The 71,616-nt window shown below is 37.4% G+C and overlaps 1 protein-coding gene across 1 annotated transcript; it reads right to left on the reverse strand.

The window, feature by feature from the left end:
• Nucleotides 1–15,025: 15,025 nt before the first annotated feature.
• Nucleotides 15,026–43,369, reverse strand: LOC149781259 (lim and transglutaminase domain protein ltd-1-like). Its single transcript, XM_089935343.1, has 7 exons — nt 43,065–43,369; nt 26,870–27,079; nt 24,632–24,864; nt 23,102–24,216; nt 21,592–21,872; nt 20,234–20,419; nt 15,026–18,272 (listed from the first exon to the last, which is right to left on the reverse strand). The coding sequence occupies exons 1-7, from the start codon at nt 43,104–43,106 to the stop codon at nt 18,183–18,185; spliced, it is 2,157 nt and encodes a 718-aa protein (XP_089791469.1). The 5' UTR covers nt 43,107–43,369; the 3' UTR covers nt 15,026–18,182.
• Between the last annotated feature and the right edge of the window lie 28,247 nt (nt 43,370–71,616).

A 71,616-nucleotide genomic window follows, 5' to 3' on the forward strand; every position in this document is an offset into this window, starting at 1 on the left:
TTGCTATTGTTGTTGTACGGTTTAACGTCATTTATCAGCACAAGATAGGATATACATAGTGGTCAGTATAACTGGTGGAGGAAGAACCCAGGAAAACCCCGGGAACAACCAATCCCCACGAGAAGCTGCTGTTGTGCAGCTTTATAGGGTCATCAGACCACCTTTCTGCCTATTTGTTTGAGATTTCTTTTTACTGTTTGGTGATTTTGTCTGTGTAATGTTGTTGAATGTTGTCTGGGTAGATATTGAATTTTTCAGGGATTTGTAATGCGTTATGTTTGAGCTGGAAGGGTTTTCAGGTGGGTTTGTTTGGGTTTGTGCCTCTTTCGGTGCTTTTGGTTTGTTTTTAACTAAAGTTGAGAAGCTCGGGCCGGGGAGGGAAGCTCTAGCTTGTACAAGCTTCCTGGCCTCTGGATAGGGGATCTTGGAGGTGTACTTAACCCTATGTAATTCCTTCTCCTGTTTCCAGGTATCACAATCCAGATCAGACACTTCCCCAAACAGATCGGTGCTCTGGCAGCCTTTTTGTCAAGGAGAGGCCAGACTCTAAAACTAAATGATCCTGGCAGCCATCAACCTTTCATTGGATTTGCAAATTTTTCCACCAACTGTTCTCATCCTGAGACAAATTCAGAAGATAAGGAGTTAAACCTACAACTTTATTCTTTTTCACCCCTCAGAAGGAAGAAACACTGATCAGGATCAGCAATTGACTTCATCAAGTGATTTACGTTTCTTGACTAATGATGCTCAACCTGTTCATGGAACCCAGGTACAGGTTTCCACTCATGTCCCATGCTGCAGTGTTCTTCCTTGTCCGCCCAGGCTGCAGTTTTCTTCCTTGTCTGTCCAGGTTGCAAGTTTCCTCCAGGTTTGCCCAGTTTCCTTTGATAAGGAGAATCTTGTGCGGAAAGGTGTTTAGTCAGTAATGAAGATAATTGTTCAAGACAGAAGGATTCCTATTTGTAAGGCATATGAGGGGGGAATTGGTGCATCTTTTTCAGGCCGTAGCTACGAAACCCAAATAAGTTTCCATGTGAACCTCTCTTCCTCGAATTACTATTTTTTTTCTCTGATTCTGTCAGGATTAGTAAGCTCTTGCTGCAATAAAGGGATATTGCTCCATGATTTCTGACACATTCACTCATCACAGGAGAGGGGATCCATGACAAGAACGTTTCAGTTTTGCTGTAGTAATATAATGGCCAGACGTTGCTAGGAAAGTGTGCAAGTGTGGTAGGTGTTATGCTGGTATCTGCTGCCCTAGTAGATTCCGCAGTGAGATCTACATACTGATCTAGGCAACATTGTTATTGTTGTGTGATTGTGAGGATAAAACCATGGTATTTTCATCGTTCACTACGCGAGAAGAGGAGGAGGGGCTTGGTACTTAAATCACGAAAACACATAGTTGACAAGTATTAATAAACACTCCTTGAATTCCATCCTTCTAAAGATTCTTACGAAATGGAAGAATTTTTACCTGGAAAACGATATCAAATTAGAATTCAGCCAGCTGCATAAGAAAATGCTAACTACATCAATAGCGACTAGTAACTTTGCCTTAGAAATTTAGGTTGCTGAAATTGCTATTTTCTACCGTGGTATTTTTGTGATCTTAATATTGTCAGCGGATTGGTGAATGTCTTGCACATAACAAGACAAAGATCCAGTCAAATGTACATACATGCATGAAAATTTAATTTATAAACCATAAATATATTTAGCTTTTTACTTCTACAACAGCAACAAAATGAACACGCATCATGTCAGACACGGATATGATTCAATCGGAACATACTCAGCTATTTCCGAGAAATTAATATGCCTCGGATCAATGTTGGAGCATTAATTTGTTAAAAAAACACATATATTTATATTCGATGAAAATTTCCCCGCGAGAATAAACTCAGCTGTTTTTTAAAAAAACTAATTCGACTATTTCTTTCATTAGTTTGCCTGTAGTATAATGCTACAAATGAAAACATAGTTCCATGTATTAGCTTCTCAATGCAATGCATTATTGATATAAGTTCCAGGTATGATCCGTAGGATTGACGTAGAAGTTGCGAATGGAACATGCTCTTGTGTGTACGAAAGAATTGGAGGAACGTTAAGACGTGTCTTCGATTTCGATCAAATGAACTAAACAGCAAATATATATGTATATTTAAACCCTAGATTTGGAAGAATATCCAAGCAATCATTGGTAGGACGGGAAAGGAGTCCTTAAAGAGAAAAATTCAGGAACTTGACATGAATAAATTGGGTTTTGACATTGCTTTTGGAGCTAAAAAGCTGATGAGAGGACTGGAGTTGGACAAAGTGGTGCAACAAAGTGCGGGAGCTGCGACATTCCACGCCTGGGTAATACATTGTTTAAAAATATCAAGGAATTTGTATTACACAAGAGTTTTATTAAAAGGGTTCACTTTGCTTATATTACAAGAGCGCTCATTGGAAAGAAAGATTATTTTAAAAAGAATATATTTTCGTTTACAAGAATTGACAAACAAACCATTTTCTATCAATAGTTACGGATATTAGATTCTATGTAACACACAAAGATAATCACCATTTAGTTTTTGAAGTACATATAAAATCTCATGTAATCAAATGATTCAGATTCAAATTCGTTTCCTGCCCTGGCTCTTCTGAATAACTATTTTGCTTAACTTTTCTCATCATATGCGGCATACTTTCAAGCCAAATAGTTACTACGTTAAGAGACAACTCTTGAAGACTTGTTATAATCTTTCGTCTAATGCCAACCTCAAAGTTATAGAATTGGCAATAAAAATGGTAAAAGAAAAAACGAAATCACACAGTACGGGCGAGCGATGTGTGTGTGTGTGTGTGTGTGTGTGTGTGTGTGTGTCCAAAAGCTAGCGCACGCGTGTGTGGCCAATTGCCCATAGCACCATTTGACGGGTCCCCGTCAAAGGTTTCTTTCTGCACCTAATATTTTCATAGTATTATACATTCTCCTTAGTGTTGTTGTTGTTGTAGGGTTTAACACATTTTCCAGCACAAGATAGGCTATACATGGTGGCCAGTATTAATGGTGGAGGGAGAACCCAGAAAAAACCCGGAAAGAACCACCGACACACGAGAAGCTTTCTCCTTAGTGTAATAGTACAACGGCGAATTTCTGAAGAAACAAATACATATTTAGAAAGGGAGGGGGAGGAGGAATTCGGCAACTGACATTTAATTTGTTCTTTATAACAAAGCAAAGGCGACACCTAACGCCATTTCCCACGAACGTAAAGGTGGTACTAAATAGCATTGCCCACGAGCGTCACGAACCCAGGTGCTGACACTACACTTACAAGCCTCCGAACATCCTCTTTGTCTGATACAAGGTGACGCCTATATATATGATTCATGATTATGTTCGTGTTTTTGAGCTGAATATGAAATTAATTCATAAGCGGTAATATGTACCAAGAACTGCAAACAAGAACTATTCAGTGAGTGTCCTAAATAACAGCGGAACACGCGCTATGGATTAAGTATCGCTCAACTGCACAACCCTTGTGGTTATTAGTGACAGTGCTACTTTATGTGACGATGTTAGATGCTACCCCCACCAACAAAAATAAAACACCAAAATACGTTGTCTTACCAGTCAGAATGTTCTAGTCCTATTCCGTGGTATGGCTGGAAGAAACTTTATTGTTCTAGTACGGGAAAGAATCACCGATGATCAGAATGGGTCTCTTACGACAGTCATAAGATACGAAATGAAGCTGACCAGAAAGAACTCTATGATTAAATCTTGAGAAATAAATAATAACATTATTTCATATTAGTCGTTACTGAGATTCAAAAAATTATGAGCCCGGACTTCCATTCAATTAACTGTTGTTTTTATTCTTTTCATTCTGGTGGCCTAGTGATTAGAGCGTCCGCCTTGGATGCGGGAGGTCGTGGGTTCGATCCCCAGTCGAGTCATACCAAAGACTTAGAAAAATGGTACTAAGAGGTGCATCGCTTGGCGCTCAGCATTACGAGGTTAGTGTTTGGACTGGTCGGCCTGGTGTCCGAATAATGTGACTGGGTGGGACATCATGATACATGTCTGCGGCATGATGCCCCAGTGCTAGACATCATTATAAACTATAACTGCAGACATCGTAGCGATATGACTGAAAGATTGTTAAAGCTACGTTAAAAATCAAAATCACACACACACACACACACACACACACACACACACACACATAGTACTGCAGGATCATGTTCGTTTAAAAGAAGGAGAATATCATTGTAATTTGCTTTTAAGTCATCGACAGTTCCGTCGTATAATGGTGTTCTTCATTATAAATTTAAATTGAAGATTGTGGAGCTAGGTTAGACCTTTCGCGGGGTCAATTTGTGTGATTCTTTCTCTGGAGGAAGTACGGTGGTCAATTTTATGTTTGTAGATCTGGAGCTGCCTTGAGAGCATGATGCAGTTTCTTATGCAATCTTGCTCTCAATGTCTCCGAACCTGTTGTGCAGCTTTTTAGGGTCATCAGACCCCTTGTGCGTTCTTTTTGTTTGAGATTTATTTTCACTGTTTGGTGATATTGTCAGTGTAGTGTTAATGAATGTTCTTTGGGTCGATATTGAATTTGTCAGGTTTGTAATCCGGAATGTTTGAGTTGGAAGGGGGTTCAGGTGTGTTTGTTTGCCTTTGGGCGTCTTTCGTTGCTTTTGGTTTGTTTTTAACTAAAGTTGAGAAGGTCGGGCCGGGGAGGGAAGTTCTAGCTTGTACAAGCTTCCTGGCCTCTGGATAAGGGATCTTGGAGGTGTACTTAACTCTATTTAATTCCTTCTCCTGTTTCCAGGTATCACAATCATTTGAATTAGCATGGTGTTTCTTTCCACAGCTGACGAAATGCGGAGTGACTCTGCACTGGGATTCCCGATGAGAATGGTCTCCGCATCGGCCACATACTTGACTTCTCCAGCATCGGTCTTCATAATGGCCGCATTTTTGACATTTGACTCATCGAAGGTGTTATGGTATATATCTCAACCTTTACCTGTACAAATGCAGCCTTAACTACTTTATGTAACGTGGGTTTGTTAAAGTGAGTATAATAGTGTTGGTGTCGTGCAGATTGTTGTTTCGTTTGATACGAATTCTACGGACTGCAGTGATACCTTCATTTTTCATCCCTTCGATGAGTTCATTGTCGCTGACTCTACCTAAGTCACGGCAACGAATGACGCCTTTTGATGTATTAAGTGATGTTTGTGCAAAACAAGTTACTGGAATGTCAATAAAGGTCTTAATTTGTTTGGATGTTCTCAGTTTTTGATTAACGGTTTGGGGTTTGCCGACTAATCAAAATACATTCTTTTCAACTATAAATGGCAATAGTACGGCAAGAGGTTTAGATTCATCTTTGGACTAGATGACCATGAAGCGATGAAAAGATTCCACGCCACATGGCTCATCGCCAGTCTGAAACAGTTTTGCTCTCCTGTGTGGACTTTTTCCGTATTTTTGTTAAATTGTTATTTCGTCATCCGTGCATTCTACCCGCCACGGAGTCCAACAAGTGGACACTTTTCAAGTGCCAGGGATACACAGGTGGTATACTCAGCAGGTAAGATTACCTCCCGATTGACCCTTTGAGCCACCGTTTTCTAGGATGTCTTCTGAGTGTAGGAGAAAGGAAAAATAAACAGGTAGAGAGTAAGGGGCAACGGTAGTATCAAGAGAGATATATGGAGAAAAATAGAGAAAGTGATCAAGTAAATTAACTCCTCCTAGGGCATGATGTGACAAGCCGATTTGTCGAGACCCAGCCCTTCCGACCACCCGTTAAAAGAAGTAGAGGCCAAAGTAGTGTATTGCTTCGGAAAGCTCAACTACCAGGATCCTATCCTTCCCCGACACGGGACGCAACCCAAGGCAAACAGGTTGCCTCTACTTAGTCGCCTCTTACGACACGTAGTGAGGCACGTCGAGCCAATTCTACAACCCCGGACCAACAGGGGGAGTGACTTTTATTGAGGGTTGGAAGTTGTTTACCTTTGATATAAAATCATCCAGACTTTATCTTCCTTGTTGCCACTTAATTTCTATATCATCGATAGAGCGTACCCCCTGGTATAGTGTAAGTTCACCCGATGCTAAAAGTTGACCCTCCAGTTTTCCCATAAAATATTACCATACGAAGGGGCCTTTTGTATCCATTGCGGTTGCATTAATGTGAAGGTAGTTTTCTGCATTAAATTCAACGTTGTTAAGTTTTAGGACAAGCTGCAGGAGGTGCACTAGGATGTTTGTGGTGGAATGTCTACAGTTCTAGTTTCCAACGCTTCTCTACAAGCCTGTATCACTTCATTAGTATACAAAGATGTGACGTCTAAGGAAACAATCAATGTATCTGGCAGTAATGGTTCGCTTGCTTTGCTTTTGATGAGATAATATGTCGTGTCCTGTAGATATGATGGTAATTTGTTGACCTGTGGTCTCATAAAATGATCCAAATATTTTGATATCCTTTCTGTGGGATGCCCGTTACCGGAGATTATAGGTATGCCCTAATTTCTTTCTTTGTGGATTTTAGGTAGGAAATAAAATCTACCTTCCTTTGGGTTTTCTGGGCTTAAGTAGTTTCTCGTTTGCTGGTCTATGTGTGCGATTTGGTACGCCTCGTCAATAATATTAGTGATGGATTTTGCATATTCCAATGTTGGATCATGGCCTAGTTTTTCGTAGAACCTACCGTCACTTAGTTGTCTATTTGCTTCACTGATATAGTCTTCCCTATTCATAACGACCACAGCGGAACCCTTATCTACAGACTTAATTATGGTGCCTGTTCTGCCTTTAAGTGAGTGTAGGGCATCTGTTTCTTCCTTTGTCAAATTAGAGCATATGTTAGTTTGGTTGATGTGTCTAGAAGTGTCGTTTTCAACTGAGTTAATAAAGGCTTCTAGATTTGGAATTGAACTTTTTGGTGGGGTCCAGTTAGTTTTCTTTCTTAATATGGGTTGATCGCAGCTTATATGTTCCTCGGATGTATTTATTGGCTGCAAGGCAAAATGGGCCTTGAGTCTTAATCGGCGGCTAAACTCTTTGGTGTCCTTTTTCAGCTTCCCTCTTTCATATATGTTTGGACGGGGTCAGAAATTCATACCCTTTGATAAAGGTTTTATTTCTGCCCCCGTAAGTTCTAACTTAGAGATATTGACCACTGAGTTAGTAACAGTTGAATTAGTTTTTCTATAGACTGCTTACTATTCTTTTTTGCGGCGATTTTTCTTCTTACGTTTGTTTTTAAAAGAAATTTCGTCAACTGAAGTTTCTTCACAACAGTGATTTGGTTGTAGATCATAACTTCTGAGTTTTCTTTCTCTGACTTTTTATAGTTTTGCAGAATCATTTTTTATCCTTATTTAACTCAGAATAAACCATTTGCAATAGTTTCTCTGTGGAAACTGAATTCAGCTGATGTTTTCATGCTTCGGTGGTAGCTGATTTGAATATATATTGATGATTTATGGTTTCCCCAAGTAGGGATGTGAGTTTCATGGACACATCGTGGATTATTTTATTCCATCTCTTGTTAAATTTGTTTGGGCTCTTGCCAATGATTTGCGGCTTGACATAAATCTGAAGACCTTTAGTGACTGTGTTTGTTTCGAGGAAATGATGCAAAAGAATGCGATGATGCTTTAGACGAAGCAAGGCATTAGTTTCATTGCGAACAGTCTTGAGAGTTTTCTGTATTGGTTGAGACATCGTCTCCATTCTACTAGATGAAGCAAGTATCTAAATACAAGAAGGAAAAAATTGGTCCATATACACTTTCACGACATAAAATGCAGAACTGAAATGATGTTAGATCACACCAAAGGTAGATCGTGCCATACGAGGTTGATAATGTAAAGAATACAAATCATATGGTGAATAACAATCCTTTCAAGTGCACTGGATCCAGTAAAGGATCACGTGTTCAGGGATTTACCTGTTTACCTGCTTGTAACTGATAGTGCTACCAATTGCTGAATTCCGTGAATAAAAATGGAAGAATAATTTTATAAATTTCAAGAGTAGAATTCATTATACTGGAATTTATAGATTTTATCCCTGCCAGACAATTTAGGATTGTACGTGACTAAGTGAAATAAGAAAGACAAAGATAGGAGACGTGTCATCTGTGCCTTCACAGGCCTCAGACAGAGTAAGATCTGTTGTTTCTTGTAGATGTATAAGGTAAATAATCCTGACCACCCTCTTCTTGAATTTGGTTATGCTGTTAATGCTAGACACATAGAACTTGGTTTCGTGATAGTCTGATAAGTGTAGATTATGTTAACACATTTTGGAATTGTTCTCACACCTCTCGGGTAGGGCTAAGGGGTGCAGGCATTTTGCACAACCTTTAACGGTTTACGTCTCACGCAACTGTAATCAATGATATATGTGACAACACATATCAGACTGGAGCTATTGGGTAGTGACATAGGGGCTATCCCATTATCAAGAACTCAACACCTTTGTCATAACCTAGAAAACGTCGATATATCCAGCCTTTAATCATATATATACTACTTTGCATGAAAAGACAAATGTATGCATGTATCTGACATTGAATCGGGGTCAGTGCTGGATTACACATTAAGCACAATAAGCACATGCTTAGGGCACCAGCCCAACAAGGGCACCAGAATAAATTCAAATTAATTGTTGGCGATAAAACTGAATAAATTATATATGAGCATTTCGATATGCATGTACGAGTATTTTGATTTAGTTTTTAACATTGCCTTTTTTGTTTGAGTTTCATATTTTGTAAAGGGGGGAGGCACCGTAATATTTTCAGTGCTTAGGGCCCTAGAAGGCCTTAATCCGGCACTGACTGGACTCAATTCCTGCCACCAGGGACTGAGTCCTGAGATACACCTAGAACACAACTGTGACCGCCACAATATAGCTACATAAACTGGACACGACGAAGCAAAATTTCGCATCCAACTGTGGTCAATCCTTACCGCAAGAGACGTTGCTACTGGGTCACAGCTTAAAATGAACCAAGATCCCTACCCTATAATAAAGCAAATACATCCTTACAAGACAAATGCACATACCCATTTAACATTTGCCCTTGTGACTATCCTTACTAAAAGAACCTACCCATGAGGCTCGTACTTTTAACGTCATGCCAGAATGGCAAAGTACAGGAATACGTGCATTGCAAATACAAAATGATGATTGTTATCCCTTTTAGACATTATGATGTGTACTTCTGCAGGCCATATTTAACTCTGACCGGCACTCTAAGTCAACAATTCAAACTTTGACTTCTCCATAATCAGTTTTAATTATTTAAAATGAGATAATTTACTTAAGTAAATCATTCTGAAAACTGTATGTCTTGAAAACTATTTTGGTTTGGTTTGATATTGTACGGCACAGTAACACAAGTAAGTAGGTGAATTTAATGCCGAAGCAACTGGAGTAAAGTACCGTGTCCAAGGACTCTCCGTGAATGGTTTCAAACCTGCACCCTTTTGGTCGAAAGTCCGAAACGTTAACTACTGACCTATTTCATACGAAAGTGCATATGGGGCATCTTGCCTTTTCTACAACCATGGGCGAAATGGTTTTCGGATGAATTGTATTGGTGGGTATAAGGTAGATGAGGGACCTGTTAGGAATAATATAACATGTTAACTTGATCATATATTCAGGACATTGCAGTCTTGTATAAGCTAATATTTTCTACAGTTTACAATTTACACCTTGGCCTCAAGATTTTTTAAAATACTCGACATAAGAACAAGTTAGGGTTTGTAAGTTTCTTGAAAATCGCAATTACTCAGCCTATACCATTTAATGATGACAATGTTATTTCTGAGAGCAGTGGTGTTGAAGTTAATAAATCTAACTGTTTGGCTGGTTTGAACGGCATATTTAACACGGAATGAAATGAAGGCAGCAGAAGGCTAACCACCTCTCTCAAGTCGACACCCAGGCAGCAGATTTGGCTTAGGCGGGTATCGAACCCCTGGATTACGAGTCTGACACTCAACCAACTGAACCAATGAGGTTCCCTGTACAACTAATAAGATCAAACTTCCTACCCCACGCCTTTAACAATATATTATAGGTTTAAGAAGAGATAATATATAAATTTAGAAACATCTAAACATTTTGTGATTTTTGTCAGGTTTATAGCTTAACATATAAAAGAATATGAAAATTATCGATCTAACTTTGAACAAACTTACATGCACTTTCTCGCTATTAATACTGCCTCGAACTACCCTTGCTCTTGAGGGGTTGTTTTGAAAAACTTATATACTTTTGAGAAAAGTTGCTTTCTTTAAAATGTTTTTCAATTTTGTTTTATAAACTCCTTGACTTTTATTTTGCAACTGTTAGAATTTATTTGAGAGAATGCAACAGATTAAGAAATAACAAAATATATCACTTTGAATAGTTTCAATACCTTTGCTATTTACTCATTTTCTAAAATTAAAAAACAAAACAAAAAATAGATAAATAAATAACTAAATAATTAAATAAATACGTAAATAAATAAAACTGATAAAACTGGGGGTCCAACCTATATCACACGGATAGTTACCAGTTTCTTGGCAAAAGTGGCACTCTAAGTAGCTAAGTAGTGGGTTGTTTCGTTTTTAATTTAAAATATTGCCCCTTTATGCAGTGATAAACCATGTAACATATGGAGAAAGATAAATTTCGGTACGAGAGAACACACCTTTAAAACTAGTTTGACGCCTTTGAAAAGACACTCTTTGGGGCTGTACGTACGATGTGTTTACATATCCTAGTCACGGCCATCTGATGACAAAGGTCGTAAGCGGCTTTCAAACTTTACCTGTACTGAATGTTTCTTATATAATACATGAAAAAAATAATAAAAGCATGGATACAGTCTATGTAATCGATATTATACTTTAAGTGTCCGAATTTAAGCATTTCTTATTTTGAAATATCCGTATTACAGCATGTCAGATTTTCAAGTGATAAATTGCATCGGATTGTATCAAACACGTTTGCCTACATGTGTCTCATTTAAGCACAATTAATTTTAAAAGAATTCCATGATTAACGCGAACACGATGAAAATATTTTTTGTAGATAATTTCACTATGGTATTATTAGAATAACGGTCAGACACGGTAAGCTGTAAGAAAAGGTTTGCATGAGTAGAAAGGAAAACTCTTAAAATCTCGGACTACAACTCGTCACTCGTGCTCCAGTAAACGTGTGAACACAGCAAACATTGTTATGGAAGTAAGGGTTAATGATTCTGTATGTGATGTTTATGATACGGAAAGCCAACAAATTAAGGAAGAATGTATTTCTGCTTTCATCAGAAGTAATGGTACTTGGGGAATCGGCTGAAGTGCTGTTATCGTACATGTGTCTCAACAAACCTATTTGTTGTTATATATACATACATACATACATACATACATACATACATACATACACACACACATACATACGCAAGCACGCACGCACACACATACATACATACATACATACATACAAGCATACATACATACACGCATACATACATACATACATACATTACATACATACATACACGCATACATACATACAAGCATACATACATACACGCATACATACATACATACATACATACATACATGCATACATACAAGCATACATACATACACGCATACATACATACATACATACATACATACATACATGCATACATACAAGCATACATACATACACGCATACATACATACATACATACATACATACATACATACACGCATACATACATACATACATACATGCAGAACTCAAATTCTAGAACGTTGAACGCAGTTTCGTCGATGACTCCTTGGGAAGGTAACTTAGCTCCCATTTCTATAATGTTTTAAAATGAAGATAAAACCCCGACAAACAAAATATAAATATTTTTTATTTTTACCTGGGTATATAGACATACATACATGTACTGATAATGCGTATCCATAAGCAAGTGCATAATTTTTCTAACGTAAGAGAACTGCATCAAGAAGTTAAAACACGATTAATTTTGCTTGCCATTGATACCTGGGTACAGAGTACCTATCATAAAGGTTAGTAGACGAAATTTATTTAATGCTTTTATTTTGGACCAATGCAAAAGGGTTAGATCCTTTACAAGTTGACACGTCGGCATGACGGTTTGTTTGATAAATCGTAGCAAAGCTTATTCACCGATTTACACAGTTTCAGATAATGTTATACAATAGACAATACTTTTATGTAGCCAGAAAAAAAATTTGATATTGAATCCTTTTGAAGCTGTCTTAAGTCTGTTACTGGTGGTTTATATTACACGATAAATGAAATAAGAATTGAGACAAGACGTGTGCTTCCATGTCATATCATGTTGTTACTTGCATAACATTGCAAGAATTAAGAATCTGGAGAAACTTAACATTAGTTTAATTTCAAGACTTCACGCACAGGTGAAAATCCAAGAAACTATATTAATTCACTATTAAACTGAGGCTAGAAGGAATATGATTAACTTACCTATCATAAAGGTTAGTAGATGAAATTGATTTAATACCTTTATTTTGGATGGATACAACTATAAGTGCATAGTTTACAATTTGACACGTCGGCATGACGGTTTGATTGATAAATCGTAGCAAAGCTTATTCACCGATTTACACATTTTCAGATAATGCTATACAATAGACACTACTTTTATGCAGCCAGACAAAATTGGATATTGAAACCTTTTGAAGTTGTCTTAAGTCTGTTATTGACGGTTTATATCATACGATAAATGAACAAGAGAAATGAGCCAAGACGTGGATTTCTATGTCATATAATGTTGTTCCATCCATAACAATGAAAGAATTAGGAAGCTGGAGAAACTTAACATTAGTTTAATTCAAAGACTTCACGCACAGGTGAAAATCCAAGAAACTGCATTAATTCACTATTAAACTGAGGCTAGAAGGAATATGATTAATTGTTATCAGTTACCGACAAAATAGCTTCGCTGCTCAAAACAGTTTGAAATTAATTGTCAGAAAGAGCTGTCGGTATATCTGAAACACATTTACGTCTTCTTAATACGCGAGAATAGCCGTAAAGTAAATGTTACACAAAATAGATATATACTTTCTTCTTCAGCTGTAAAATAGGACCTTGAGATCAGGTCTAAAAAAATCTGAAATTGGAATCACTATTATCCTTCGCCTTGTAAAGTCGGCGTACGATATATGGATGAGTAATGTCCGTCCGTCCGTCACTCTTTCTTTTCCGGAACATAACTCCAAGTCATGGAAGAGATCTATATAAAACTTGATCCACATGTTATACTACTGGCTCAGCTATTCATTTTGCTATTGACGTTCTTCATTTTCAATATCTGAACTTTTCTGTCCGTTTCTTAATCCATTTATACATCAATCACTGAAACTTTCGTTTCCCAAGCAAATCCCAGAAATCTTTCGAAATGACTGCAAGAAACATATATACATTATAGATTAAAGTCGTGATGTGCATCTTGATTTTATCAATTATTCCGTTTCTATATTTATTAAGTTTATCAATCTGTATATCCGTCCACCAATGAAGCATGCACACTTTCATTTCTGGAGGAAATCTCCAAACATAGTTATATATTACTCACGAGAAATAGTCAGGTTCGAGTATTTTAAGTGTTGTTTTATCCGTCCTTTCGTCCATCCATTCATCGTTGATGGAGCAGAAAAAAATATTCTAGAGATCCCAAGAAAACATTACATACATAACAGATTCGTGGTCAAAATATGCCTATTTCTTTTTAGGAATTCTTCAATTCTTCTTCTTTCCTTCTATTTTTCAGACTGTACATCTATCATTAACACTTTCGATTCTGGAACATAAACCGAAATGCTGAAGAAACATTTTAGTTTTACTTGCGTGTCAACCTATCAATGCAGCATGCTCAGTTTCGTTTCTAAAACAAAATTTAAAAAATGTTTAAGATATCACTATTAACTTTTCCTGAATACGAGATTAGTGTTTAAGATTCGTCGTTGTAATTTTGGAATTCTTCAGTCTCAATATTTTAAATTAATGTATGCATCTGTCCAGGTAACCAGCTGTTTTTCACACAATCCCTTTTTGATTACGAAATTCCTCTGTATGAAATCTTCGCGAAACCATTCTGTCTATAAAAACATGCATCTTTTTAAGGGGGCGGACGTTAGAGATAATTCATTTTTATTAAATACGATTTGAGCTGTCCTCTAACAAAACTATTACATTTCTAATTCAACATTGTAAACGCATGGATGTAGTTTCATTGCAGATATGGCAACTTTGGGATAAAAAATCAAATTACAATTGACTGATTGCTTCTTTAATTATTTCTGATTTGTCGTACGTCAAAACGTGAAAAGTTATGTCATGCCAAGAAATTACAGAAAAGTCGCTTGTCCAGAGACAAACAATAACGACGGATCCAGCCCCGGCATGAAGAGGACTGGGGCAGGTACCCGTCTGGTCTGGTCGCATGTCTTGCTCACTAACCACTAAGTCACATCCGTTCATTATCAACTTGCGAAGATTATATATATATATATATATATATATATATATATATATATATATATATATATATATATATATATATATATATAATGGGAGAAGACGAAGAATGATATATAGAATCTACGTTGAGGTTTTGACTGAGATAAGGAAATCCCAGTCATGAGGTTACATTATTTGTCTCCCTACGAGGCTTGCCCGAGTGGGGAGACATATATTGTAACCCTCGACTGCGATTTCCTTGACTCGGTCCAAACCCCGCAACGTAGATTATTTTTCTCACCCAGTATTTTCCTTTAAAATAAAAAGAACTCTTAACTAGCACAATATAGTTCACGTACAAATGTTTACATGCGGCTCATTAATACAAATTTGTTAATGAGGGCTGTGCTGTGACCGTTGCATCCGACGTACACAGTTTATACGCGTGAGCAAAGAAAAGAAACAACATAAAACGTGGCATAGTAATGAGGTATTATCACATTTAATATACGGATATTATTTCAAATTGACAATAAATAATTAATATTTATTGCAAGGAACTGCTTCATTTTCATCAGTTCCAATACTGAAAAGTTATATTGTAAATAATTAAACGATGACGGGTATTCAGCTCCACTGTACAAGCTGTAACGAAGAGTAGGATGTTGCATTAGGTTACTCATGGGTAGTGATCTGTGTCACTATCGTATATATCTCTCCTTTTCTTTGGAGGAGGTAAAACTCTTTGTGACATACTCGTGTTGTTCTTAATATTGATTGTAAAATCACCCCCGTGTATAAAAGACCCTCCAAATACGGACCCTAGCGGATAACCATGTGCTACACTTTCAAGTTCACGGATTCTTTGAAAATTTATATTTCTGTCTTGGAAATACGGGAAGTGCTACAGTAAAATTTTGCTTATGGATTAATGTGTTGACGGATAAATGATTCATTCTCGCTGGTAAGTGCATTATTTGTCATTAAATATTGAAGGTTTATTTTTGATTCAACTGGGTCACAATGGAGTTTTCTAACAAAATATAGAATAAAGCTTGTTTGACTTACCACATTTCTGGTTGTTACTAAGTATTCCATAGTTATGAGAGTTGGGAGGCTATGAAGTGTATATGTCTATAGTCTATGTGCACGGGTCAGTGTTTTCTGTCATAGTTCATTTCACACAACATTGAGAATTTATTCTATCTGTAGCACAGTCATTTTCAGGTCAGCGTCATTAAATGTAGCTAACAGTACATAATTTGTTTCACACGGCGAAGTATTTAAAACTAGTTCGGTAGCTTTAGCTACATTTAATGACGCTGACCTGAAAATGGACTGAGCTAGGCCTGCATATAGGATAAAATTGACCATGCTGTGTGAAACGAACGAGCATAATAACAAAAAGCTCGACATCGTGTGAGTCTGCGTCTTTGTCTCTCTCAAAATGTTTTTGTATGGTGTGTTCTCAAAGATTGATTGACCTTAAGTTCCTATGTGTTTGTTATATATTTTTTGTTGTTGTTGTTGTTTGATTTTAACACAACTACGTCAGGCACAGCAGAATACATCAAAAGTTTCTTTAGACTGTGATAAGGAAAGTAAGTTTCGCAAAACAGCTAGATTTGTCTGTCGCAAACAGATATCGTTTATGCAATTGATGACATAATATAAGAGCGGAAATATTTTGAACTTCTCGTACCATTAGACACGTCAGACTATACACACTGATTACAATTACTACATCTTACCTGGCATACAATTAAATAATTTTCTGCGTATCTCATTCATAATTCCAAGATATTTATTGTTTAGTATGTACGCTTATCGAAGAGTTTCTGTGACAAATGCCGGCGCGATCTTACTTGTCCAGAAAAGGAATAATAATTGTATTTCCTTCCTAAGATACAGTTTCAGATTTAAGAAAATGAGGCAAATTAGATCAAATTGTATGCGTATCATCATCGATCACATTCAATATTCACGAAAGGCAAAGTTGCTTTGTGTATGTATATGTACAAAAAAGACCTTGTCTGTCTGTAGTCAAGAGCGTAACCAGGCGAGATTGCAACAAAAGGTTAGCTGTTAAACAGTTTATTTTTATTTCTTCTTAGATTTGGTCTTAAAGGCTATATTACATAATACAATACAAATAAATAAAGTGTGCGTCATGGTTATTGGTGTGTGTAGTTTTCAACACCCAACCAATACCTATTTGATTGGGTAGAACCAGCCGTAAAATAGTTTGATTTACAGTTCTTTTTTATTTTGTCCAGGAAGCCATCTGTGAACTGGAAAGCTTCCTTACAAAACTCATCCATACTGTGCACCGTGGTGTACAGAAATAAAATGTGGTGTTCAGATTGCTTTTATATACACAATTTCTCAGACGAACCGTCGAATTGATATAGTAAGATAGATTTCTCTATACTAATGTATCATTATGACTCATGAGGGACACACATTTTTATACGGATTGATACAGGAAATAAACTTCATTAAAGTGTTTCTCTCTGCAATGATCGTAAACTGGACACACTCAAACGAAATGGAATTCATCTTCAAACAAATAAAAATTATTTTTTCCAGCATATGTCGCAGTTCCTATTATTTCTCTCATTAATACTGTGTCTACATGTTTCCACTTATCGCACGTGCTCTGAGCACCTGAACTGAGCAAGTAAGTTCCTAAATATATATGATAATCCACATGATATATATTTTTCATGTTCCAATTCAGTTTTAAAATACTATTATGCAAACATTTATGTGAATTGTTAATATCACTTGGCAATTGTGGAGAGCCGAATCTTCACTTCCCAGTCCATATTCTTTACATGTGATTTTTAAAGAACTAAGTTTACATACGTCGCGTTCACAAACAATGACGGCAACATTCATATGTAAATGTTCTCTCTCTCTCTCTCTCTCTCTCTCTCTCTCTCTGCATAATGCTTAAAATAATGTATAAATGTATCTAGCGGACATATCTATAGACCGAGTTACATGAAACAGTATGAAACTTCAAACGGACACGTGTTACACTGTTGTTTTGACTTCAGCATGCCTCTTCGCATTTTCACACACATTACACACATCACACACCTCACACAACCCATTATTTTTTGTACATTTCTAAGAACAGTTCTCCCCTCAACTCTACGTACTTCGAGAATATCCCTATATGTATCACTGCGTGCGCGATTGGGATTGTGTGTGTGTGTGTGTGTGTGTCTTTTTGGATGTTAACATGTCAACATTACATAAAACAAATGTTTTCAGTTATATACTTTCTTCTCGCTGACATTATAACCAAGGCATTGAAGCACAGAGGACCATTTGATGTAAGGGAAACATTCCGTATGATCATAGATAATAATAATAATAATAAAATCATGATCAAATTGAAAGTATTAAAAATTTACGGATCAGAATTTCTAAGTTCATGACGTCTGCTGTTTGTCATTTGAGGATATATATATATATATATATATATATATATATATATATATATATATATATATATATATATATATATATATATATATATATATATCCGTTGTTCATAATGTGAATGATAACAATATAGGTATAATAATTAAACAGCGTGACTCTGAAATTCAAATGGGCGTAACATTCAGCCCGTCTTATTCCGAGTTGTTCTGGGTATAGTATTTCCTATTTCATCCTTGTGTCGTTCTTCCATTTCGGCAATGATACCGGTCATCTGTACACACACAAAAAAGAAAAAGAAAACAAAGGTTAAATCGATAGAGATTGACGAGTCACTTCTTTTAGTACAACAGAAACATGTGGAATTTCACCCTGTCCTCAAAAATGTACGTATCGTAGATATATGGACATATGTTCATCAACAAAAAAACGGTCAAAATTAAAACCAAAATATACCCTTTGCGTCATGTGATGCCTGATAATAAAACGTAAAAAAATATAACAATAAATAAATAAATATTTACAGAACATTCCTCGCGTAAAGTTTTCATTTTAAATACAATTCAATCGCACTAACAAGCAAATTTTGAAAAGATCACGTTGAATATGAGATGGCGTGGGAGTATAAAATTGGAGCATAAAACTAAATCAAATGACTGGTATTGCATATGTATGGCTGTGTGGAATCTTGTTTAACGCTATTACCAATTTCACTAAACAATATTTTAAGACTGATTAATACGTATTAGGTTTCATTTCTATGGTCTTTAAAGAAAAGAAGAAAAAACAGTTAATGTTTAACTTCTAATTGAAAGGAAATCCGGGCATATCCTTTTTGGGAATCTCAGTAATAATAATAATAATAATAATAATGAGAACTTTGTATAATGCCTAATCTTTAGAAGCTCTAAGCGCTTTACAACATTAGACGGAGAATAATTAAGATAGGAAACGACTATCATGAAATAATATTATTTATTTCTTAAGATTTAATCACAGAGTTCTTTCTGGTCACCTCCGATTCGTATCATAGTGACTGTCGTAAGAAACCCATTCTGATCATCGTTGATTATTTCCCGTACTAGAACAATAACATTTCTTCCTATCAAACCACGGAATAGGACTAGAACATTCTGATTGGTAAGAAAACCTATTTGGTGTTTTATTTTTGATGGTGCGGGTAGCACCTAACAACGTCACATAGAGTAGCACTGTCACTGATAACCACAAGGGTTGTGCAGTTGAGCGATACGTAATCTCTAGCACGTGTTCCTCTGTTATTTAGGACACTCACTGAATAGATATTATTTACTGTTCGTGGTACCTATTACCGCATATGAATTAATTTCATATTCAGCCCAATAATACGAGCATAACCATGAATCACATATATTGTCGTCACCTTGTATCAGACAAAGAGGAAGTTCTGAGGCTTGTAAATTTAGTGTCAGCACGAGGGTTCGTGACGCTCGTGGGCAATGTTCTTTAGTACCACCTCTACCGAGGCGCTCTTGGGAAATGGCCTTAGGTGTCACCCCAGCTTTGCTATAAAGAACAATTTTAATGTCAGTTGCCAAATTCGCCGCTCCTACCTTTCTAAATATATGGGGGTTTTTTTCTTCAGAATTGCCCCGTTGTACTATTACAATAATGGGAAGGTATAATACTATGAAAATGTTAGGTGCAGAAAGAAACTTAGGACGGGAACCCGTCGAATGTTGCCATCGGCAACTAGCCAAACACACACACACACACATAGCTCGCCCGCTACTGTGTGATTTCGTTTCTTTTTACCATTTGTATAGCCAATACCATACACATGAGGGGTGGATTAGACAAAAGATTATAGCAATCAATCAAGAGTTGTCTCTCTTAACGTAGTAAATATTCGGCTTGAAGCTAAGCGCACCTGATGAGAAATTTTGGCAAAATAGTGATTCAAAAGTATCAGGACAGGAAACGAACTTGAATCTGAATGTACTCCAAATCATTTCATTACATCATTTTGCATGTGTAGTTAAAAAACAATTGTTGATTATCTGTGTGTGTTACATAGAATCGAATATTCATAACTATTGATAGAAAATGTTTTGTTTGTAAAATCTTGTAAACGAAACTATATTCTTTTTAAAATGAACTTTCTTTGCAAGGAGCATTCATGTAATATCTGCAATGTGAACTCGTTTACTCAACTCTTGTGTAATAAAAATTCTTTGAAAAATAAGTATGTATTACCCAGGCGTGGAATGTCGCAGCTCCCGCACTTTGTTGCACCACCTTGTCCAATTCTAGGCCTCTCGTCAGCTTTTTAGCACCGAGAGCAATGTCAAAACCCAACTTATTCATGTCAAGTTCCTGAATTTTCCGCTTTAAGGACTCCTTTCCCGTCCTACCAATGATTGCTTGGATATTCTTCCAAATCTAGGGTTTAAAAATACGCATATATTTGTTGTTTAATTCATTTGATCGAAATCGAAGACACGTTTTAAAGGTTCCTCTACTTTCATACACACAAGAGCATGTCCCATTCGCAACTTCTACGTCAATCCTACGGATCATACCTGGAACTTATGTCAATAATGCATTGCGTTGAGAAGCTAATACATGGAACTATGTTTTCATTTGCAGCTTTATACTACAGGCAAACAAATGAAAGAAATAGCCGAATTAGTTTTTTAAAAAAACAGCTGAGTTTATTCTCACGGACAAATTTTAAGCGAATATTAATATATGTGTTTTTTTAACAAATTAATGCGCCAACATTGATCCGAGGCATATTGTTTCCTCGGAAATAGCTGAGTATGTTCCGATTGAATCATATCCGTGTCTGACATGATGCGTGTTCATTTTGTTGCTGTTTAAGAAGTAAAAAGCTAAATACATTTATGATTTATGAATTAAATTTGCATGCATGTATGTAAATGTGACTGGATCTGCATCACATTCACCAACCCGCTGACAATATTAGGATCCTTGTCTACTTCACAAAAATTCGACGGTAAAAAATTAGCAATTCCAGCAACCTAAACTTCTAAGGCAAAGTTACTACTCGCTAATGTTGGTTTCGATCCCTGATGTAGTTAGCATTTCTTATGCAGCCGGCTGATTTCTAATGTAATATCGTTTTCCAGGTATGAAAAAATCTTCCATTTCGTAAGAATCTTTAGAAGGATGGAATTCAAGGAGTGTTCTATTAATATTTGTCAACTATGTGTTTTCGTGATTTACGTACCAAGCCCCATTCCCTCTTCTAGCTTATTCAACGATGAAAATACCTTGGTTTCATCCTCACAATCACCCAACAATAACAATGTTGCCTAGATCAGTATGTAGATCTCACTGCGGAATCTACTAGGGCAGCAGATACCAGCGTAACACCTACCACACTTGCACACCTTCCAAGCTCCTTCTGGCTATTATATTACTACAAACCGCACTTCCTGTCCACAACGTAGTCCATTATTCAAAATGAACTAACAGTAGCAATGTTCCAATATTATTTTGCAGACTTCTTTAAGGATCTACGATGAAAACTGATATATACACAAGCTCCCCCACCCTCACCCACTTTCAATGCTCCTTCTGGCCCATACCTTGGTTTCCTCTTCAAAATGACCCAACAGTAGCAACGTTGCCTGCATCACTATGTGGATCTCTCTGACTGGATTACCGTAAGAGCGGATCTCTGCGATTGTAGTTTGGTCCAGTTTCATCACCTCATGCATTAGTTGTTGGATCCTCTTTAATCTGGCTATCAACTCTCGCGCTATCTTCAGCTCCTCCGAAAAGTAGGATTCGAATCCACGTGTTACAACAGCATCCACAGCACGTTCAAGCAACTCCAGTGTCTTCTTCTCTGTTGCGTTTATTAACTCTGAAATATTTCAAACGGATTGCTTTTTTAAATATAAAATAAAAACATTCACACGTCGTATTGTAGAACAATTGGAATGTTCCATACTGCACTACAGGGATTGATCTATACTGCATTATTTAGAGTAAAATAATTGAAATATTTATTTGGTTTTTCTTTCGATCATTATTTGTCTCGAATTTCTCCATCAACTTTATTTATTTATTTATTTATTTATTTATTTATTTATTTGTATTCCAAATACTACATTTTGGTTCCAGATTGGACACCTGCACGTTTAATGTTCCGTTTGTTTGGGATTTTGATTTTGTTTTGGATTTTTGTTTGTTTGTTCTTGTTTTGGTTTGGTCTATTTTGTATATTTGCTTGTTTGTTTGGATTTTACGTTGTTTTTTTTTTTTTTTTGTTTTTTTCTTCTTTTTCTTCTCTTTTGTTTGTTTGTGTGTTTTTTGCTTTTTTATTATGTTTAGTTTATTTCTTCTTGTTTGGTTTATTTATCTTTTGTTTTCTTTTGGTACAGGTTGCTTCGTTTTGTATTGATTTTTTTTATAGCTGTTTGTTTGTTTTTTGTTTCTTATAAAAGAAAAGCAGACCTAAATTATTATATTATGTTATAACCATCAGTTTCATATTGAGAACAAATTTGAAATATGCATACAGGACTTTTTTTAAAAACCCCAGCTCTGGTATAACCTAGATTCCAAAACATAACAAAGATTATATTAAACAAATAATGTATGAGGTACGGAGTTTATTAACTAGTTTAATATCAATTATCGTCAATTTAGGAAGAAATAGACAAACAAATTGATATCGAACATCGGTTACAAGTCCATGCTAATATCATCCAATCGATCTCTTGTAACAGTCTATTTTGTAACTAAAGTTTTGTATGGAATAAATGTGCGAAGGTACTTAGCGTTAAACGCTTTGGATCATTAAACATGGCATTCTCTTAAAGTACACTACAAAGCGTTTGGTTCAAGATTCGAAATTCAAAATGGATGTTCACATGACTCTAAAATTTATTTAGCATTTCAACTGTACAGAACTTGAAACTAAAAGATAAAACGAAATCTTAGTGCGGCATTACAGTTTAAATATTGGTATTACTTGTTCTTAAGATCACTCCAAAAATACTCATTTTGAACAAATTATACATCTTGAATGTCAAATATTCGTGATTGTGAGTGATATCTGTGCACATAATACTGTCAAGATCGTCTTACCTTCTCGAAGTCTGTTGATTTCTTTCACATTTTCGTCGTCATCCTTTTTCTCTTCCACCGTCTCATTGGTAGAAATGACACTGTAGTTGCAAACATTTCGCTCCAGACCACTGCTCCTCTCGCCAATTTTCAGTTTGTATTCACCAGGATCAGTATGTATCTTCAACGTGTATAGGTCATTTTTCAGCGTGAATTTGTCTGAATCGTCTGCCTCATCTACATCACTACCAATGGGTAGAAGATGAAAACAGAGATCAATTCCTTTGGCTTTTTCCTTGTTCACGATCTGGTATTGCAGTTCGACCTCTCCAGTGTCTGTCTTTATGACCCCGTCCAATGGTGTGATAGCCTTCAGTCCCAGTGCATGAAGACCTCTACCTGGACCCCACCCCTCGGGTTCAGGCTTAGGGAAAAACTTCTGCCTTATCGGAATGGACCTAACAACAGCTTTGTAGATTGCTATCCAATCAAAATTATAGTCCTTCTGTTGTACAGTGTCATCTTTTCCCACAATTTCCACCTTGTATGTTCCCACCTCTGGAAACCTCACTTTGATCGACAGCAGATGCTCATTTGGCCGCTGGATGAATTCCAAAGTCAAATCTTTGTCTGCAAGCTCCACGGCTTTCGTATTAATTTCTTTAGAGTCATAAATCGATGCGATGCACATGAAACTTTGGTTTATAGCACTTTGGGGATTAAGTCCAAAAAGAAATTCCGCCTCACCGCTCGAAACCTCTACTGTACAATTTGGATTAGAAAGAAGTCGCATTTCCAGATTGAAAAACCTATCCTTCAGGTAAGCCTGCTTTTGGAACTCATCTTGACTCTTTTGAGGGTCTAGCAGTTGCCAATCGGGAATACTAGGAAAGTGCGTGTATATGAGATGCTGAGGATCTGTGAGGAAAAAATTCTCGTCAGTATTGTAGCAAAAGTCGTCGCTTTCATTTCCTGTCAGTACGCATGCGCCCCAGAAAGCGTTGACGAGTCTCCAATTTCCATCAACAAGCACAGCGTTCCATTCACCTTTATGCTTGGTGACCAACTCTTGTCCGACATCGTATGTTGATCCCTTCATATGGCCGTCAATAACAACACACGGTAAATTCGCATATCTATAGACATTTAACAAAAAAATGTTTTATTGCTGAGAAATTATAATAATGGTTTCCAATGTCTTCGCTAAAATAGTAAATAAAGAGATTTTTTACAAATTATTTATTTTTTAAAAATCAGACTATCATATCTTATGCAAGCTACTAGTCCTATTTTTATATAAAAAGCTAATTTTTAGTATAAATATATTACACGGACACCCTCACAAAATCTTTGTTAGGTTTAAGTGAAGTTCCTATATCACTTTAGATTATTTCTGCACAAACTCGTGCTTATAAACTAATTGTTGGTCAATCGTTTTGGCCACCAATAATGGGAAAGAAGCATGCAGTGAGTGTTAGCCTTGTCATTCCGTCCATCTGTTCGTTCATCAAAACCCGGTTACGTTTACTTACTATTACAATTAAAACTTACCCACACAGCAAACTGAAGACCTGCGCATACGTTTTTTGCTTGCGCTTCAGTTTCCAAAGCTGATAAAGTACGATATTTTCGTCTGGCTGTTTATCGGGATACTGTAACTTCTCAACCGGCTGCATTGTGATCCATCTGTAAATACTACGGGCCTTAGAAAGATCATCCGGGTAATCATTCGTCAGATGCGTTACAAGGTCAAACACCAATTTGTTGTTGAACTTATCACCTGTCTACAAAGAAATAAAAAAGTCAAATTTATTTTACAACGAATAAATTTTGTCTGAAGCAATCCCAAAGTCAAATCACTGGAATAAAACGGACTCCCCTCGACGCAGGGCCACACGATGTGTAGTTATCTCTGGAACGTTTTTAGTCTTGTACCCCTGTCTATATCCGACTAACTAAAAGCATAATATTTGTAGGTTACTGCATTTGTATAGGAACATATGAACGAGTTTTTCGGATATAATACTGCACGAACTTGGGAGTGTAGTATATCCATCCGACAAAACGAGTTCATATTTTCCCATACAAATGGAGTAACCTTTTTATTATATGCTCATTTTCTTATTCTACCTGAGGCTTAATTATATAAACAAAATACAATACAAGACACAAACTAAATGAATATATGCCGTATTCCAAACTAAGCGCAGATTCATCATTACACAAAAACAACATTATTAATGAGCACATAACTCCGCCCAGATAAATTTGAGCTTAGTCGCGCTCTAGATATAAGTGTCGAAAGAAAATGGCGTTTTTGTCTACTCAAAATTGAAATTTGGAGTCATGTTGTGAATGAATACGCATTGCAGCAAGTTTTCCATTTGATCAGGAAAGAATAGATTCTGCTATTGTTGTCGATTCTACAATATTTCGTGAATATGGACTGGATTTATATGTGACAATTCCACACGAGATACATCGGATTAAAGGCGCGAGGGAGAAGCGTGTTCACATCTGCAGATGTGTTTCTGTTTCTATCACTGAATGTTTCAAATCATAATGTGGGGAAAATATGAAGTCTTTCAATTGCAATTATCAAAAAGACGCTATCGAATTTAATGCTTATTCAATTTTGAGTGCAGTGAGGCGGTTGTAATTGCACCTATGTTCGAAATTACATTACCATTTCGAAATGTGTAATCAAGATTGATAACCTATGACATGGCTGATGTAATTCGGATTTGCAGAACTAAGAAAGTACATTTTGAGGAAATTCAGAATGTAAATCGGTACGTATATTTTTTGCCATTCTTATTACCAGCCAATGAAGACATTTTATGCATTGTCACTTGTATGTTATTTGAAAAGGACGCTTTCTGGCCTCTACTGTATAGCCATTCTAAATCCGAAAGATTGTATCAAAATAGTTAACGCATTATGTGCCAAAGCAGCTGGTATGTGGCAGTCCACGAAACATTTGCTTTACTTCATTCAGAAACAAATGTCATCAACCAAAACGTAAAACGCCTACTACGCGAGTGTACATGATTTGTTTACAAATCAAAAGTGCTGGCGTCTGCGTCCATTGTTTGTTTATAATAGAAAGTAGTTCCTTTTTGCACGTGTATGCAATATGAAGGTTGTTGTTGTAGGGTTTAACGCCATTTTTCAGCACACGGCTATGCATGGCGGCCAATATTAATGGTGCAGGAAGAACCCGGGAAAACCCCGGAAAGAACCACCGACCCACGAGAAGCTACTGGCAAGCTTTCTCACATACCCACATTGGCCGAATCCGAGGCAATAAGAAGGTGCGCAGTAGCGTAAAATACTGAACGATTCTGATAATCATTCAATTAATTTCGTAGGTTAGATTTTCAAGCAAATCTCTCGTATCATAATTCAAACATAACTATGTTTCCCTCATGTTAAAATTAAAATATAATACAAAATATTACGAAGGAGTAAATTAATGTATGTTTTTTGCCATAATTACTCGCCATATCTTCTTTCAGATCCTCAAAGAAAATGTATGGGCATCTGTCGGACAAATACTGTATTACCCATCTTTTCTTTTGGTGTCCTAAGGTAAGACACCTTACTCTCAAAGCCTCCCGCCAAAGACCTTAGAGCAGGTTGAATCCATCCAATCCCAAGTAGTGTGAGTCTCTGATGCACTCCAATAATTACGGCAAGATTTGCCTTGTAATTATTTGAAAAACAACACCTTTTATTCATTTTATTAATGAATTTTATTCATGTTATTGGTCAAATAAAAAGCCTTACCTCATCTGCCTTCCTGTCCACGTGTTTATATTTCTCTATCTGAAACACCTCGTGCTTTCTCGTTGGTGATGGGTGAGGTGGCGGGATGTTCTCTAGTCTCTCAATATCATTGGTCCACAGACAGTGAGATTCCGAATAGGTCAACCCTCCAAGAACGGATTCTGGTTTAAATGTCCACAGTATCCATGTGGTCTTGACATCCTCGATGTCCTAAACCACCAAAACAAATACGATTAAACGTTTTATTAGTATATATTTTTCTCATATTCTTGTGTCTGAACTTGGCTCTGTCAGTAGCAGAGCTTCCATGTGCATTGCTAACAATGTCGTGTTTACAGCGCATACGTAAGTATGGGAATCATATGGCGTTGTTATGAATGAGATAAATTTAAATGTCAGTATGTGAATGGAGTAAAATTGTTGCAAATGAAAAGCAAACGAGCATTTAAATGAACGAAATTGTATGAAACTGTCGTAAATTTACGACGTGTCGTATATCGGTCTACAATCGGACTACGTTATGTAAAGGTTACAATTGTAATTACAACTAATATAGCGGAAAAACACACTGAGCCACCTACACTTTTCTTAATGTATAAGTGTGAAGAATATATTACCTTCAACCGGTTAAAGTTTCTAAAATTTGTACATGCCCCAAATAATAAAAAATTATTTAAGGACGTTTGATGACATTGTATCTTATTCTATACCATTTATCATATAATTATATTTGCATTATGACACAATTTGCGGAGATTAGTTGTACAGAATGCATTGCAACTTACTACACTCTTCGTGATTTATATTGATTTAAATATGAAAAAATGTATCAATAGAGAATGAAAACAGTGTTTCAGACATATGAGAAGCGATCAATCTTAACCGACAAATGATCACCATACAGATCATGACGTGGGACATACAGTCGATTAAGACCGATCCGGTGGCCTAAGTGGTTAGAGTGTCTGCCTGTGATGCGGGAGGTCGCGAGTTTGAACCTCGGCAGAGTCATACCAAATACTTATTAAAAAGATGGTACTAGCAGCTGCTTTAGTAGCCTCTCAGCATTAAGAGGTTAGTGTTAGGACTGGTCAGTCTGGTGTTAGGATAATTTGACTGTGTGGGACGTGATGCTACATGTCTGCGGCATGACCTACTGTTAGACATAACTCTAAACTGCACACTGCGGATATCGTAGCGATATGAAAATTATTTTTAAAGCTACTGTCACGTTTGCTCAACCCCAGTTCATAAGTCGTGAATAAACTAAGGTATAAGAACAATCCATGTTTGATGTCAGAACATAGCCAGAGGCTCGAGTCAATCTCTTACACAAGGCTACCGTAACCACAGAGAAGATCCGACACTTGGATCGGCGCAGGCTTTAAATCGAGCGACTTCCCACCTATGTGTTACAAAGATCACAGGAACCCGCGATGACCGGGGCGTGTTCTAAATCCGTCCCAGCGTAGACAGACAGCGAGAAGGACAGTGTCCACTACGTTTGATTGGATCAAACCAAAGAGACATCCAATCGGAACTGAGAGAGATGGCGTGGTAACAATTTCAATCCTAATTATAACTTCTAACTTGCAAGCAAAAATTTAGTTCTCTTGGGACGATTGCTGAGCAAGTAGAATTACTCCGAGAAAGCCACTCGCAATTTGGCGGAAAAAACTTAGAAACCGATTCTAAGAAAAGCCAAAGCTTCCTAAAGCTCAGTAGGTTATTTGCTGGATTTTTGCAGAATATTATGGCTTTGTAATTCTGGTAGCATGTATACCTAATTACTATGATCGTTTAGTACGTAGAATTACCTTTGTTGTGTCCATTTACAGGCGTGTTTGAGTATTATGTAGAAAATTTTATAGAATTATATAGATTGTTAGCTTGTGGTCAGAATTAATTTTGTCAGTCGCTAATAGGATACTTCATAGTAAACTAGTGCGTTGATTCATGTGATATGTTTCATTTTGCACATACTAGAATTGAGAATTTGGAAAATAGTTGAAGTGTGTGAGATTATTTAATATGGATGCATGGATATTATAATATTTGTGTACCTTGTATGAGTTGTAATGTACAGAAATGCGTATCGTTATATAGTATAATGGGATTAGGAATATGTACTGATGAAGCGCATTTTATTGATACATGTATGAGAAGTAATTGATACGGTGCTTTTATTACGACGTTGTTTTATCATACATGAACGTATGAGTATTTCGATGTGAATAAATGTGTGACCAAACAAATGTAATAGCCGTTATCTGATGATAGGATGGGTGTAAGGTGAGATGAGAGGGCTTATGGAAATATTGCACCGTCCTTGTGCTTTCAGGGGAAGTTTTTGGGGGGACAGAAATCCCAGTTCAGTTAAGTCCCGAGTCTCCAAGATGGGAGACGGAAGTGAAACTAGCAGAACAGTCAGAGTCGATAAGTCTTGTCGGTAGAAAGAGTCGATGAGGAGGAGAAAAAGGAGTCGAGGAGGATGAATATAAAGAAGTCGAGGAGGACAAGGAATCTAGAGGAAGTCGGGAGGAAGAGGTGAGGAATTGGAGTAATAGGTGAGAAGAATACACAGATGTGTAGAATACAAGGACAGGTGGAAAGCTATCTCACACTACAAATCAAATGATGAAATAGACTATCACAAGGTTGAACGGAAGGAGAGTACTTGAGAAATTTTAATCATTTGATTATTGAATTTTCAAGAAATGTTTGTTTGTTTCATTTCACATTTTTGTATATTCAATCATTTAACCGTCGGCATTGCTGACTGGGGGTTCGGTGCTTTACATCTATCTTTCACTAATTTAACTTCCAACCAAACTCTAGCTTACACTGTGACTTCTATAATAATTTAAATAGTATATTGGGAGCTCCCCACCCGAACCATAACACACCTACAACAGCGTCAGCATAACGAACCCGACCAAGCCAAAGCTACGTTAACAGTCCAAATCACAGAGAGAGAGAGAGAGAGAGAGTCGATTAAGCTTAGCTGCATCTACCATTACCAAACGTTATAAGTACAAGTCCAGGCAAAAATAGAGAGTACACGATTAGTATGATGAATCCGATCCTACTGTTAAACAGAGTGTGGAAGAAAATAAATATCAAACATATGAGCAGCTATCATCCTTAACAGACTATGCCAAGAGACATACTGCCGAATAAAACTGAACTCAACAACGGTTGCCTCTGTGAAGCATGAAAAGCTTGACTCCAGAAGACATACCTTGCATCTGTTGGATATACTGCGTTTTAGGGAGAACAGTTATAATATAGTCAGTCTGATTCTGCATTAAAAATCTTTTAGTTCATTAGGAGTTTTCGTGATCTGAGAACTGTGATCCAATATTAATCGTTAAGTCACCCGCTTGCAAATCAATATGCATTTAAATAACCCACTCATTACATTATGACGCTATTACATCGTTTTATTTAGCTGTACCGTAATGATGTGAACTCTTGGAGAGATTTAACATATAATGGCACTGATGTTAATTTTCTGTCTTTCTAAATTATGGAGAGAAAAAAATATACATTTCTACAAATTCTAATAACAGTACTGTGAAAAAAATAAAGTGGACGAAAAGTAGACGAATCTTTCGGAACTCTTTAGCGATTTACGACCGAAAATCAGTGGCGCATGCTTTGACTTGCTTAAAACCATTGTAATCAGAATACTTGAATAATGCTAAAATTGACTCACCTATATACTCGTTTCTAAACGTATTTGAAAAGACAAATTTGCCATCTTCAACCAGTTCAAAAATAAATTGACTTACAAATATACCTTTTTCTTTGTGTATTTCATAAGATGAATCTGCAATCTTCAGTCATTTCAAACTTTGATTAATTTGTAAGCATTTATTCGGTTGTAATCACATTGGTACTTAGTAACAGTGTCCTTCTTCCAAACTGTTATACACTTACATGGGGTTAGATATTTGGAGAAGAACATAGCGCAAGAAAATTCAAACACACAAGCTGATTGTTTGTGAATTTTAATTTCTTCGATTTCAATCTATCTAAAACTATCAACAATTTTTAAAATGTTGTATATTCGAACATTTCATAATCCAGCATTCTTAACTTTTTACGTCCGTTGTACAACACTTTCCGATAACTTGTATTAAGCACTGTGTAACGGGTTATTTTCGCAGATTGGGTATTTTGAGGTTGGATATATTCTGCCCAAGAATTTCTTCCGGGAATTTTTATATAAGTGAAAAAGTACAAAGAAATGATAAAGAAAAATGTTTGAAATACAGCAGCGCTAGTTAAAACTCCCCGAAAACGTCTTAAGATTGGAACCACGAAATTCTGGCACCGCGAAATTAACCTTCTAGACAGTACTCGTACCATGATACGCTGTGGTGCTAAGTGATCCGTGGGTTGCAGCAAACGATAGAAGCACGCACCAAAACCAACAATCCGAACATCACCTCAAAGTACCCACTTTTCTGGAACCGTGCATCAATCCTAGTATCGTAAAGATGCGATGAAAACGTAGTCACTTGATCGTGTTAACGACTACGATCGTTATTGTATAACAGCGGATAAAAAATAATTTGTGTAATGTATATTTCCATGCAGGTCTTATATCTATGTATAGACTTTCATGTACATTCCCAAGTAAGAAACGGTTGGATACAAAACCAGAGAGTTAGTGGTGCTACTATTTCTTAATATTACTTTGAATGGACTGTGATATGATATGTTCATCAAAATTATAAATATATTGTGTTCAATTATAAATAATATCATTTTATATTCCATCGTTGTCCCTAAGGTGTATGTCACTGAATGATTAGTGTATATACAATATGCTAGATTTTAGCTAGCTTACTTTACACAATTCTTAAAGTTTAGTAATTAACATTAATTACAACACGAATGCACTGGTAGAATTTCTAGTTTCTCAATAAGCGGTTAAAACCCATACAAATTTCGCAACTATTTCTTGAAAATATAATTATCAAACGAAACCCTCTTGTCTTTCTTTAGGCAATATAATTTATTCATCCCAATATACTTTAAACTGTAAATATATTTTTATACCATATTTAAAGCGCACTGCGGCCTTTACATAACTCGGTTAATGACATTTAATCCACGACATTCGATCAACCGATCTTTGACATCTTTACATAACTCAATTAATTGCATTTAGTCCACTGTTCCTATCTGTCCCTTTTATAATTCAATTAATGGCATGCAATCTACTGTTCCTAGGCATCTCTTATATAACTCAGTTAATGGCATTCAGTCCGCTGTTCCTATGCATCCCTTACATAACTCATTTAATGGCATTCAGTCCGCCGTTTCTAGGCATCCCTTACATAACTCAGTTAATGGCATTCAGTCTCCTGTTCCTACGTGTGGAATTGTCACTAATTTTCAAAATATATTTACGGGAAGGTTTAGTCTCCGAGGATGAACTCAAATTTTATTCATAATGATACATGGGTGATGGTATATTGTACCGAATAATAAAGGTCAAAAGTTACTCTGACACGCCTTCAAATAATTTTATCGAATACATAATCAACAGTATTTTCTTCGCCTGATGGCATGGATAATTCTTATTAACTACACCATGATCTTCTATAATATTCGATTCCTATCAAAATTGTAACAAACTAGACTTTGTTCTCCAACCGATGACTAATTTCTAAATAGATCATCGGCAGTGTATAGCAAATATTACCAGCCAACAGTTAAACCTGTGCTTATCTGAATGTGTCACAAACAAACAATGCTACATTTATTGATATATATGTATTAAACAATTAGCTGTAGACTCAATATAGCAACTGAAACTTTCAAAAGCCTGTTAAACAGCTTTGACATGTGCGAAATCTTAAAAAAGGAACAGAAGGCATGGATGATGAATCAAGCACATGTCTTCAATGACTCATCGTGCGTTTTGTTATAGGTAACATATGATAATGAATGTGTGTCGCCGATGGAACTGCGGGTTCACCTGTATCCCGACATACGAACTGACGAACATATAGTCTGTGAGACTTGTTATATGCATACAGTATGTCATATGTAGATAAATGTGGTCATTTGAAGAATCATCAATGAAATAAAGGCGGTAGGGATACAGGAGAGAATAAGCTTTTAAGTTCTCTACTTCTTTTATAAAAATCAGACGCACTGGTTTATGACGCAGTTTGTATTTGACGCGGGTAATTTAACTTTCCGTATGATTAGTTTTCAGTTATTTGAACAGCCAGGCATTCTTTTGGTAATTGATGAAATCCGTAGGATTCATTCTAGCTTCTGGTACAATGTTCAGATTATGACTGATGCAAAATCTTGAATTTTCTAAAGTATATTAAATGTCTTTTAAAGTTATGATAATCCAAAATGAGTTCCACTTATTTTCCGTTTACAAATGACAAATAAACCAGTGTCAGAGTCCAAAACACAATCCACCGTCTTGAAAAGTCTTTTACTTCAACAAGACGAGTTACCAGTCGTAATCTACTTACATACGTGTATATACATGATGACAATTTGACATATTTATGGACCACTCCAGTGGCCTAAGTGGTTAGAGTGTCCGCCTCTGATGTGGGAGGTCGCGGATTCGAGCCCCGGCTGAGTATTACGGCACTCGGCATTAAGAGGTTAGTTCTAGTGTTAGGATGGGTTGAACATGAAGCTACATATCTGCGGCATGATGCCCCAGTGCTAGACATTGCTATAAACGGCCACACTGCAGACATCGTAGCGATACGACTAAAAAATTGTTATAACTAGTTTAAAAATCCAAGTCACACACACACACACAGAGGCACCACGCACACACATGTATGTTGTCGTACTGACATGTTCCCACGAAATAACACAAAGGCATACATTTTATGTCGTCATAATTATTTCAAAATATTTAAATCGATAATTATTGTTATTGACGTGAATTAAGTTGTCTTCTTCGTGTATGATATTATAGGAATTTAATATGTACCTAAGACTGAGAAACATAAAATTAGCAAAATAATTTTAAAATATGTGTCATCCATATCTGTTCACGTAAAAAATCAAGACTTCCCATCATGCCAGGTAACACTTAACTGTGTGTGCCCGCAGAGGTTAAACCTAAAAATACGTGAACAGCAAGCACTGTATGAATCATAATAAATAAATGGAAACAGAATTGCCTTTCAAATATGGACATTAATCTTTACTCAAGTTTAACTCGACGCCGTTGACGATAGAGCTGTTGCGATGCATTACTGAACTGGAATTGCTTTTTGGATTGATCGGGTGAAAAGGTTTGCTAAATGTTAAATATACAATATATTGATATAGATCACGTCAATACAGTCGTACAGCTCTTTTAATAAGTCGTCTCTAGTTATATGATAACCTGCAAATAAGGGTTGAAAAGTTACAAGAATTTTGAAAAAGGTTGGTGGCGATGGTGTGTTGAAGAGCTATGTTAAACCTCTAAGCTTAGATTCGGGAGCAAGTTTGGTATTAATTTAAAAAATAAGCCTATTCCTGAATAAATTACAGGACAGATTTTATCTTGTACAAAAACTAACAGAATTTTTTATTAAAAAATACTATACAGTTTAAGTCACGACTTTACCACTCCGAAAGTACCACTTTTTTAACAGACGGTATTAACGTCGGAAAAGAAAATATCGATTTATTTATTATACATCTAAAATATAAAATTGTGACCATCGAGACAAACATTAGTAATTTGTATAGCATGTGTTACAGATTGCATTGGACTGTCACGCACAAAACCTTATGACAACCTGCATTGGACTCGAGCAAATTCAAAAAGACGGTCGAAACGTTTGGCTTTATTCATGGCTGTATGAGAAAATTATTCAGACAAGTCCTGCATTTGATCAATTTAAAAACTAAATATACAAATTTATTTATGAAGCACGAAAACATAACGCATTTTTTATTGGCTTTTTAATACCTTATCAAGAGCAGATCCGGTCTCAAACTCCGACACAGATTTTGTTAAAACTAAATAATATACGGGATGTTTTACAATTAACAATAAATTCAGTTTTAACTAGTATGAGACTAATGACAAACCATTTTATTATTATACGTCTCGAATCAATGCAGATATTCCAATCAGAACATAAGCAGTGTTTTCGTCATGTCCAGAGAGGATTTTGGACAATTCGCGACCATTGAGCACTTTGCCGGGAACAAATTTTGTCCACATGACACATAAAGACAACGGAAGGAGACAAAGTCAGAACATCAGCGCCCTCTTCTATCCTAACATGCGTGGTGAGCTCCGCCGAAGGCACATCACCAAACCCATAAAACTGATGTGTATTCTTTCATCTACTTCCGATATTATATTTCTACTTTGTCAAAATCACCGAGCGATGTTTGAACTTGCAACTATTAATGAATAGTTTTATGCCTTGACCTTTATAATTAATTTTACACCATTCTCCTATTTCTTTATCCACTAAAGTCTACATAGAAATGCAATATGTCATGACTGCAATCACATTTTACATAATCTTGTGTGTAAATGGCTTATCTTAGTCAAACTAAAGTATTAACACTTCCTTGTGTAAATGGCTTATCTTAGTCAAACTAAAGTATTAACCCTTCCTTGTGTAAATGGCCTATCTTAGTCAAACTAAAGTATTAACCCTTCCTTGTGTAAATGACCTATCTTAGTCAAACTAAAGTATTAACCCTTCCTTGTGTAAATGGCTTATCTTAGTCAAATTAAAGTATTAACCCTTCCTTGTGTAAATGGCTTATCTTAGTCAAACTAAAGTATTAACCCTTCCTTGTGTAAATGGCCTATCTTAGTCAAACTAAAGTATTAACCCTTCCTTGTGTAAATGGCCTATCTTAGTCAAACTAAAGTATTAACCCTTCCTTGTGTAAATCCGATACATATCATGATGTAAACGCGTATATGAGTATGCATGTCGATATAAAAAGAATACAAATCATACGGCGAAAAAAAGTCATTTCAGCTGCACTAGACTCATCAAGTAATTGCGTGTGTCATAACTGATTAAAATAAATCTACTTAAAAAACACTAACGACGAACAATGCAAAACTATTTTGTTTTGTTTCATGGGATATATATTTGTTAGCTTTGGTTTGGTTTGGTTTTAATCATCCTGAGCGTTTTCGACTCTAATAGAGTCTCTGTATAAGGAAACGGCAAGATATACAAAAACAGGGCAGTAAACAAGCTTAATGTTCAAACGTGTACATGATTATATTGTTTATAGAAGCGCTGTTTTGAAAATTTAGATGCCTCCCATTATTTGTTTGGATTTCAATGATAAAAGATCGATTTAATTGGCATATTAACATACAGAATACAAATCATAGAGGGAATAATAGACCTTACAGCATAAGTGACCCTTTTAATTATACGTTTATATCGTCTTAACCTGTCTCTTCACCAGTGGAACATTAATTTTTCAGTGAATGGGGAGTGCTCATATCGAACTGAGCTGGATTAAGTTTTTTTGTTCTCCATACAAAGCCTTTTGTTTAAAAGAATGCGAGTGTAAAAATGATTAATTCCTTCCATAATACATTAATTGTTGTTATTTGTTTTTTTCTTCCACAGACACCTTAAGAGTTTATTAATTTATAAGTTAATAAATATCGCTGCACTGTTTCGAACAGTATGGTCGTGCCTTACGGCGTGTACGTCAGGGTTTATATTTTATATACGTCTCTGACGTCTTCCATGCATTCTCCATCATATGGATTTACCTCACTAAATATTCAAATTTACTACTTTTTCCGGAGCTAACAAGAGAGAAGTGGACAACCATATTTTCATATATTTTCACATGACACATTGGGACAGACATATATATTCTTTTTCATTTAATTTCGTTTCCTTTTCGTGATTTTTCTCGTACATAATATGAACGTACCCGTCACGCATTAATCGAGATAGCATCGCGAATGAGATCTTTGACCGTGCAAGTGTACTAAATGTGGTTTGCAATATTTATTTCAATATAACTTGTATATCTAATATATACAATATAAATACTATGGATTTGGTCCGTTGTGGTGCCTCTCCCAACCCACAGCCCATTGCGGATCTCCTTGGAACAGACATAAATCATATGTTAAACCTGCCCGAAAGGTCATCTCTACTAACTAGAAAGAGTATCTTAAGCTGTCACACGCCATTGAGGCCAGATCTGAAAACGTATTCGTTAGCTTACCTTTTGTTATAATCGCACCTGATCAGGGTTTTGGTAACAGAGCGATGACACCCTTTTGTATGCTGTACATATATAAACAAAGCAGCCTTACCTTTCGTGTAGATTGATTTATGATGGATGGTGATATGCAGCCCATTTTATCTCATTCTTTTTGTCTTAATATCTAAAGACAGGCCTTGGCCAAGAGGAAGCATATACAAATTCTTAAAATAGATGAAATCTGAACTCCGAACTTAATATTTTTTTATAGTTAACTAAGACTGCGCAGGTATTTTTCACATGAAGGCTTCAATACACTTGAACAATACACAATACAAGCATTTGAATTATGAATTAGATCTACTTAACTGTATAATTGATAAAAATTGATGTGACGATTTGTTGTTACTGTCGTAATTATAATCAGAATATATATATATATATATATATATATATATATATATATATATATATATATATATATATATATATATATATATATATATACACGGCTCTGCCGTAATTGTTTGTCTCTGGACGCGACACTTTTCTATAATTTCTTCGTATGACATAACCTCTTATGCATTGACGTAGCGATAAATACCAAATAATTAAAAAATCAATTAGTAAATCGTAATTTAATTTTGTATCCCAACGCTGCTATGTTTCAAATAAAGTTACATCAATGACTTCAAATGTTGAACTGAAACAATTATGGTATTGTTTGATGGCCGCTTAAAGCATATCTAACAAAAAGAATGAAATTTCTATATATCCCGTCCCGTAAAAATTGATATATGGAGACATAACGATTTGTCGAACACTTTATATATGGGAATTTCATATTTACAAAGTGGACAGCGAATGTGTGTAAAACAGCTGGATAAATGGACAGATGGACCAAGTAATTGAAACTACTGAAAATTAAAGAATTCCAACAAGTCTTGGACACATCTTTACCACCGATCGTGCAATCATGCAGAATCATATTGATATCTTAAACAATTTCACTTCTTTTAGCTCCAAAAACGAAAGTGAGTATGATGCGTGGGTGGATGGAAGGATGGACAGAGAAATAAAAAAACAATTTGGGAATTATGCTCCAGAATATTAAGTGTTAATAATAGACGAATAGATGAACAAATGAAAAAAAAAAACATTCAACTGACACATTAACAAAAACCAAAAAAGCAATTTGTTTCATTGGGATCTGTTGAACAAAAACGTGTTTTGCTCCATAAACTAACGTGTGTCTGATGAGACATCACGCGGGACACCAGTATAAACCTGGCAATAAATTTATCAAAAGAAGAGGCATTCAACAACAACAACAAAAATGGATAGAGACCATACATTACAAGATCAATTATTGTTTATATAAACCACACTCTTGTGAAAAAAGGTTCAATACATTCTCAGCTAAAAGACATCACCTTAGGACAAAAGGCTGAAACCATGAGTTCCTCCTTCAATAGCTGGTCTATTATACATACTCAAGCACGCAGGGATGCCTGGCCTATTCTAGATCCTCTAGCGCAGGGATTCTGGCCTATTTTACATCTCAAGTACTCGGGAATGTCTGGCCTATTCTACATTCTCTAGCATACAGGGATGCCTATTTTACATCTCAAGTACTCGGGGATGTCTGGCCTATTCTACACCCACAAACACGAAGGAATGGCTGGCCTATTCTACATTCTCTAGCATACAGGGGTGTCTGGCCTATTCTAGATCCTCTAGCATGCAGGGAGTTCTGGCTTATTCTACAGCTCTAGTACTAGGGGATGTCTGGCCTATTCTACAGGTATATAGCTTTGCCGAATGAATCAGTTCAAATTATTTGGAATAGACAAGCATTGTCTCAGTCCAGTTTTAATGTAAAGCATTGCATCTGTCAATTAGTTTATGTTAATCTGTTTATTACTCTCTCTACTTCACAACACATAATTCGTGAAAAGCGATTGATTCGAAATATTCGGTATTTGAAGGTAAACCTGAATGCTGTATATTAGAAACGAATATCTTTATTTGTTAGACGAATACTGCGAAAAGTTCATTCCTTTGATTCGTATATATGGCGATTTAATTACCATGAAAATGGAGCCTGTACGAAAATAGCCGAATTGCGAATCAACCGTAAATCTGTCCAAGAAAAGAAATCACTGAACAGTACAGTAAAACACACTTGTTTAGGTGTTAATTTTGATACTTTTTTTACAGCTGATATGTTAATTTGAAAAGCAAAATATAAAAAAATTCAAACATTTGTAAGTAGGCTTTTTTTGAGTGGACATTAGATTTGTAAATTTATCCACTGAAGGGTTGATATAAATCATCTCATCGAGATAGTTCCATCTAAAATTGGTATAATTAGCACATATACATATAAACGGTACTCTTCTTCTACACACTTGATATTTTCTTTATGGCATAATTTGCAAACTCTTTGATCTACGTCAAATCATACAATCGTTGTTAGAACGTCAAAAAGATGTACTTAACAGCACCAATTGATGGCCAGCAATGTATTAACAGCGGACGTTTGATAATCGGACAACAAAATAATCCATAATTTCATAAAGATGTCATTTGTGTTACATGAAACCATCTAATTTGGAGTGTCATATTTAACGGCCCCAACCGTTGCCTAAAAACTTAAAAATATTTTGTTAAAATGAACAAATATGGACAGATTGTCGTGTTTTCCAAGACACCACCACCACCACCTCTCTCTCTCTCTCTCTCTCTCTCTCTCTCTCTCTCTCTCTCTCTCACACACACACACACACACACACACACACACACACAGGAGAGTAAGGATTCTGTAAACTGAATTTAAGCGGATCTTTGCATAATAATAGAATCAATAGTTTTTTGTATTCTAAACTGCGCGCATACTCACTAGATTACACTTTTCTTTTGCTACTTGTTACCTCCTTCTCTCTTTAATTATACATCTTTTTCTAATCACGTTTAATTTCAAATAATGAGATTCGCTTTTAGCTTAACTCGGCATCCGACCTGCAGCGCGTTTTTCATAATCTGCGCTCTCGCTTTCCATGGTGTGATTCGAACCTACGGTTTATTTTTAAGTATCTGTGTAAATACATTAATATACTTGCAGCTAAGAATATGTTTGCCATCAGTGGTGTGTCTGCTCCAGACAAACGTACTTGTGATTAGAACCATATATTACCAAGATGATGCTCATGAAGAAATTTTTTTTGGCGAAAATAACTTGATCCGACGGTTGTGTGTGTGTGTGTGTGTGTGTGTGTGTCTTTTATTTTGTTGTTGTCGTTTTATAAATAGCAGTTGCAGGTGAAACTACCTAATCAAAAATACGGTAATGCTTATACCGATTTGGGGGAATAAAAAGCATATTTTGCAATAATATTAGTCCGAATTAGCATGTCTTCATTAGCCGTTGGCATTGTTTTACACCATTTTTCTGTCCGAAACACACACACACGCGCGATTTTTTAACCTACTTTTTTTACATTAAAAAAATTATACAAAGCACGGTTACCATCCAAAACACATGCATCCATTTTCTCTTAATCATGCTCACGCTAATCATACGGTCCGAGAAAAAAAATCTTACTGATATGAGGTACGTGCAGAAAATAGCGATGATGAAATGCTCTGAGTACAAACTTTTATCAGGTTTCAATATCACATACATTAGTTAATGTAAATCATCTATTGACGCATATAATGGTTAATTCAATTCCATACATATCAACAATTAAAAATGTCCAAACCAGACGTGTCAAAATAAAATGCATCCAAATTGGTACACTTAAAGAGTCGCATAGAAACCGTATAATGAGCATATTTGTATCCTTGCTTTTTATTTATTGTGTCATATAGTCCATAAGAAACGGGTAAGAAAAGAAATCATTGAATTGAACTGAACTGAACTGAACTGAACTGAGCTAAATTGAAGTGAACACATGCATCGAAGCATTGAAAAACATCATGCAATATATTTAATGATTGTCGGTCAATTTAGAATGAGAATATAACAAACTCTGATAGCTATGGATTTTAAAATTTACTCTGTCTCTCTCTCTCTCTCTCTCTCTCTCTCTCTCTCTCTCTCTCTCTATATATATATATATATATATATATATATATATATATATATATATATATATATATATTATATATATATATATCCACACACACAGAGATTCGTAAATCCGCCCATGCCAATCTGTGTCGGCTGCCTCGCCGCCCCCCCCCCCCCCCCCCCCGATTTATTTGGCATGATTTCGCTAGTAACGATTTAAGGTACTGTTAAAACCAACTTCAAATTATTTCACTGATTTAAAGAAAATAAGAAATAATATATAGCCATGATTTATTAATTTCATCTGACTAATCGTAATTTTAATAAGACTTAAGAAAAAACGAACTTGAACGTATGTCGAGTTGAAGAACGTATGTCGAGTTGAAGAATCATAAGACATTCGTGTATCTTATACCTTGTAGAAAATGTATGCTAATTATATATGGGTAAGTATACTCTGTATTACTCCGAACCCGGTCTCGTACCGATCTTACACGCATCAATGCCCTCCATCTCAAAACCTTACGGTCTCAAGGATGAAAGAAAAGAAAAGATGCACTCTTCTGTATGACGTAAGAGGCAACTAATATAGACTGAAGATTGACAGATCAAAGGCTAGCGTGCCGTACTCGCGGCTTAAAGGGGTCAGGTTCAAAATCTATTAAAGGACCAGCTCGGGCAGGCTACCAGGGTCCAGTTGTTTCGGCACTCAATAAACTATTTGTGTTGCTGTACCGTACAACACCATACCAATCCAAAAATCGCATTTTCAAACTGATTCTCTTCCACGTGTTATTTGATTTTAAATAATCACACCCGGTCATAGCGAAGTCAGGGTTTGAATTACATGTGACATTGCAAGTTGCATTTGGTATACAGTCCATCCAGCCATAATTTCTGAAGGAGGTTGTGCTCATCTTCCCAAATGTGTGCTAGCAAAACACGTATCCCCGTACTTCCGTTTCCACATTAAATCCAACACTCGAGCTTAATGGGTTGGACCTGTGGATATTGAGCGCCACACGGAAAAATGTTAGATGGGTATGTGCATTTGTCTTTTCGTAAAGCAATGCCATAATTATGCGGTAGGGATCTTGAAAATTATTAAGATGTGACCCAGGCGCTACGATTCTAGGTGTAAGATAAAACCCGTGTTCAATCCTAGTTTCATGCAGAATTTGGGTTTTCGTGCCCGGTTAACGTATATGTATTTGTCAGGTGGATATCTCAATAGCGTCGACGTTATGTTCTAGGGCTAAGTCTTTGGAGGTAGGAATGGACCCCGGATGAACGTCAGTTACATATATAAAGTTGTCCTTTCGTGCACATTGTGTACCCCACGACAACACCCAACTCTGCTAAAGGTTGTCATTTGGGTCATTGATCACATTTGCTTCTTTACATGAATGTGGGGGCGAGTGGCCGTGTGGTCTAAAGCGCTCTCCATTACGGATCACTGCCATCTCGCCTCTGTCTGAGTGGGTTCGAGTCTAGGATTCCGCCAATGTGGGTATGTGAGAAAGCTTGCCAGTAGCTTCTCGTGAGTCGGTGGTTCTACCCGGGTTCTTCCTCCACCATTAATACTGGCCTCCATGCATAGCCTATCGCGTGCTGAAAAATGTCGTTAAACCCCACAACAACAACAACAGACATGTGAGACCCGGAAATCATTTGAACTTTATGTAACATGCCCCCATCACCTATATACGCATCCCTTCGCCTGCTCGGAAAGCAAACAAAATTTGCCAATTAGTCAAGCTATAACTGTTATTTAATTAATTTTCCAGGTCACTACAACCAAATACTCTAAAGAAATAAACCCATATTAGATAGCTTATTCGGGCTAAATAAGGACACAAATTTGTCTTGTATTTACCTTCTACGTGTGTAAGAAACAAAAGATCTTACCCTTTCTAATGATTTCGAAGGCACAGATGACGCACCTCCCATTTTTGCATGTATCCTCTCACCGTGTCATGTAAAATCTGAAGTCGTCTAGCAGGGAATAAATCGATAAATTCCAGCGGAAGAAACTGCACACTTAAAAATGTCAAATTACTCTTCCTTGTTTGTTCAATGGCTTCAGGCAAGCACCTCTTGGACCTGCGAACACAATGAAACAGGTAAATAAAGAAAACCACAATAAAGTGGCGTGACGTTATCAAATTTTAAAACTGTACCGTTATTGTCTACACTGCTACCTTGTACGATACTACCTTTACTCTAGCACGTGTCCTTGTATTACAATGTAATAATACACACTGAGCTATTTGTGAGCTTCAGCGGTACTCGGCTTTTGTATACAAACTCATTCTAAGTACATAATCTATAGCATATTGATTTTAATTTGTAATGTATATATATCATCGGGCTGCTTTGTACAACGACGGAATGTAAATCATTGTCTTCTTATATAAAATATACCCTTCTTAAATTAAAAAAAAATACCTATATCCTGTATCGACAGGAAATTTGATGAAAGCCAAACTATAAATACTGACCTAAATCAAAGCTATAGATTTTGTCATGTCTATGTTTCATCAAAGACAAGTAACACATTTCGAAATCTTCGCCATTTTTCAGCACACGATAGGCTATACATGGCGGCCAATATTAATGGTGGAGGAAGAACCCGGGAAAACCCCGGAAAGAACCACCGACCCACGAGAAGCTACTGGCAAGCTTTCTCATATACCCACATTGGCTGAATCCGAGACTCGAACCGCAGCAGACAGAGGTGAGATGGCACTGATCCGTAACGAAGAGCGCTTTAGACCACTCGACCATTCGGGGCCCACGAGTAAATAGGTGCTCAAAGTCATGCATTCAATACCGTTGAGAGTGATCACGGGCCCTGGGGTGAAAAAAAAAAACACCCGGGCTTCTCACAGTTCTTGTTCCGAAAAAATCTTTTATAAAATTAAAGTGTTTTTCAGGCCCGGGACCCGTTACGAGCCCGGGATCCAGGATATATCTCCGGTGGCCCCCTCCCCCCCCCCCCCCCCATGTCGGCCTGTTAGTGATAGACGTGTTTCGTTACTAAAACCCCTTGTATATATAATTAGGTCCCTGAAAGTATTATCCCATGATGAATTCTTGTCTACACCGACATTCAAAGACTATTTGATGAAATTTAATCCAAATGTGAAAATCTCTCTCTCTCTCTCTCTCTCTCTCCTGTGTAGCTAATACTCTAAGTGAAATAAACTAAGTAGCATTTTTACTCAATATTGGGGCATTATCACGCCATGCTGAGCTAATCACCAAAGCATCTGGGCTTTTTATACGTGTTCGTCTGATGCAATGTAAAAGTGGTTGTAAAATTATGAAAAGGCATATTCAAGATCTCTCTACTGCTCGGAACGACGTTAGGTCTTGTAAGTGTGGTACGCACCAAAGACGAAGTCATGTGATATTATAATGGTCAGTGCAAACATGCAACGTTGATAGCTCAAAACATCAATCACTCGAACACTCATAATACTAGATTTAATTGCTCAATCAAAGCTGCTTCATCATAAAACTTGACTCGATTCCAGATTTTGCTCGGAAACATTCCTATTATTCAAAAGGCCGTATTTGTTTCTTTCGAGCAATTGGACATAGAACACAATTAATTTTACTATATGTTCTCTACATTTGTTTCTCATTACTGACCTTTCCAATGTGTGACAATCAATACAAATCATATGTTAATCTAAAATACCTTCAAAGATGACTTCACGGTGAAGTTCTCGTCAAAGGTTAACCTGCTCTTTTTTGAGATGCTGGACTGTCAACAGAGCAACATGTAAACAGAACACATATTTCACTTCCAAATCATCACCAAGCCTTATTACTCACTGTGCACTGTCGCCAAAATACACACAGAAAACAACACCCTGAGTTCATATTATCAAAAATAAACAATACCTTTAAATCCATACAAAAAATGCATAAATAAAACTATTCTATCACCACCAAAACGAGAGAGGAAAAAATGTTCTAAAAATAGACTAGAACTACATTCGGGTACTGAACTGGAAGTATTAATTGTGACCCGATTCCAATTATATTTACAAGTCTGGTAATTGAAATGCTTTCTGAGTAAATTTATATATGGACATACAACACAATTAATTTTACTATATGTTCTCTACATTTGTTTCTCAGTACTGACCTTTTCCACCATGTGACAATCAATACAAATCATATGTTAATCTAAAATACCTTCAAAGATGACTTCACGGTGAAGTTCTTGTCAAAGGTTGACCTGCTCTTTGTTGAGATGCTGGACTGTCAGCATAGCAGCATGTAAACAGAACACAAATTTCACTTCCGGATCATCACCAAGGACCTTGGTCCAAGGTCTTATTACTCACTGTGCACTGTGTTAGAATAACTGTCCGAACATGTTCCTGTTTTACGGCATAGTCATAAGCCACTAGACGAGTACTAAATATCAAAGATTTCACATGGAAGGGAGGCAGGGGCGCCCACAGAATTATTTGGGAGAGGGGTTAACATGTACTAGTCAGCTAGTAAGTTCTATGGGTGTAGGCTAAAACATGTTTAGATGTGAGATCCAGGCACCCATGAGGGGAAGGGAGATAAAAACGTAAGAAGCTGACAACAGCTATAATTTCAGTCCTTGGGTCCTGAAGATCAAATAAAATATGCTGTTGTCATTCAAGGATCTCCGTCATACAAACCTCTCTAAGATTCTACTTGAAAACATGTACTGAAGACAAAAATTCCCCGAATCTGCTGGCTCGCCTGTTACGCTGAGGCTTATTCAAACTACTCGGCAAATTCTCTTGAGTTTGAAAAGTAGGTTGCTGTGACCTCTTTTATCCCGTGTTAAACATTATCCTCCACGATAAATATATCCATGAAGTTTTATGAATGTACTTCATGAAAAAGTGTCAGAAAAACAGAACTAAATGACTATGCCGTGATATTTGTGTCTCTCCCATATTTTGCAAGAGAGACAAAAACAAACGCTAATTAGCTGATTCATATTGCAAGGGCCTTTGCCGTCTGAAACGTAATACTACGTCTACCCTAGCTGGACAAAAGCCGAGTAGTTTATTCCTACTCCAAGAGTCTTTGCACTTTGAAAAGTTGTTGCACTCTTTTTCAACATCAAAATATAGCGCACTGAAGCTGTATTTGTTTTAAGTGGTGACTGGCATGCATTCTCTTTCAGAGCGTGAAGAAAGGTTGACTTATGTTAATGGTCGATGTTTCTATCTCAGCTGGATCAAAATATGAGTAATTGTGCTTATGCATGATCCATGAGTTATGTATGAGCATATTAAGTGCACTGCAGTGTAAATAGTTTAACATCGGCTGCTATTTGATAAAATCCTTAATTTCTTCAACAAGATGGCTATAACACAAAATCGGCTGCTTGTTTTTTCTCCAGTGTTGGAATCAATATTCATGGTTCATTCTCTTTGGAGTACACCATTAGTTGATAAATACAAGACGTCAAGGGAACACCTATAAAATCGCTGTCCCTTACGTCTGCCTCACCTTAAGCATATCAGACCTTTAGTAGTTCTTTGCATTAGAGAGAACAGGAGAACCTCATACTCAGACTGAATATTAAACAATTTCTACGTCTCACACGCAATAAAATGAACTGCGTATTGAGGCAACATCGGTATTAGATACTCTTAGTTATTATTAATCTGCAACAACTTTGTTGTCACTGTTTATTTTCATGGATGCTGAATTTCAGTAAATATATACATGGATAATTTAGTTTTGTTGCCATGGAGATTATCACGTGAAACTCAGAATAGATGGGGTCTGTGACCATAAAAAAGAAACCAAAACTATCAACATTAAGAAGATTTTCAAACGGTATCTCATTTGCAAGAGCAGGTGAGACAAAATTCTCAAGGAATGGGTGAGATAAAATTCTTAACGAATCATCCATCTGTTAACATGATGTACCATCCTCTTGGAAATCGGGTAGAAGCTAGTTTGAAATACAGACAAGGAAGAGGAGGCAGTGTGACGCATATTTTCTTTCACATGCCTTTGCTGCTCGGGGACATAATTTTGAAGCAGATATACTGTGCACAATGCTGGTTGCAAAAACTAATAACACAATGAAATGGTATAATGATATTCTAATGTTCCATGAACCTTGCTCAGGTGGACGTAATTGATCATAAGAAGAGTAACACGGTTCCAACTCCGACTCACTCCTTCAACCCTAACCCCGTGACCTGTTTCCACGTCTCCACTAGTAGTATGTCACGAGACAACCACTTTTCATAACATTATTCGACAAACCTAAGTTACGGGTCAACATGTTTATTCTTTCTTGGGTAATCAATACTAGACAACGAATTGGACATGATAAGTATGTGTTGATAAATTGCGGTCAGTACCTTTGGTTACGTTCACGTCTAAAAGGTAAATGGAGTTAAATAACTTGAACGGGCATGTAAGAACTAACAACTTACATGACATTAGTTACGTGTTTTACTACTATTGTAAATGAAGATTCACCCAAAAATGAATGTTCACCATTTCATTCCACAAATTAGGTCTGGAGACGTTGTCACCACAAGCAGTAGGAACACGGCAAAAGGAAGACAATAGAAAATCCATATAGCGGCATTTTCTTCTTACACCATACAGTTTTTGTCGATATTTTCCATGTTTGTGCATGCCCAGCTGATTTTATCGACTGTACGTTGGTGTCAGACTATATCAAAGGTTTGCTCTAAAGTTAACTTTAAAGCAACTCACGTTGATGGTACAGCCAATATAAATCATTTTACTAAGTAGCCAGGAGATTGTACTGCACCACATCATTAATAGCGACACTTAGTATGAGGAATCCCATACAAATAATAGAAAAAATATTTTAGTCAGTTTATTTTTTATCTCATGGCACTGAAAGAAGATTATGGAATCAGTTAATTCTAAGACTTAAAAAAATCAAAGGCAATTTGTTCTCAATTTGATTACAATCGTATCACCAGGTTCCTACGTGAAGATCTGACATCGACTGCTTCGGGGTCATATTCTGGTGCCATTTCAATTAGCCAATGGAAATGCAGCTTTCAAAAATCAAAGGTGAATCAAATAAATCGGCACATATTGATGCAATTCAGCCACACTGCTCAGACTTCCAAATTCGTAGCTATAACACTTTATCTGACTGGCTGATAAAAATTACCGATTATGGTAAAATAGATTATCAGAGCATGGCCCATAAGCGATTTCTATTAGATCTTCACGTTGTACAGTGGAGATCTAAGTTTAATCAGATTACGGGATAATCTTGGCATTGACCTCTATATTGTCCTCTATATCGTGAAATAGTGGTTATTAAGAATAGTCATAGGCCAGATATCCCCGAGTATTACGGCTGCAGAATACGCCAGACATCCCTGCGTGATAGAGGATCAAGATTAGGCCAGACATCCCTGCGTGTCTGAGGATATAGAATAGGCCAGACATCCATACTTGTTTGAGCATGTTGAATAGGCCAGACATCCCTGAGTATTAAACATGTAGAATAACCCAAATATCTCTGCGTGCTAGAGGATATAGAATAGGCTAGACATCTCTGCATGCTAGAGAATGTAGAATAGGACAGACATCACTGCGTGCTAGAGGATGTAGAATAGGCCAGATAGGGATAGAAATAATTGTTCACTTCTCTCCTTTATATATATCTCCACGACCCTAATACGACTCGATGTCGAAATTCATCAAGACGTGATTTATGTTGCATTACATACCTATTTATGGCCATCTAAGCGAATCTTTCATTGTTACTATGGCTATCAATGAGAATGTAACATGAGGATAGGACAAAATTGCCACATATAGGAACTTAACAAGGAGAAATGCCAATGTGGGGTTCTATGAGAATTTAACATTAGAGATTTTGGACTAGCATTACATCCTACGGAAATAAAATATAATATGCCACTATGAGGAGCTACGTTAATTCAAAACTGGTTAATAACGGTTTGGGGCCTATAAGAATTTAACATTAACGTTATAAAGCCATCTATAAAAATTTAACATAAAGGATGGCACGTTGGCCCCCTCTAGGACTTAAAAGTAGTGAGTCGTGATAACCCCATGAAGGGTTTTAACATTACTGTTCCGTTATAGTCCCCTATGGATATAACATTATTCTGTCGTTCTAGTCTACTATTGAACTTTAAGATTACAAATAAAGTTATGGAATCCAAGCTGGGAAATTTAACATGACTGATAACATTATAGCACTTATGGGAATTTAGCATTACTTACGACATTATCGGACTTAGGCGAGTTTGTCTTGACGGGTCAATGTAATGTTTATAAAGCATAAATAGAGTGCGCCAGATAGACCTAATAACAGAAAATGATACACTCTTACTGACCAATAAACGGCGAGATCAAAGAATACAACGTGAGCAATAAATATGATATAAATAATCACAAAAATTATCAAAGATTTTAATCATGAAAGTTTATGATTTAAAAGATGCAGATCATGAGACCAATACACAAGCGTGTATAGCTATTCTAAGGTTGCCGGAGCTGATGTAATTTCTTCTTCAAAATGTCTGTTTCTTTATTTTTTGTTTGTTTTACTTTTCTAAGAATCCGTTTTCTTTTAATATTTATATTACCAAAGATACTAGTGTAATTGCAAAGAACAAGTTAATTAATGTCAAAATTAACAAAATTGCATTATTAGATACTAAAGAAATAACTTTCCCAGTGTTACTTGTTTAAGCTCTAATAAACAGTAAAAAAAAGAAAGAGTGTAAACAACAAACTTTGAAAACTGAAACAAATAATTTATTTCCCTGGAAAATCACTAAAGATGGAAAATAAGACCTTACTATTTTAAGAATCAAAATCCAAAAATAATCCAAGAATAATCCACGAATTAAATTTTAGAAGCCCTAGTAATGAAAAGTTCTAATGAATTCAAGCTCGAGTCCCGACGAAAACTCCAAAATGGAAGGCGATGAAGTGTGCTATATCTTTTATAGTACATATGTGTATACAGTTCTTTGCTGATTCACAAACAGTATTCCGATGTTTGAATTTCCGAATAAAATTTAAAGAAATGTCTGTCAAAGAATACTGTATGAGAAATCAAAAATTTCCAGAAAAACGAATTAATCTTTTAGAATCTAAATAATTTGAATACAAAATTAAAATGTAACTCAAAACTGGTCACATCCAAACACTTTCTAGTGCAAAGGTAAAATCTCAAACTGAGATTATTTCTCTATAGACCATGGTTATACATACAAATAGTATACAAAACAGATAACCGCATGAGGGTCACGTGATCGCATTCCAGAATGGTTTAGAAGGTATCTAAAATCACATACTCCCTACATGACCTCGATAAAAAACAATAATTTTACTCCGAGAATAAAATAAAAATATATAGTTGTTTACTTGTCTTAGTGATTTCCGAATCAAGGTCGGGGACTAAGTCAAAAATAGAAGCAGTGTTTCTATTGTTAGGTGTTTATGACAAGAATCAGGTCAAACTGAATTTTCTGGAAAATATCAAATTCCTAGTAAACAAAATTAGATTACTTTAACATGCAATGAAACTAAAAATAAAAAGATTTTAAAACTTACAAACAATTAAATTAAACCAAATAGAAGTTAAATAAAATTTGTATAACACCAGTTAACATAAATATCCAGCTTATCACACTGCCAACGATAACAGGCAATGATGCTACTGCTTTTACTAGGTAGCACAAACATTTAGTGGGTAATATTTTTATTCCTCTAATCAATTTTTCAATGAAAGTATCTGTATTTCCTTCAACACCACCAGTACATGTCGTACCTTTTACAAACTTGTCTATTGCAATTTAAAGACTTGTTGATTTCATACTTATTTACCGTAATAATAGGATCAATTGTTTAGCTTTTTCTGTTAACATTTTCTTTTTAATGATAACCTCTTTCTAGTCACTTGTTACTTGATCAATTTCGTTCTTTATTTGTTTAAGTCACTACTGATTTGGCAAAACCAATCATTAAAACGTTCTACCTAATCCTTATCATCATAAATTAGTATTGATTGACTGTTTGTGCCTCTTGTTTCTGATGGTCTGTTTGTTTTAAATGTTTGCATCTCTATTGTTTCAAGCACTTTCTTGATTTGATAGCTTCAAGCACTTTCTTGATTTGATGGCTTCAAACACTTTCTTGATTTGATGGTTTCAAGCACTTTCTTTATTCGATGGCTTCAGGATAATTTCTTTCTGTATCTTCATTCAAGAAAACTATTATTTCTAGTTTTAAAATGACATAAGAATTAAATTTGAATTTATTAAGTGTGGCGTTGACATCATTATCTCATGTAGTGAAAACAAAACGTATCAAACAAATTGAAATATGAAATGCCTTTTGTGCTGACAATTGTTGATTTTTAGTTACGAGCAAAATGCATTTTGTGCTGATAACTGACAATTTGTTGATATTTAGTTACGAGCGAAATGTATTGTATTATTGTATGGGTTTCTGCACCTGCTTGTAAAATGCGATCTTTATAAAATAGCATACAGTTATATTACACAAATATATAAATTCTATCTCCATATATTTTAGTGGAAAATTATTTTCAATATAAATTAATGAAAAATTACTTTTAGTACAATTTAGAATAAATTTCAATCGTAATACATTTACTTAAAAGTTTTGTCCTAATAGAAGCATAGAAGTACACGTTTTGTTTCTTGTGGTTGTTGGTCTATTGAAAACTAATAAAAGAACTGGTAAGGGTCCTGGGTTAATTGTTTTATTAGTTTTATTTTTGTCTCATGGGAGTGAGTCAGACAGCGTTGGATTCAAACAAAAAGAAAACAAGGTGATGTGCGGCATTGTGACCTGGGCAGGTACATACAGGAGTTATATTACTCAAAACAAATAACGTTGTTAACCTCGGCAGTAAATTTTCTAACATATACCCAGCATGCTAGTAACATTGAATTTCTATTGTTACTGGATACAATAAACCCTTCCACGACATTTTTATTACTTTTTCAATAAATACGTTAGTAAGCAGAACAGTTGACACACAAGCTAATAATTGCACTTAACACACATAAAAAGCTTCTGAAGAACCTACTCTGTCTCGACTTTAGGCCTTTCAAGATGAACATAATATTTTTGTGCGACATTCTATTCAAAACTGGTTTGCTCCTGTCAAAATATGTTTGCATACTTCTTAATATTAACAAGATGTGAAGGTTTTCGGAAGAATATTTTAAAACTAAATCATGTTGAGAGTATTTTTTGTAGCTATCTAGATATATCAGAATGATGAATTATGTTGTAAAGCATGTTTCAGTGCCAACAATAACAGTAAATTAAAGAACAATATTATATATATATATATATATATATATATATATATATATATATATATATATATATATATATATATATATATATACATACATGTAACAGAAAGGAATACATTTCATAATTTACGTTGTCAATATGACAATTTTATTAGGCTCAACATACTTTATGTCATAAATTTGTAATTGGAGATTACAAGAAGTACAATACAGAAGGTAAATAATTAGAACTAAAACCAATATATTATAATGCTCTTCTTCTTTTACGATATAAAATTTGTAAATATATACGAAATATAAATATCTGGCGGATAATACTAAGTTTTTAAAAAGTAATGTTTAGTAGTCAAATTGAAGCGCCTCTTGGTTAAACACTAGCCATGGTATAACAAGAAGGATGACGAACAACGAGGAAGTAGGTAATAAACGAGTATAAAGAAATAAAGAAGTTCACATGAGAAGTTGTCGATTTAAATATGTCAAACGTTGTGAAGAAGGTTTAGAAAATAGTGATTAATAAAAGGTGAGGGACACAAATAAAAAAATAAATCAAAAGGAACAAAAAGCAAGATTAAACGTGAACAGTGATTCCTCTTACAGTGAGTCATTGCGGAGGCGATGGCGAATCATTTAGAAAAAATATGGGGAAGTTGTAGTTTGCAGATGTTCATGACCAGTGAAAGCGCATTCGCGAGAGTAACATATGCTTTTAGGTGTATCTTTTTGACTTATCAATAAACTTATGCACGGCATCTTACATGCGAATGTTTATTTCATACGGTAGCGTTTAGCACCACACGATGGTAGATACAGTTACACTGTCATATTAAGAGGGGCTTAAACAGTTTGGTGCGTATTTCTTGATAATAAACACGATATATAAGTGTTATGTACTTTTTACGGATTCACATCTACAGAACACTGATCCGATCATATTCTTTTTTAATAAATGTTGATGAAGAGAACTGCAATTTGTTCTAAATCTGACATGAACAATTTAAAATGTCCTTCTATCCCAATAAAAGTGTCTGGAAGAAACGAATTGTAATAAAGACGTGTTTTAACCTGTACAAACTGGATATTGTTTACGTAATTCATACCGAGTAATATATCCAAGAGCTGATGGGATCAGAGATTGAGAGGGTTTGTACCAGTTGTCATTTTATAAATTTTATACAAGAGTGTAAGTTTGTTTCCGTTGTCTGGATTCAAGACTTTCCCATCCTATTTCTTAGTGTAGTGCTTCAACGCATACTTATTTTATTGCACCAGTCACAATTCTGGCAGTGTCATTTTTCTTCTTCTTCTTTTGCCATTTGTCAAATAATGTGCAGTTGTCCCAAACCACATTACCATATTCCAGAATGGGAAGTATAAAAGACGTAAATATATTTCCTAAAAATGTCATGTTATGCTGGAATTTGAGTTTACACATTTATATTAATTCTTGACCATGCCTTTGTCTTGATATAGTCTACTCCTCTGTGACATGGGAAAAAAAACTCCAAGATGTTAAATTCCTTAACTATCTGGTTGAGCAAATATAGTGGTGGATGGAAGGGTTTAATCGCATTCCATTAAACTTTCCTATAAATTGTCAGGGATTCAGTTTTAAAATGGGTTAATGATACAAGTTAGTTATATGCCTCCTGAGTACTCTTTTCCAAGTCAAAGTTGATGCTATGAGTGATTACGACTGGATTGACTACGAGTAGAAAGAAACTTGCATCATCTGAAAATAAACATAAATATGGAGCGTATATCACATACAGTGTCATTTTCGTATATCAAGAAAAGAAAGGAACCGAAAATGAATCATTGGGGAACAACACGTCCACTAAGAAAACACGACCGGAAGTATCACTCATTGTCTTCTGCTTTTGAGATAACTAGAGAACCATTTTATGAGGCTTTGTGTGATAACAATAGCTTTCACTGTCTGAACTAGTCATCTATGCCTCGCTCGTTCAAAAGCTTTACTTATGTCACAAAGCACAACTCTAATTTCATCACCGGAATCTATTGAGTTGCTATCACAGAGATCACAGAGGTATGTTAATTGATTAACTATAGAATCACCCAGAAAGGTGTAAGAATGTGAAGTAATTAAATACGTGTTTAAAAATCAGTCTTTCAATAACTTTACAAACATTACTGAGCGATGATACTGGTCTGTAATTTAATACAATGGAAGGATCGTCCTTCTTTACAATTGGACAAACGTTTGCTTCTTTTCAAATGTCTGGAGACCGCACCGGTGGCCCAGTGATTAGAGCGTCCGCCTAGGATGCGGGAGGTCGCGGGTTCCATCCCCGGCCGAGTCATACCAAAGACTTGCAAAAATGGTACTAACAGCTGCCTCGCTTGGCGCTCAGTATTAAGAGGGTTTGGACTGGTCGGCCTGGTGTCAGGATAATGTGACTGGGTGGGACATCATGATACATGTATGCGGCATGATGTCCCAGTGCTAGACATCAGTTTAAACTGCCACGCTGCAGACATCGTAGCGATATGACTGAAAAATTGTTAAAGCTATGCTAAAAAACGAAAGCACACACACACACACACACACACACACACTCAAATGTCTGGAAAAGTTGATTCTGTAAGAGACTTGTATAAAGTGAATAAAGCGACGTGAGAGTTGATTACATAGCTCACGCAGAATAGTTATATTTTCCGTCGGACCAAAAGCCTTACCAATGGAAAGACTATTGAGAACAGTTTGTACTTCTTCGGGCTTTAGTTCTATGCAATTTCGGATTGGGTAGGGGGGCTGGGCTTACCGACTCCTCGTGGTTAATATAAACGTACACACACACAAACGTACTGTCGCTTGTCACTTGAAATTTGACTTGTTTTTGTTTCGGGTTTTTTTTGGGGGGGGGGGGGTCATGCGCAAATTTATTGGGTATTATGTACACATTGAGTAAATAGACACAGATTTTTGCTTTGGTGCCTTTTCGAGGAAGGTCAGAGCCCTTTTGAAATTTTGGATCCCCACCCAAACACTTGACTCAATCTGGAGTTGCTTTGGACCTTAGGCTTACAACCGTATGTAAAGGTAAATCCAGCAGGGTGACATTTGTTTCATCTGGTAATAATTTGTTCGATAAAAAGAATCGTTAAACATTCAGCTTTGTTAACTTCACAGGTAATTTTCCAACCGCTGTGTAAAAGGCATCAATAAAATGTGTACGTTGAAGCTGATGAATACTTTAAAGACTGACTGACAGTCTTTGGATGATGTAGTGCATGATTTCAGCTTTTGCGCTAATTTTGTCAGTATGTAACAGTTGGGCTTCTCAAATTATTGAGTTTGCTTTGTTCCGTAGGGAACGAAATTTAGTCCAATAAGATGAGAGATTTGATTGCTTTGCTTTTCGACAGGCTGTCTTAGATACTGACCACGTATGGGCCTTTTAATTACAAATGTGATACATGGAGGTTTTGATGGTTCAACTTATTCAACAGTTTTGTTCGGAATACATGGATGCTGGTTGATTCGGACCATGGCTGATTCGGATCATGGCGGATTCGGACCATGTGATATATCATAGCAATGGTACACACATACTTGATTTATCTTCGTAGCTTTTACTGTTTTAGCAAACATAGTGAATGTTAAACATCGATTTTCAGCTTTTAATTTTACGTAAGATAGTTGTTAGTAAATTTCTAACTGAAATAAGAACAAAACTGATATGACGTATAACATCTAGTTTCTTAAAAAATGATGTTGTTATAGTTTGAATTAAAAGCATTTTCAAACTTTTCATAATTTATGCATGTTTTTATCGATTCCTCATGCTAATCGTGCTTTCTTCGCGATGTATTCATTCCTTTAAAATTTTAGTAAAGTTATTGATGAATAACACAACAGTAAAACGTACTTTAGTGGTATCGCTGAATTTGCATCATTTGAGTAAATACCCCGCAGCCCCGTCCCAGGAACAAAGAATTGGGCTGCCACTTCATTGGTCTAATATAATGTTCTTTTTGTGTTATTATCCATGGTCTCTCTTTTCCGGTTGTGCATGTGTTTTCCCAATAAACAAGAGAAATAAAAGAATTTTGAGAAAAGAACTTGTAATTGGTGTCTCTGGGATTTTTTAAAATTGTGTTTCTTGAAAAACATTATCTAATTGAAGGTTTCAAGGCCCGTGTTCCTTTGCCTTCAGCATTTGGACTAGCTTAACCAGTTTATGTGTCGTAACTTTCCGTTTTCTACCCTGGATTTCGTATGAGTTTGAATTTGTTCCTTATTTGTGTTCCTTTTATGATGTGCATATGAGTTACTATGATACATGGGACGTGACATCGTTGAGTTTGTACGGTCGCACTATCAGAATTTGCAATACTGTTGAGGGATGGCACCACCGTATTAACAGGCGCCACGAAAGGCAACCTGCCATTCTACGTGTTGATATCGCTTTTGTACATCGAAACCATCCTACTTCCAATGTTAAGATCGTATCCGAGAATAAACTCAGGAGAAACCAACGTAAGCAGACTATGACGTGTCAGGTTCGACTGATGACACGTGGAAGTCCTACGTCGAGAGTAGTGATGGGGGGCTATATGGGGACAATGCCTGTATAGGGACAAGATTTATAGGAACAATGAAATCCAAGTCAGAAAGGTCTTGGGTCTGTATAGTGACAATTGGACGTACCATTAATATAGGGGCAATAGTAATGGAACAGATGGGTGACGTAACGGTACTGGTCATTGCCATCAATGTCCACCAGGCATTCTATAAAGTGATATGTCCCGCTCCGTCAAGCATTATATCCAGTTATATGTCCTGCCCGCCAAGCATTGTTTTATTGGTATAGTTTATGAACTAGCTGAACTTACTCGCCACACGCTACCCGCTACTCGCTGAACTATCTAAACTTACCCTCCCCGCCAAGCATTATAGCCTTTCACGGTGATATAGCGACATGGGAAATGGAATAGGTGATGTGACCTCAATCGGGCCAAACATCAAACAAAGACAGGGGGTAGTGTGTAAGTTCAGGTAGTTCAGCGGGTGGCGCGTAAGTTCAGCTAGTTCACCTAATCTATCAAATGGATTTTTTTAAAACATTAGGCAAGAAAGCAAATATTTTCGAGGCAGACTAGAGATGTCTAGAGCTACCTGAATCTGTTTAGAGCTGTCTGCAGTTTCCAGAGTATTTAAGGCTGGTGCTGTCGATATGTACGTATGTATGTACGTATGTCTGAGCCACCGACGTAGACGTAGCTAATTCAAAAGGGGACTGTATGTTGTCTGTACGTGTGTATACGTATGACTGGACATGTGGTGGATCTATGAAGGGTGCGAGCCGCCGATAAGAGTGTGGGCCAACACAAGGAATCGTGCGACTGTACAAGGGGTCTAGAAGCATACGTTTGGTCCAATTGTTGTTCCAGTTGGGTGCATTTTTATGTTCATAAGATTATTTTGAATCTTAGTTGTTCCAAGAGATTATGTGAATCTTTCTTATAGTTTATAACATTATTTAAAACACATTTGAATATCATAAGATTACATTGAATCTTAATCAGAGTCCATACTTGAGATTATGTGAATCTCTCTTGTAGTGTACAATACTGTTTGAAACGTATCTGCAGTCCATGAGGTTTCCTGGATCTGTATTTTATACTGAATTCATATTTTTTGTTTATTTTCAATGTGTGAATGTTTGTGTAGAGTGTTCGGGTCAATGATATGTTGAGAGCGTGAGAGAATCGTTGTATTTTTACACCATATATTTTTCTTTATCAATTCATTTCATAAATTTCCATCTTTCACATACTGTGTTTGTCTTATTCATTTGGTCCAAAAACCCACTCGGTTTCTATTCTGCGACAGAGTGGTCCTTAAAAAGGGCCTTTGGGTTTCTTCTATTTTCATATTAACACCAAATATACTATCCACACAAACGCACGCGCACGCATACACATAATCTACTATCCACACAAACGCACACTTTACTATCCACACAAACGTACGTGCACGCATACAAACCCCAAACATTCTATCCACCCAGGGGAAGGGGAGCAAAAGCAAAATCCCCAATATACTATCCACAACGGGAAGAATCAAAAATATATATACTCTCCACACACGGGAAGGAGAAAAAACAAACCCCAAATATAGTATCCACACAAACGTACGTACATGCATGCAAACACACCAAAAAAGAAAAAACACGCACATCACAGAAGGATGAAGAAAATCGCAAAAACGTACGCGCATTCATACAAACACGCACTCTATATCCACACAAAACACACACTCTACTGTCCACACAAACATACACGCACGCATACAAACCCCAAATATACTATCCACACACGAGAAGAGGAGCAAACAAAATATACTATCTAAACACGGGAAGGAGCATGAAACAAACACCAAATATACTATTCACACACGGAAAGCAGAAAAGACAAACCCCAAATATAGGCTACTATCCACACAAACGTATGCACACACACACACACACACACACACACACACACACCACAGAGGGATGAAGAAAACCCCAAATATGGTATCCACACAAACGTACGCGCACGCATACGAACACACGAACACACTCTTTTACCCACACAAACGTAAGCGCACGCATACAAACCCAAACTGTGCTATAAAAAGCCTAAATATATACTATCCACACAGGGGAAGGAGAAGAAAAAAAATCCACAATATATACTATTTACATAAACGTATGTGAACGCTTACAAACCCAAAATATACTATAAAAAAAACACACAACAACAACAACAATATCTTCTATCCACACACTGGAAGGAAAATAAAACACAATATCTACTATCCACACAGGGGCCCGAGTGGCCGAGTGGTCTAAAGCAAGCACCGTTCCGGATCACTGCCATCTCACTTCTGCCTGCGTGGGTTCGAGTCCAAGGCTCGGCTAGCGTGGGTGCGTGGGTACGTGGGAAAGCCTGCCAGTAGCTTCTCGTAGGTCGGTGGTTCTTCCCTGGGTTTTCCAGGGTTCTTCCTCCACAGTTATACTGTATAGCCTATCTTGTGCTGAAAAATGGCGTTAAACACGAGAACAACAACAACAACAACAACAACTATCCACACAAACGTACGCGAACGCTTACAAACCCCAAAACCTATTACCCACACAAACGTACGCGCACTCATACAAACACATACTCTACTATCCACACAAACGTAGGCGAGATCATACACACACATACACATACACAATCACATCAGTTCGTTGTGAGTTGTTGGTTGTTTGTTGTTTGAATAAAAAATGTAGTGCTTTGAAAAAATATGTCTGTAGTTTGTTTTCAATTTGTATCATTATACATGCTCTTTAACTTCTTCCATTGCTGACTCATCCTCCTATGAAGATGTGTTCAAGACTAGCCAAGCTGAATTTAAACCGTGTCAGGCAAAGCCTGATACCGATGCCTGAAGAGACAGAGAAGGTCAGAATGTCGATAGTGGTCGAAGACCTGATAGAAGAGGTCTTCAGAGAGGAAATCAAGAAATAACAAGAAGAATGGACGGAAAAGTACATACATCAGAAGCCAAGAGAGCAGAGAGAGCAGCAGCAACAACAGCAGCAGGAGCAAGACAGCATTTGTCGCCTGCCGTGTGGACACGAAAGAGTTCTTCTCTTTCCGAAGAAGCAGACCTTATGCTGTGGGAAAGTCTGTCGCCAGACGGGGACGCAAACTTGACAACACTCTCTGTCCTCAAAACAGCCCTTTTCAAGACTACTCCAATACTCTAGAAAAGACATAATAATTCAATTCCCAATTTGTGTGAATATGGAATAATGTGATTATAAACACTAACTACTTTACTGATGCGATTGTTTGTGTTTGTATATGAGTGTGTGTGTGTGTGTGTGTCTGTGCTTGTGTGTTTGCATGCATGCACGTACGTTTGTGTGGATAGTAGTATTTGTTTGTGTGGATAATAGAGTGTGTGGTTGTATGCATGTGCGTACGTTAGTGTGGATAGTATATTTGGGTTTTATATTCTTCCCTCTCTCTCTTCTCTCTCTCTCTCTCTCTCTCTCTCTCTCTCTCTCTCTCTCTCTCTCTCTCTCTCTCTCTCTGTGTGTGTGTGTGTGATTTTGACTTTTTAACGTAGCTTTAACAATTTATAAGTCATATCGCTACGATGTCTGCAGTGTGGCAGTTTATAGTGATGTCTTGCACTGGGGCATCATTCCGCAGACATGTAGCATGATGTTCCACCCAGTCCCATTATCCTGACACCAGGCTGACCAGTCCTAAAACTAAACTCTTAATACTGAGCGAGGCAACTGTTAGTACCACTTGTGTAAATGACTCAGCGGCAGATCGAACCCACGACATCCCGCGTCCGAGGCGGACACTCTAACCACTAGGCCACCGGAACGGTTGACTATTTTTCTAAGTCTTTGGTATGACTCGGCCGGGGTTCAAACCCAAGATCTCCGGCTTCCGAGGCGTATAAACGAAAATATTACCTGCATTGATTTTATTCAGCATTAGTAATTTGAGGAACATTAAATGATACGTTATAAATATTAAATAAATACCAGAAGTTGCTTTAAACAAAGATTATTAAAGTACATTTCCTCATACGATGTACACAAAAATAGGAAAATGTAGACCTATGATATTGATGTGTGATTTTTATCGAACTAAATAATACATTGTACAGGATCTCTCTTTTACTTTCTTGTATTTTAAGTTTTATTTAGTACTATTTGTATATAGTGCAATAGGCAGTATAAAGATAAATTCTACATGGACCCAACAAATCTAACGAAAGGCATTGACATATGGATTCACAGAAAACAAATAAAATAATGTGCTCCATACAAATGAGATTAAAACTGATTCTATCTTTCAAGGAAGATAACACCGCCAAGTTCGTAACAAAATATTTTACTACATGACCCCTGTTTTCTTATTTTTGTAAGTTTTTGCAATTTTATTATTTCTTAATAAAATAAACTTATTAAATTTCGCATAAAGTTGAATAAGCTGCTTTAAAAATATTTCACTACTAAATTGCCGATGCAAGATAAACATTCTTACATTTTTTCGTCTCGTTATATATACCAACCCCATTATCATGGGTACTATCAGAGTTTTGTTGCCTTTTATGTACATTTTATCTGTTCAACGTACTTGGAAAATAATGAGAGATACCGTATTTAAAAAAAAAAAATATCAACTTTAAATCCCAGACGAAACTTAATCATATTTCACATGATCCGAATCACAAAGTAATTTGGGCCGAATCAGCCATGGTCCGAATCAGCCTGTTACATTGGACAGGTATCATTACTATATTATTGTGAATATTTGTCAGTATCGTCACATTTCAAGCAAACCCATTTGGTAGTTGAGGCTTTGTCTCTGGAGAGTATGGTCACCTTGAACGTATATCTATATATACCTTGAAAACGAGTTACGTTTTTTGGTTTCTTATAATTAAATTGGGTAGTGATGTCAGTAGTAAGGTGGGGTACATTAGCGACAATGGGAATTAGCATTACAGAGACCCCTGGGTCAGATTAGCGACAATGGAAATTTAACATGGCGAAAAATCGTGGGTCAGATTAGCGACAAGGGAAATTAACATGGGAATAAATCGTGGGTCACTCTAGCGACAAGGGGAATTTAACATGGAACTATAGTGTGGGTCTGTCTAGCGACAAGGGGAAATTAACATGGGGAATAAAGTTTGGGCTTTTGGGATTTTTTTTTTTAAATTTTTTTTAAATTTAAATTTAAATTTAAATTTAAAAAAGGGGTAGGCAATGGAAAGGCTATCTCTTTATGGCTGGCCCTGAAAAGGGCCTTTGGGTTTTTTCTTCTTCTTCTTCTTTTAACTTCTTAACTTTTTCCACCATCCTCTTATTTTGTCCATCATTCCTTTCTTCTTTTTCTTTTCTGTTTCTGGTATCCAGTCCGGGTGACCCATGGCTCAGAACTTGGCCTGTATTTTCATCCAGTTGTTATTCAGTTGGTCGAATTCTAATTTCTTCTTCTTATTCTGTTCTTCCTTTCTTTCTTTAGTCCACCCTTCCTTTATGTTTTCTACTTCTTGGGTCATCACTTGTTTCATTATTTCTTCTCCTTTTTTCAACCTGTTCAGTCCCCTCTTCATATATGACAACTCCGTCCAATACACTATATGTTCTAGGAAGCACCGGACTTGGATGACATAATCCAGTGCTTCCTTCAAACTCCCCACTCTTACATAAGGTGGGTCAATAAATCCTCTTGATTTGTTGACTTCATCTTCTATCATTCCTTCTATTATATGTCTGGCGGCCTTTATACGTTCGACTTGACTGGTTACCAAGTGTTCTTTATCTTCATACTCCCATTCCTTTTGTATCCTTTCTATAGCATATTCTGCATCTATTATCCAGAAATAGATATGCCTCAAATGATTAAATAAATCAGTCACTTGCGTCATCTTGTCTAGATTATTCTTTGTAGAATGGTTTGAACGACGAATACTGTGGGTTCTTATACGAAAAGCGCGGACGTGAAGGAAAACATCCCCCTACTTTTTCATTTCATATAATAAAACCCAAACTATACTCTCCACATACGCTAAGAAACAATAAACAAAATCCATAATCTACTATCCACACAATCTTACGTGAGCGCTTACAAAACCCAAACTATACTCTCCACATACGCTAAGTAACAATAAACAAAATCCATAATCTACTATCCACACAATCTTACGTGAGCGCTTACAGAACCCTAACTATACTCTTCACCTACGCTAAGAAACAATAAAGAAACCCATAATCTACTATTCACACAAACATACCTTAGCTCTTACAAGCACCAACACACAAACACATACCCTCACACTATCTTAAAAAAGAGTTAGTGTTTATATTCACACTACTCTACCTACACACTGGCAAATTGATGGTTATTTCTTTTCTAGAGTATTGGGTAGCCCTGAAAAGGGCTGTTTTTTGTTTGGAACTTCATGGACACCTAGTTAATGGTGGCACCTTCCAGGCCTGGCGCCGCATACACATCTTATCCCCCAGTTACTTTTTACCTTTTGGGGGGAGAGAGCAGAGGCAGGATATGTCGCTTCAGAATCCCAATTTTCGCTCTCTGGGATTCTGAAATGTCTTCTTCTTCTTCTCTCCTTTTCCTCCTCCTCCTCTTCTTTGTATCTTCTCTCCTCCTCTTTGTATCTTCTTTCCTCTTCTTCTTTATATCTTCTCTCCTCCTCTTCTTTGTTTCTTCTTTCCTCCTCCTCTCTTATCCTTCCCTCCTTCACAATGGCTTCCGCGGCCAGTTCATTTAATATGCGCCTGGCATATTCCAGACGCACATGAAGTTCCAACAGTTTCTCCAGTCTCGTGTTCATTTTTGTTGTTGATCAATCAACAAGGGTAGTTGGACTGCCGAACGAGTTTCAATTTATAGTGAAAGCGCGTACGTGAAGGAAAACATCCCCCTAAAAACATAAAATTGATCTTACCTAGATCATGACCAAAAAAAAAATAACAACAACGCGGACCTAAAAGAAACACTCACTCACTTTTTTATGCTGCCCATCACTATTTTAAAATTTTTTATTAACCACTTCAATAGACTATCCACATACGCAAAGCAATCCAATCTAACCCCAAATTTACACCTCAAACACCAAAAAAAGACATCATTTTAATCTACTATCCACACCAACTTACGTGAGCACTTACAAACACACAAACACATACCCTCATACCTTTTTTATAAAAGAGTTAGTGTTTATATTCACACTACTCTACCTACACATCGGCAAATCGATCGTTATTTCTTTTCTTGAGTATTGGGTAGCCCTGAAAAGGGCTGTTTTTTTGTTTGCTATGGCATTCTTTTTTAGTTTCTAAGAATGCGATGTCCTCTGAGGATAGACTTTCTGGCGATAGGTCTGCTTCTTCGAAAAGAGAAGAAGAACTCTTTGGTGTCGATACGACAATCGACAAAGCCTCTGTCAGCTTCAGGTTGCTGCTGCTGCTCTTGTTGTTGTTGTTGCTGCTGTCTCTGAAGTCTGTACTTCTCTGTCCATTCTTCTTTTTCCCTGTTCATTTCTTCTCTGAAGAGCTCTTCTATCAGGTCTTCAGTGATTTTTAACATTCTCACATTCTCTATTTCTTCTGGCTTCGGTATCAGACTGTGTCTGACCCTATGCAATTTCACGTAGGCTTCGTTGAGTTTAGCTAGTTTGGAGCACATCTTCTTAGGAGGATGAGTCGACAATGGATGGTTAGACTGGAAACAACCCGGTTCTTAAAGTCAAAGCGCGGACGTGAAGGAAAACATCAAGTACGATCTCAAGTAATTCTTCTTGGTAAAGTCAGGTTCGAAAGGTCGGGTACACAAGTCTTGCCATCGCGACTGACTTCGATTTTGGACACACCAAAGTGTTGAAAGTAGAAAGGATTTTTTTCGGCAGCTCCGTTGAAGGCTGCATTCTCGACGATACCAACGATCAAACGTTTGGGTAACTGTCCTTGGAACAGATGATCTTCGATCATGGATCGCTGTCCCTTGGGAATGGTGAAGGTTTTCACTTCCACGCGTCGTATGGGATACTTGGCAGTCGTTCTGCTCAACGTCTGACTGATGTCGTTTCCCACTTTAGGTAACACTTCCACACGGCGTACGTAGAGTCTGGCTTCTAGGATTTTGGTTTTGTAACCGTCACTATCAGCCATCAAATGGAAAGCGGCACTGCTACGATTCAGTCTCAGGCGGACATCCACCCCGTTCAGCAAATACTTTTCTTGCAACCACATGTCCAAATGCAAACGATCCATCAGTTCTAAACTTGTGTCGGCTCCCGTGATTCTCTTTCTTCGTTCTAGAAATCCATCATTGTTGTCTTTCTTTTCATCAGTTTCCAATATTTCAAACTTGGTAGGTTCGTCAGCTTCCCATACCACACAGGCATTGAGATGAGTGTTCTTGGCATCTATTCCGTACGTCAAGAGATTTTCCAGGTAGGCACGATAAGGGTAAGTATCCATGCTGCTACTGACCAGTTTGTTATTCAAGTACAAGTCCACTCCACTGAACAAGGAATGCATGAAATTGTTGACGGGAGCTACTGCTTCATCGTCTATAGGACCTCCAGTCTTATCTAGAATTTTGACTTTCAGGTACAAGTAACTGCTATTCAGATCGATGTAATCTTCGGGCTGTCCTTTGATTTCAAACTCGATGGGAGCGGAATCGGTCATTGAGGAGACGGGGTGAAATTCCACCCACTGGGATTCTTGCATCGCCATCATCGTGGGGGGCATGGCAAACAGATCCAGTTCCGTCTTGGAACAAGCGCAAGATTCTCGGTGCATCATTTTTTTGTCTCTTTTCTCAATAATCGAAAACGTCTAAGTCTCGAACGGTTCTTCTTTTCTTGGCCTTTCTCGCTTGAAGTCTGGTGAAAGGGTGTTTTCTTCGTCGTCTCTTTCTGCCTTGTCCTTGCTCAATGCCTGACTCGGTAGCGTGCAGGGCATTTATAGGTGTGTCTTGTCGGCCCAAAATGTCTTTGCCCGTTTGCAGCAAGACATTTTTGCCTGCCCTCATGAAGGCTTCTTTAGGGTTTTGTTTGTCGATGATGACATTTTGGAGAAATTCTTTGCCTTGCGTCAGTGCCGCATCTTTCAAGGCGTGCAATCCGCGTGTCACCATCGGTTTCAACACTGGGGCCACCGAACGAAAGGCCGATTTTAACATGTCTCCTAAACCGTGTCCTCGCTGTCGAGCAACACCTCGGTACACTGGATACATGACTTACTTACGAGTCGTGAGAGAACCGTTTTCGAAAATGGACCGTGACTTTTCCTTTGGTGAATGGAATATTTTATCCCAAATCTCCTTTTATAGCAATGTTGACCGTGTCCAAATACGACTTGCTGACCGGCAAATAGTGAGGATGGACAAATTCGCGGTGGACGTGGTAAGTGTTTCCACCTTCCTCGTCAGCGTTCGTGGCAGAATCCACTTTGAAAGGAATGACACGCAGTAACGGCACGGAGGTGTGTCCCACCACGTTGTACTCCACCACATCGGAGTACACGAACATCAAATTCAGTCCTTGGTTCAGTTCTACCGGGGTACGAAATAACTAAAAGACTCGTTGTCGTAAACGATGGGTAATTCGTTTTTCTTGATCATGGTCTTTCTCATGTCCATGTCTCCGCCCAACATGTCATACAATTCAGGACAAAATAAAATGGACAGGATTTTACTCCGTTCAAATTTCATCAAGAAACGACGAGCTGTTTTGTGGTACTCCATGGTGACACTTTTGTTAACATGCTCCAAAGCTTTCAGAAACACGACATTAAACCTGGAGGTTATGGTGCTGACCAAATGTTGACCACTAAAATAATAGCCTGGGGGAATGAACAAGTGATAGGTGGTGTACTTTTGTGTACGGGTTTTCTTGTCATATTTGACATTGCTATCCATCCACTGTTGCATTTGCTCGTCATGTACTTCCACATCAAAAAAATTTTGATTGGGAAGGACATTGAGGACTTGGGTCGGGTGAATCATTTCTACTAAAGCCACTTCCCAATGGGCTTCGTGATCTAACTGGATGGCTTGAGGTATTTTGGCCGTGTAACAGCACAACTTGTTCTTGGGAAACACCTCCATGGAACTGTCACTGGGTAAAGTTAAGTAAAATTGGTTTTGGTGACTCATAATTCCAGAGTTCTGTGGCTGTCCGAGGGGTTAGTGGACGTCAGAGGCGTGTCTCCGTCTAAAATGGGGTTCTGGTTGTGGTTGAAGTGGTGACTGGCACTGGCACTGGACGCAAGGTTCCCGGGGTTCCCGTTCGAGGTGAATTTCAGGGAGGGATTAGGAAGCAGGTAACCGATGCAACTGCTCAATAAAATGGTCCACAATTGTTTGTCTCCTTGTTGCAAACTCAAATTGGCAATGGCTGCCCCGATGACACAATACACCACGAAGATTTGGCATAAAAAGACGATTTGCGTTTTAGGCACACTTTCTCCACACCACACCCACAAGGGTTGTTTTTGTAAATCTTGCACAGAAGAACTAGGGGAAGGAGGAGTGGTCGACGTAGCTGCGTCTGTGTGAAAAGGCATGATGGACACTTCTTTTTATAGTCGATGACTTGCGAAGCGTCGATCCAAGAATCAAAACTGGGCGGATATCCTTTCCAACGTACTTTGACTTCTTTGACACGTCGTTTGCCCACTTTACGGGTTCTGCGTTCGAGAATGCTTTCGATGTCGTACACGTGGTCTTCTTTTTTGGTGACACGTTGTAACTCGGGCAAATAAAACGTTCCTTTGAGTACTTCTCCGTTCATGTCTTCCAATTTATAGACGGCAGGATGACGACCATGCACTCGTCCAGTGACGCGAAACAATTCGGTCGTCCAGTTAGGTAAGTAACCTTTGTCAAAAGTGCGTTTGGTTTTGCCAATGCGCACCCAATCTCCTACGGCCAAGTCTTCACTTTTCTTGGGGACAGCCCTCGTCGGGGACGTACCAAACAGGCGCTCAAACACCAGCACTTCGTTGTCGGGAGTCACGTCTTGCGGGGCACGTCCGATGCTTCGATGGTAAGATTGGTTGTACGCTTGCACCAGGTGCGGTAAGATGTCGATGTACTTCAGAGTGTGGTGATGCGTAAAATATTTCCACATGCGTTCTTTCAAAGTGCGTTGAAAACGTTCCACGATGCTGGCTTTGGTTTCGGGATTCTCGGTGGTAAAAAAATGAATGTCACGTTTCTTTAATTCTTTTTGGAAAGCTTGGTTCAGAAATTCGGTGCCTTTGTCCGTTTGCCATCGAAGAGGGTGACGACCGCTTTGTTTCAGCACTCGTTGCAGGGCTCGCACTAACTCGCTGCTCGATTTGGAAGTCAAGGGTACGACCCAAGCAAATTTGGAAAAGACGTCGATGACACAAAACAAATATTTGTAGCCACGATTGTAGCTGGCCAAATGAGAGACATCGGCTAAATCGGTTTGCCATTGATGATCGATGCCTTCCACTCGGGTGCGACTTCTGGAAAACTTGCGTCGAATGGGTTTGTGTAAAGTGTAGGTAGCTTGTTCTTGTAACCATCGTTGCACTTGAGGTAAACGGAGACTTTTCAGTCGCGTTTTGGCAGCACGATACAATTTTTGAACTCCTGCGTAACCTGCAGGATGGGAGGGATCGTAGTAAATGCTGGCTAAGACTTTTTCCATTTTTTTGTGTTGGTTGGTGTGTTAATAAGGCACCCACTCTTGGAGGATGCTACTCTTTTTCTCTTGGGGTATTTTCTTTGATTGCAATGCTTTGCGTGTGCGACCGGCAATAGGTCTCGAAGAGGAGAAGGATGTCTGAGCGGGGGATATCGGTTCTTGTTTCACTTCTGTCTTCATGTCTGTCTTCACTTTCTTTTTCTCTTGTGATGAAGAAGGGGTGGCCATCATCTTTTTAATCCATCCAATTCTGGAGGTAGGTGGTGTTGTTAACTTGCGTACTTTTTCTGGTGGAGTTTGAAACCCTTCTTCTTCTTCTTCTTTTCCTTTTTCTGTCTTGGTCACTGGTACTGGAACTGGTACTGGTGATGGTGCTGGACTTTTCATCAAGGTCTTAAAATCTTTCAGAGTGGGTAGAGCTGTTTCGTCTAAAGCTTTCTGGTGAAAGAGTTGCAGTCGTTGCAAGAGTTGACCGTACTTTTGCGATTTTTCTGTTTCGGACAAATCTTGGCGATCCATCAAGGACTGCAATTCGTGTTGTAACTGGGACATCTCGCTCAAATGGGGATTGGGAGGTAAATGCGGGGTGTGTTGTTCTTGCCACCGATGGTATTCCATCCATCGTTTGTAAGGCACTAAAGCTAGTTTTCGTCCTTCCATGGGATTGTCAGGGGTCGATTCTGAGATCTTGGAACTTCCGAGGCCTTTTTATCTTGCTCCCACCAGTCCTCCCAACATGGTTCCCAAGACTCCTTTCAGTATGGGGCCTAACAAGAGAGGTAAAATACCTCCACGCTGCACTAACATCTTCTTTTTTTGACGAATGGGAATTTTCTTTTGAACCATTTGGCGAAGAACGTGACGATGTTTGCCTAAGCATTGTTTCTGGTGTTTGGACAAAGGGATCGTGCCTTTCAAAACGTTCAAACAACATTCGCACACGGTATCGATGACCTCTTTGGAGGCTGTTTGAATGAGTTTTTTTCGTAGGGGTGGAGAAGCTTTGGACAGGACAGATAACATGTCCCCATGTTTGGCTAAACGTGGTGGCAGTCCTTTCCTTTTCTTTCCTTGGGGTTTTCTGGAGGGTGACATCTTTGAGTCTTCAGGAGCACCAAAAAACACTGATACCCTACTCGGTCACAGGCCTTTTTTATACTGGAACGCGTCGCCACTGATTGTCTTTACGTCGTATCAGTTTGAGGACAGGCATGACACGTCGTGCAGGGGTACGCAACGGACTAAATCGAGCCAGTTCTTGCTTGGACAAATCCAGTAAACTTTGTAACATGCCCGATCTTTCTTGAACTTTGATTTTGGGAGAAGGTACTTTGTGAGCAGCAGCCACTGCCACTAAATTGGAAGGTCCTGCCACTGGGGAAGTTCTTTTGGGGGTCATCAACGGAGAAGTTCTTGGTGTGATCAACGTCTCCAAGTACTCTTCAGTTCTGGGTGTCATTAACGGAGAAGTGGACAAACGTGAAGCTGTCGGAGACGCAGTCAACGCTGTGGCAGGTCGTGGTTTGCGAGTGTAAGGTTGCGTCCTGGCCGAAGTGCCTCTCTTGCGACTACTTTTCTGTGGACTTTTCTTTTTCTGGGGGCTTCTTTTCTTTTTCCGGGGTGGTGTCTGGTCAGAGGAGGGACCTGCTACTGGAGAAGTTCTCCTTGGGGACCTGGTCTTTTTCTTCTTGGGGCTTCGTTGGACTTTTGTCTTGGGTATAACTTTGGGGACATTAGGATCCCATCTTAAGAGTGAGCGAATGATGACCCCTCCTAGAGTACCGCTCCCTCCAGGTTTCAAAATGATTTGTTTTTTGGTTTGAGTGTCGATGCGGGGATCGGCCAGTTGGACCAAAGCGACTTTGTTTCGATCGAAAAAGCGTTTGGTTTGATGAGGAATCTGAATGATTCCTTGGAGTAATTGACGTGCCGTCACCGTGAACCATCGTAAGACTTCTTTGAGACTAGCTTCTAAGACACGAGCTCGTGTTTGTGGATCTTTTTCTCGACTGATGCCATACAAGGCACGAATCAATTTGACGGGAAGATGCGACTGAAGGGACGTCATGTTCGCACTGAGAGTGAGACAGACGAAAAAGGGTCTGAGGTTTTTATAGATTTTTTTATGGGGAGTGAAATGAAGTCGAGGACGGAGACGTGTACAGGACAGGCCCTCCGTCTTGGCACCAGTGGTGAAACAAGTGGGTACGAAATCGCAAATCCTCGGGGGTCGTAGGTTTCAAATCGACGAGTAAATAGGCGTGTGGCGTTTGAGTGGCATCGTCGTACGCCTGAGTCAGCCAAGGCGTTCCTAACTGTTTGGCTAAGACTTGCACTTGCGATTTATCTCGAGGGCTTTTAAACAAGACCACGTAATGCGCATTGAGACTGATGGTGCGATGGGCTTTACTTTGTTGAAACAAATTTTGGGTGATGTAAACGACACTGGCATTACGGTGATGCCCTTTGCGCGTGAACCACAGTTTAATTTCTTCTTCGTCTTCTCCTAACATGTCGTCAAAAATGACCAAATGGGTTAGACGGGAGTCAGAGACGATGCCATCGTCTTCTTTAGGAATGCCTTCCACAAACACGATGGAATCGCCTTGACTTTCTCGCAAGAGGCTGTACGCCGATTGCCACTCTTTGTAACACCACACGATTCGTTGAGGGGGTCGATCGATCAAATGATGTTTATGTTCGATCAAACGTTTGATGAATTCGGTTTTGCCTGAACCGCTAGGTCCAGCAATGAGCATGTTAAAGGGATGGCGAAGATACAAAGCCTCCCAACTGGCACGATCTAAGTGTTCGTCGATGACTTTGACAGTAGAGGAAGAGGGAGCAGAGACAGCAGAGG

The sequence above is a fragment of the Sinohyriopsis cumingii genome, chromosome 15 (genome assembly GCF_028554795.1).
Source record: "Sinohyriopsis cumingii isolate HCF-2022 chromosome 15, ASM2855479v2, whole genome shotgun sequence".
Taxonomy (NCBI): domain Eukaryota; kingdom Metazoa; phylum Mollusca; class Bivalvia; order Unionida; family Unionidae; genus Sinohyriopsis; species Sinohyriopsis cumingii.

Bases quoted from the DNA above. Each gene is read 5' to 3' on its own strand.
- LOC149781259 (XM_089935343.1), bottom strand. From the start codon at position 43,106: ATGGGAGGTGCGTCATCTGTGCCTTCGAAATCATTAGAAAGG. The intron at 27,080-43,064 runs GTAAGATCTTTT...TTGGTGGTTTAG, and splicing joins CTTCGAAATCATTAGAAAGG to GACATCGAGGATGTCAAGAC. The intron at 24,865-26,869 runs GTAAGGCTTTTT...ATTTCTTTGTAG, and splicing joins TGGACAGGAAGGCAGATGAG to ACAGGTGATAAGTTCAACAA.